The 64,697-nt window shown below is 44.1% G+C and overlaps 2 protein-coding genes across 3 annotated transcripts; both read left to right on the top strand.

The window, feature by feature from the left end:
* The first annotated feature begins 5,363 nt into the window (after positions 1-5,363).
* LOC139540265 (transcriptional enhancer factor TEF-1-like) lies at positions 5,364-56,148 on the top strand. Of its 2 annotated transcripts, XM_071343958.1 has the most exons (13): positions 5,364-5,523; positions 5,945-6,048; positions 24,325-24,579; positions 39,946-40,010; positions 40,342-40,404; positions 45,060-45,194; positions 45,319-45,365; positions 46,747-46,808; positions 47,035-47,159; positions 47,895-48,068; positions 49,385-49,525; positions 50,803-50,955; positions 51,104-56,148. In XM_071343958.1, the coding sequence occupies exons 3-13, from the start codon at positions 24,357-24,359 to the stop codon at positions 51,215-51,217; spliced, it is 1,302 nt and encodes a 433-aa protein (XP_071200059.1). In that variant the 5' UTR covers positions 5,364-5,523; positions 5,945-6,048; positions 24,325-24,356; the 3' UTR covers positions 51,218-56,148. The 2 variants fall into 2 exon arrangements, with proteins under 2 accessions (XP_071200059.1, XP_071200060.1); XM_071343959.1 differs by lacking the exon at positions 5,945-6,048.
* Positions 56,149-56,916: 768 nt separating this feature from the next.
* On the top strand, positions 56,917-59,626 carry LOC139540263 (ras association domain-containing protein 10-like). Its single transcript, XM_071343957.1, has 2 exons — positions 56,917-57,050; positions 57,146-59,626. Exon 2 carries the CDS (start codon positions 57,804-57,806, stop codon positions 59,199-59,201), a length of 1,398 nt encoding a protein of 465 aa, XP_071200058.1. The 5' UTR covers positions 56,917-57,050; positions 57,146-57,803; the 3' UTR covers positions 59,202-59,626.
* The last annotated feature ends 5,071 nt before the right edge of the window (positions 59,627-64,697 follow it).

Below are 64,697 nucleotides of genomic sequence, written 5' to 3'. Positions count from 1 at the left end.
CCGGCCGTCACAAGACGCGAGATTTCATCTGGAGAGAGAGGGGAGAAAGAGGTCAAAGCACAGGGTAGGGCAGTGTGAGCAGAACCAGCGGTGTCGTTTGACTTAGCAAACGAGGATCGGATGTCGTCGACCTTCTTTTCAAAATGGTTGACGAAGTCATCAGCAGAGAGGGAGGAGGGGGGAGGAGGGGGAGGAGGATTCAGGAGGGAGGAGAAGGTGGCAAAGAGCTTCCTAGGGTTAGAGGCAGATGCTTGGAATTTAGAGTGGTAGAAATTGGCTTTAGCAGCAGAGACAGAAGAGGAGAATGTAGAGAGGAGGGAGTGAAAGGATGCCAGGTCCGCAGGGAGGCGAGTTTTCCTCCATTTCCGCTCGGCTGCCCGGAGCCCTGTTCTGTGAGCTCGCAATGAGTCGTCGAGCCACGGAGCAGGAGGGGAGGACCGAGCCGGCCTGGAGGATAGGGGACATAGAGAGTCAAAGGATGCAGAAAGGGAGGAGAGGAGGGTTGAGGAGGCAGAATCAGGAGATAGGTTGGAGAAGGTTTGAGCAGAGGGAAGAGATGATAGGATGGAAGAGGAGAGAGTAGCGGGGGAGAGAGAGCGAAGGTTGGGACGGCGCGATACCATCCGAGTAGGGGCAGTGTGGGAAGTGTTGGATGAGAGCGAGAGGGAAAAGGATACAAGGTAGTGGTCGGAGACTTGGAGGGGAGTTGCAATGAGATTAGTGGAAGAACAGCATCTAGTAAAGATGAGGTCAAGCGTATTGCCTGCCTTGTGAGTAGGGGGGGAAGGTGAGAGGGTGAGGTCAAAAGAGGAGAGGAGTGGAAAGAAGGAGGCAGAGAGGAATGAGTCAAAGGTAGACGTGGGGAGGTTAAAGTCACCCAGAACTGTGAGAGGTGAGCCATCCTCAGGAAAGGAACTTATCAGGGCGTCAAGCTCATTGATGAACTCTCCAAGGGAACCTGGAGGGCGATAAATGATAAGGATGTTAAGCTTGAAAGGGCTGGTAACTGTGACAGCATGGAATTCAAAGGAGGCGATAGACAGATGGGTCAGGGGAGAAAGAGAGAATGTCCACTTGGGAGAGATGAGGATCCCAGTGCCACCACCCCGCTGACCAGAAGCTCTCGGGGTGTTCGAGAACACGTGGGCAGACGAGGAGAGAGCAGTAGGAGTAGCAGTGTTATCAGTGGTAATCCATGTTTCCGTCAGTGCCAAGAAGTCGAGGGACTGGAGGGAAGCATAGGCTGAGATGAACTCTGCCTTGTTGGCCGCAGATCGGCAGTTCCAGAGGCTGCCTGAGACCTGGAACTCCACGTGGGTCGTGCGCGCTGGGACCACCAGGTTAGAGTAGCAGCGGCCACGCGGTGTGAAGCGTTTGTATGGTCTGTGCAGAGAGGAGAGAACAGGGATAGACAGACACATAGTTGACAGGCTACAGAAGAGGCTACGCTAATGCAAAGGAGATTGGAATGACAAGTGGACTACACGTCTCGAATGACGTGTAGTCACATTCATGTATTTACTGTGTATTTACATGAATAAATAATAAATCTCCCAAGTGGACATTCTCTCTTTCTCCCCTGACCCATCTGTCTATCGCCTCCTTTGAATTCCATGCTGTCACAGTTACCAGCCCTTTCAACATTCTCTGCACAGACCATACAAACGCTTCACAGTAAAACATTCATGTATTTACTGTGTATTTGGAAAGTATCCAGACCCCTTGACTTTTTCCACATTTTGATATGTTACAGCCTTTTTCTAAAATGGATAAAAACATTTTCCTCGTCAATCTACACACAATAACCCATAATGACAAAGCGAAAACTGTTAATTTATAAAAAATAAAAAGTACCTTATTTACATAAATATTCAGACCCATTGCTATGAGACTTGAAATTGAACTCCGGTGCATCCTGTTTCCATTGACCATCCTTGATGTTTCTACAACTTGATTGGAGCCCACCTGTGGTAAATTTAATTGATTGGACATGATTTGGAAAGGCCCACACCTGTCTATATAAGAACCACCACTTGACAGTGCATGTCAGAGCAAAAACCAAGCCATGAGGGTGAAGGAATTGTCTGTAGAGCTCTGAGACAGGATTGTGTCGAGGCACAGATTGGGGGAAGGGTACCAGAAAATTTCAGCAGCATTGAAGGTCCCCAAGAACACAGTAGCCTCCATCGTTCTTAAATGGAAGTCGTTTGGAACCACCAACACACTTAGAGCAGGCCGCCTGGCCAAACTGAGCAATCGGGAGAAGGGCCTTGGTCAGGGAGGTGACCAAGAACCCGATGGTCACTCTGACAGAGTTCCTCTGTGGAGATGGGAGAACCTTCCAGAAGGAAAGCCATCTCTGCAGCACTCCAACAATCAGGCCTTAATGGCCGAGTAGCAAGACGGAAGCCACTCCTCAGTAAAAGGCACACGACCGCCTGCTTGGAGTTTTCCAAAAGTCACCTAAAGGACTCGGACCATGAGAAATTAGATTCTCTGGTCTGATGAAACCAAGATTGAATGCTTTGGCCTGGAGGAAACCTGGCACCATCCCTACGGTGAAATGTGGTGGCAGCATCATGCTGTGGGGATGTTTTTCAGTGGCAGGGACTGGGAGACTAGTCAGGATTGAGGGAAAGAAGAACAGAGCAAAGTACAGAGAGATCCTTGACGAAAACCTGCTCCAGAGCTCTCAGGACCTCCGACTGGGGTGAAGTTTCACCTTACAACAATACAACGACCCTAAGCACACAGCCAAAACAACACAGGAGTAGCTTCGGGACAAGTCTCTGAATGTCCTTGAGTGGCCCAGCCAGAGCCTGGACTTGAACCCGATGGAACATCTCTGGAGAGACCTGAAAATAGCTTTGCAGTGACGCTCACCATCCAACCTGACAAAGCATGAGAGGATCTGCAGAGAAGAATGGGAGAAACTCCCGAAATACAGGTGTGCAAAGCTTGTAGCATCATACCCAAGAAGACTTGAGTCTGTAATTGCTGCCAAAGGTGCTTTTACTAAGTACTGAGTAAAGGGTTTGAATAATTATGTAAATATGATATTTCATAAATTTTCTTGCAAAAAAATACAAACTGTTTTTGCTTTGTCATTATGTGGTATTGTCTGTAGATTGATGAGGGGGGGGACAATTTAATAAATTTGAGTAAATAAGCCTTTAACGTAACAACGTGGAAAAAGTCAAGGGGTCTCAATACATTCCGAATGCACTGTATGTGTATAGTGACATCAACCCCTTCAAATGTCCCATTGAAAAGGCCTGCAGCTAATCAGTTATTCTGTAACACAATCCACTAGAAGAACCACAGTCATCCAATGAATGTACATACCCTTCAATGAAGTACACTTCATTTATCAGACCATTTGATATACATGGATGTGCATAGTGAATGCAGGTGCCATCTAACTTATAGAAAGAGTGGATTATATGATAAATTTAAAACAATTAAATAAATCCTGCTTAGTCCACACTGAGCTTTAAATGTCATAAAATCTGCTCCCGTTGACAACTGTCATATGTTTGTCCCATCAGATGACCTTGTGGTATAACGACAGTGTAATAATGAAGTGAATTTATGCTGCCTGGAAAAAAGAAGTTAAACTATGCTCAATCACTGTATGGTTCAAATTCAAATGACTGTCCCGGAGGCTCAATTGCCAATGACCTGAAAGCATTTGGATGCTCAAGCATTGCCACATCCCTTCCTGTCATTCTATTTACCCCGATCAACACTGCTTTCTTCTGACCACAAGATGGCGACTGCTCACATGCTGAGATCTAATTTACCAGCTCTTCTGTCGAAGGCATATGATGTTCAAAACAAGTAGCCAGTTCATGATACTGCAGCCAAGGGACTGTCACGGGCCGAGGCAGAGAAGAGGAAATGAAGGCAGAGCACCTTAGCATTTTTATTTTATACAATATGTTTATTATACAATATATAATGTTCTCCATGTGTTTCATCCCCTGTCCATCCCCCTAAGTATTTAACTCCCAGGATCTGTTATATTGGTGGCTGTTCTGGGAGATGGATTAGGAGAGATCATACGTCACCGGTATAGGGTAGTAAATCAGGCCAATTTAACCTCTGACCTCAGGCTGAGAGGGGTCAATTTAAGCCAGCAGAGACATTAAACATCAACACACTTATGATGGAGAGGCAAGCGTTTCTCTACTTAATCATGACAGTTTTTAGTAATGTTTCTGGTTTCCATGAAATCTGCATGTGTATTATATTGACAACGCAGCGTCATATCCTCTGTGCCTGTGTGTGCGTCCGTGCGGCGCGCTTCTGTTTGCGTGTGTGTTTGTGTGAGCGTGATTGTGTGCATGCGTGTATTGCTGAGCGATGTGAGAAATGGGGAGGACAATCTTATCTGTCCCCTGCTGTGGATAAAGAGACTGGCTCTGAGAGGGGTCAGGATGCCCTGGTGTCAGGTTGTGGCTGCTGACTCAGGTCATGACCCAGGAATACCTATTGGCTTTGTGCCAAGACCCTCCTCATCTGAAGACATGGCTTAAGAGCCCCAGGGCTGAAACATGAGCTGGGATGAGTTTCAAAAAACAACTCCTTAAAAGTCTGAGGCAGTGCTGCAAGGGTGCATATTAATTCATAAATGTTGGTATGATTAGATAGAGGTATAAACGTTTAACAAAAAAAAAATGTCCTTAATCTATTGTGATAATTTATCTCCTTGAAAGATGAGTTGGCTTTTACACATTTGCAAACAAGTGGTTGTGAAACACTCCCTCTCCCTCTCCGTTTATGACCTTACAGCCTTTTGTAATGGTCAAAAGTAATGATTTGGTCATCAGGTCAGCTGTAGGTACAGTTCCATCCACATGCTGCAGGATGGAAGGTTATAGACTTGACACCAACAGACATGCCATGATAATAACAATTCAGGTGCATTGCTGGGCAGCTTGAAAATCAGCTTTGATGGGAACATTCTCTTTTCTGCTACATAATAAATACCTACAGCTGTTTTTTTAGTTAAAGTTTTTTATTTTTTATAATGTATATTTGGGAAGAAAGTTATCCTATTGATAGTATAATGCCAACTAACAGTCTTATTAGTTCGTGGATCATTCTTGGAATCTAAGTTGTATTTTTTTTCTAAACAGAAATATCAAAGAGAGTTAGTGGATAGTCTAGGTATAATATGCACAGATTTTTCGTTTTGTCTTTGAAGGAAGTTTGGGCGCACTACTGTTCTTTTGTTGAGTGTGTACAGTCCCTCCCACCCGTCTGGCTCAATGGCTTCAGAGTTTAGAATGACGCCACTCACGCCCCGCCCCGAAAACTCAATCTTTGCGTTCATTTCATTCCTGCTCCCATTCCGCGCATACTTCGCATCCCTGTAGATACGCGGCGAATTTTACGCACTAGCCGGCTGGTCTGGAGAAAAAAAAACCTTGTCAGTTCTGAAAAAAACATCTCAGTTCTTACAGCAAAATCGTAAAACAGCTCAAATTGTGACAATTAACCATAATAGAGGTGTTTAAGGTAAGTTTCCAACTACTTTGTATGATAACTTATTGTGATGCGTTAGTAGGCAACTGGGAAATCAGTGGTCAGATTTAATTGGAAATTATTTAAGGATGACTATAGTATATAAAAAAAAATATGTAGCCTATCTAATAGAAGTAGGCCACTGGTGAAATAGATTGTAGAAACTGCAAGCTTGTTATATTGGCTGGCTGAACTAGCATACATCGGAGATCCGTCGCTTTCACTTTGTGCATAGACGTCGTCCGACATTGCATGAAAATTGACATTTAAAAATAAAAAGAATAAGCTGAAGACTCCTTTGTATATTGCGACGGCGCCACAGTACATCGTCGTATAATTACTGTAGAACACATATTGTTGCTTTTACATGATATAAGTTATTCAGACACTTTTGATTGTGTTTCCCCCCCAATAGGGAGGGAGTTGCCGTAAAGGATATTTTGCTTTCCTAGCGCAAAAAAGCATACAAGTCAAGAGGACTTGTTGCATTTCGGGTTTTTATTTGGCCCTTTGACATCTGTAAGTACACATTTTATTCGTACAATATAACATGTCGATGATGTAATATTGTATCCTAATCAGTAACTTATTGCCTGGGGGAATTATTGTTGTGTGATATCTTTCTGTTTACAGTAGTGTTTGGATGTGTAAACAGTTTTGCAATCATATTCACCACCGAATGATTTTTCCTTAGAAGTTATTTTGATATTTTCATATAAAAAAAAACATATTTTCATTATTTTAACTATCTGGTACATTATGTGTGAAGTAGAAGTCTATATTACAGAGGGCCTTTGCCTTCGTTAATGATTCATTCGACTAGGTACAAGTGTGTAATACAGCCTCTAACCCTCCTGTGATTTCATGAGTCCAAGAAGCAAATGAAAATCTTTTGTAATTTGGTTTATGAATGCTATGATAAGTACAGTGTTTCATTTAATTTAATCACCATTCTCTCATCAAAGAAAATATGCCTGCAATTATTCCATGAGCCCATGGATTAGATTGGAAGTTTGTTTTGATCATGCGTAATCCAATTTTAATAACCTGCCTATTTTGAAACAATAATGTGAAACATCTCATCTCAATTAGATAATTAACAGATCTCTTTAGTGAAATACTGACTTGAGTCAAATGTGTTCAAGTATTCAGCTTTACTTGTCTTGATTTTTTCACCCACATTATATGTTATGAAACTGTTTTTCAATCTGACCATTGGTATGTCACTAAAGTTAATGTCATTATCACTTTCCTCAAAGTGGACTTAGTTTTTAGATTGAAAATAAAGCTTGAAATAAATATTTTGTCTAGCCAAGAGGGACTTAAAACCGCTTCTGAAATCAGAGGGGTGGGGGGAGGTGCAAAACTCACCAGTTACTTCTGGGAGTGGAGGACTGTGGGTAACTTTGGAAGAGGGGAGGGATGGATGGAGGGAAATAGGGTATTTTATTATCTTTGCTGGGTTCAGGCTGTGAGTATATGGACAGTGGCGTAGCGCAGTTTCGCGTGCTCGGAAGGTCCGAGCAACAAAAATGTTTATTTTTTTTGTATTTTGTTTTGCTGCCATGTGGCAGAGAGAAACATTTGCAGTTTAATAGCTAATCTCATGCTATTTTACAAATTTTTCCATGCGTCTGAGAGAAAATGTTCCAATTTTAAAGCTAATTTCCAAATATTTTTTTGGGGGCCCCAACCTCTGGTTGGACCCCAACCCCAAAGGCTTGTGGGCTCCCCTGCCTTGCGTGGGCTGCAGGGATTGTGTGCTACGCCAGTGCGTATGAAACTGTTGAATCACCATGGGCAAACAGTCCTACTCTTCAGTCCGTTGACATCTGGTTTAGTACTTCATGCACCTGTAGAGGGAAAAAAAATGCAAATCCAGACGTTTGGTTTTACCCCTCCCTGCTGTGGAAATGTGGACTAACGACTATTTGTTCGGTTGTGTTTGCCCCTCACTGTCTAGGCCAGCCTATTGTTATGCCTGCAACAGGCAGTAGAGGCACCATATGGCTCCTGTGTGCCTAGTCGGTGCTATCCGCTTAATTTAGCTTATCAATGGCATTACAATATGGTAGATTTTTGAGTCGCCAGCTATTTTCTCCTTGTTATTCTGTCTTTGTATAGGGAAAGGGGAACGCCTGACACACCGAAGCATCCACAGCCTTAGAAAGTCACTTGGATAACCTGGCTCCCTAAATTACAGTAGCCTATCTGAATCTATGTTAAATACCTGGACTTTATCCCAAACAACAACATATTAAATTGACATGACTTTTAAGAACCATTGGTCTCGTCAACATGTTATAAAATCAACAGGTGATTTACCTTCTGAATGTGGGAATGATAGGCCTACACTGCTTTGTGTAACAAGAATCTCTCACGATTTCATCTGATTGCAAATCATCATCCCTCTACTATTCTAAAAGAGATTTTGTCTTAAATGGCCATTTTAAACATTAGAAGTGACCATCTTAACTAAAAGCCATGAAACTAAATAAGTTGTCAGTGGAAACGGTGTATCATTTGGTCCCTTTCTGTCATTCCCGTGTCTTATTCTCAGAGTAGTGAAAATTAATGCTGAGATAGATTGCCTGAGAGAAATATGTCTCATTTCTCTGGCCTGATAAGTTACCTTGTTGTCTGATACTCGCAGGACACAAAATGTGCGGCGGCAACAGAGAAAGGCTGTATTTTGGGAGGGATAGCCAATTCAACAGAAAGTAAATGGAGTGTAAAAGAGAAGAAAGAAAATTCATATGTAATGACATTTGGGAATGGGTTTGTTAGAGCAACAATGCGTGGTGCGGTGGGCTGGTGTGTCACAGCACTGGGGCAGAGGCACGGGGGGCAGGCTTTGTTTGGAGAGTAGGGGAACAATGGGCGTCCTCCAGGGGCATGGCTGCCTGGCTGCAGGAGGGCCGGCCGCTCTGCTGGCCTGTTCTCCGGGCCTCCCTCCGTGCCCTGAGGTAAACCCTGTGTCACAAAGGGAGCGTTTCAGCACGGTCTGCTGCGCCGCACTTTCAGCCGCGCACGGCCCCACAAAGCAGACGATGGGTGCCACCAAAACCGTACAGCTGGCACTCAGCCAGTGACGTCATGGCAGTGCTAGCTGCAGCCGCGGGGAATCTCTGCCTGCCAGCTTCTTCTGGCTGCACTTTGGCCCTGTCCACCAACCATGGGACCACTGTAACTCTAGGGTTAGGACACACAAGACCACAGGGTTAGGAATGTAAAGAGGGTGACAGACAAGGGTGCTTTCATTATCCCTTCGAAATTAGTACCAACAGCCCTCACAACAACAAATGTTGTCCAAATGTAACAAGTTGAGGCGTGCCATCTATTTAATCAATGGGATTAAACCATATTATACCACTTAAATTACTTAAATATACAATAGCTGCATCAGCGATTAACAGCTTCGTAATTCAAACCACCTGACAGCTGAAATGCTATCTTCCTTTTTGTTTCAAGTCTCTCTTTTCCAAAGTAAAAATCCTGATAGCTGTTTAGGCTACAGATGATGCGTCCTACGACCGATGTGTCACGACAGCAATATGCAACCCATCCGTCCTTACATGAGTCAGAACCTGAAGCTCAAACAAACCTCCTCAGAGTTCTTGGCCTTAGCTGAAACAGGAAATCCAGGCTCCAACTACTTCCTTTCCCTGGACTGACTACAATACAGTAGTAGTGGCAACATGTACTGATTATACCACAAGAAAAAAAAAAATACCTTATAGCAGATAAATTGAGTACAATTGTTGGTTCCTACAATGTTATTTAGCATTTGGCACAATGCTACTACTTTACTTGGATTACTGTGGCCTACTACATCATTGGTTAAGTACTAACAGAAGGTAGCCTAGCGGTTATTAGCGTTGGTCCAGTACCCGAAAGGTCGCTGGTTTGAATCCCTGAGCCGACTACGTGAAAAATCTGTCAGTGTGTCCTTGAGCAAGGCACTTAACCCTAATTGCTCCTGAAAGTCTGAATAAGAGCATCTGCTAAAATGGGAAATTTAACAGCTATGATACTTCAGTGAATATCTAGGCTCTTTTGACAAAAATATACTTTGCAAGGGGATTTAAATAAAAGATTCCCACCATCACACCCCATCCCCCCATTGCACTTTTGTCTGTAAATAAAAGGTGTCTAACTATTTCAATAGAAGAGAAGGAAAACACAATTTGGGCTAAATTGAGTTTGTACATTTCGTTAGGTGGAGCTGAAACGGTCTCTTTGTTGGGTCCTGAGCACCGTGACTGTTTTCTAACAGAGGTTGTATCAGTGTTTAGCCTAGGGACACACAGGGTTCACATCCCCCTTTGAAACCACATGCTCCTATCCTGCGGAGTGTCAAGGAAGGATTATACACTTACACGCAGAAGGCTGCTCTGGAGTTCACACTTCTTGGAGCATGTTGATATTACTCCAACCCAGGCCTGTCTTTCCTGGTAGAGCCTGTTGTTGAGGGGAGAGAGTGACGCCCCAGGAAGATGACAGATAACAGAGGGGTCTGACTCAGCAATATAGCCGCCTAAAAGGAAGAATAGGAGTTGCGCTTATAGGAAACACACCAGCAACACAATACCTGGAGGAAGTGGGCCTGCTCACAGATATATGGACAATACATGGGGGAAGCAAAGTCTTTTTGGCTGCTACTACCACGTGTTGCTTAAAGCTGAAAATTGCAGGAGATAGTTTGGAATCCCCGAGCTGACAAGGTAAAAATCTGTTGTTCTGCCCCTGAACAAGGCCGTTAACCCACTGTTCCCCGGTAGGCCGTCATTGTAAATAAGAATTTAAGAATTTGTTCTTAACTGACTTGCCTAGTTAAATAAAAATAAATAAATATAGTACTACAGTATTACTGTGGACCCCTTTCCATAGTTCACAGAGACGAGCCTCAATTGAACCAATTGAACCATTGGGAATCTGCACTGGCTGGCTGTCGGACAGCGAACAAAATAGGTGGGAGGGGATGATTTAGGTGGGAGGGGATGACACTGCTGGAGGGGAGACAGACAAACAACAAGCGCCCTCCTGTCTTCCCCATGTAGTGGGACTAGTGAAGTATCCCGGTACTGTAGCTGTCTATCGGGGCCTGAACGCTAACAGAGTTACGCTGCTGCCAGGTTAGCTTGGGTTTACTGATTACTCTTCCTCCAGAGCCTGATAGCTGGACATTGTCAACAGTTCAGAACTGTAGAAGGAGGCTAAAAGAACTAGATGACTAGTGTAGGTACGAGTGGGTCACCTAGTACTGTTGCTTATTACATCTGAATTCGTATCTTATTTTCCCCCAACAAAATATTCTGTTTTTTACATAATTCTTTCATGAACCATTCATCAATTAAGTTGTTGCCTGGAAACAGTTACATGTTATTGCTTTAATGCAGTCAAAATTGATTTCTAATTTGTGTGTTGGGTTTGTTTTTATAAAAGAGATGCAGCGCCCCAGTGTTTTGTATCATGATGTAGCAATAAGTAGACCATTCAAATTGCTGGCTTTCCCTACTACACGTTTAAAATACTATTGCATCACGAACAAAAATTATAACATTTTTGTGGCATCCGTTTCATCTATTAAAGTGAAATGGTTCAGCACTGTTTGTGATTGTTGGAAAATACAATATGTACATTTTTGGATCAATCTTTATATTGAACACAAAATGAACACAGGATTTCTATTTGATATTTCTGTTCCCAGTTTTCCAGCGTACAATGAATGTATCTGAAGTTGTCACTATTGTGCAGGCCACCTTGAACTGCATTGACTGAACTTGAACTGCATGACTCATCAGGGTAGAATTCAATTTAGCTCTATACAATGGTAGACATCAGACTCCAAAAATAAGCTACATGCTGTGACTAATATTTGTGAAATTCACTTAAATGGATTCGTCTTCAGAGTGACTGTCAATAGGTCGTGCATCCTTGCCTTATACTACGGTGGATCCTATATCATGCAGGGTCATAGCTTGAGCCCTTTCTAAAACCCTGGGTCTATCTATCTTTATGTCGCTAATAAGAGCATTTCCATGGCGTTCAGTCAGGGCTTGTGGTATGTAGTAATCTGCTCAGACTTGACTGTTGCATTGACACTGGCATTTCCCCCTCTCACAGCCTGTGATAATTAGCTAGCGTGTTTTTGTATTCAATAGAAACCTCGGAGCACCACTCAGTGACTCTGTGAATAGCCTGGGTCTCAGCCTGTGTCCCTTATTAACAAGTGTGGCAACAGTCCTCTGACACATCAATGACCATGTTACTGCTGTCTTGTTACTGCTGTCTTACAGGACAGAGCCACCTGGTTAGGACTGGGGTTGGTTGGTGCTCTCTGTGGTGTTGAGGCAAAAGCCGAGAGCTGCACCTCTGAGGATGGTGTTGTCATTTGTCATGTCATTTGGAGCTGTGATTGGACTGGAGCCTCATCCAGCCGTGCTCACTAAGGACCAGTCTCTTCTGGTAATGAGGATGTCTCTCTCTGTCTGGTGTTGGGAGAAGGAGTGCATGCTCATTATGGTTGAATATTTTCCCCGGTATTTTACAAATGTTCCATCCCGAGAATAAATCACTTTTCTCCCCGTTAACCCGGTATTTCCCGCCATAACCGGAAGTGTCGTTCAAAAGCATTATAAAGCATATAAATATCTGGATTTGATTGGAGCTTTGATCAGCATGAACATTCAAACCTGATGCTACCTGAGCTTGATGCGCCATATACAGGGCCTTCGGAAAGTATTCAGACCCCTTGACTTTTTCCACATTTTGTTACGTTACAGGCCTTATTCTAAAATGGATTAATCTACACACAATACCCCATAATGACAAAGCGAAAAACGTTTTTTAAACAAAAATACCTTATTTACGTAAGTACTCAGACTCTTTGCTATGAGACTCGAAATTGAGCTCAGGTGCATCCTGTTTCCATTGATCATCCTTGAGATGTTTCTATAACTTGATTGACGTCCACCTGTAGTAAATTCAATTGATTGGACATGATTTGGAAAGGCACACACCTGTCTATATAAAGGCCCCACAGTTGACAGTGCATGTCAGAGCAAAAACAAAGCCATGAGGTCAAAGGAATTGTAGATCTGGGGAAGGGTACCAAAAAATGTCTGCAGCAAAAACACAATGGCCTCCATTATTATTATTTAAATTTTATTTAACTAGGCAAGTCTGTTTTCAATGACGGCCTACCAGAAGGCCAAAGGCCTCCTGCGGGGACAGGGGCTGGGATTAAAAATAAAAAAAATAAAAAATGATATAGGACAAAACACACATCACAACAAGAGAGACACCACAACACTACATAAAGAGAGACCTAAGGCGACAACATAGCATGGCAGCAACACATGAAAACAACATGGTAGCAGCACAACATGGCAGCAGCACAACATGGTAGCAGCACAAAACATGGTACAAACATTATTGGGCACAGACAACAGCACAAAGGGCAAGAAGGTAGAGACAACAATACATCACGCGAAGCAGCCACAACTGTCAGTAAGAGTGTCAATGATTGAGTCTTTGAGATAAAACTGTCCAGTTTGAGTGTTTGTTGCAGCTCGTTCCAGTCGCTAGCCGCAGCGAACTGAAAAGAGGAGCAACCCAGGGATGTGTGTGCTTTCGGGACCTTTAACAGAATGTGACTGGCAGAATGGGTGTTGTATGTGGAGGATGAGGGCTTCTTAAATGGAAAAAGTTTGGAACCACCAGAACTCTCCATACAGCTGGCCGCCCGGCCAAACTGAGCAATCCGGGGAAAAGGGCCTTGGTCACATGCGCCGAATACAACAGGTGAAATGCTTACTTACGAGCCCCTACCCAACAATGCAGTTAAAATAATAAAAATAAGAAATAAAAAGTAACAAGTAATTAAAGAGCAGCAGTAAAATAATAGCGGGACTATATACAGGGGGGTACTGGTACAGAGTCAATGTGCGGGGGCACCGGTTAGTCGAGGTAATATAGGTAGAGTTATTCAGGGAGGTGACCAAGAACACGATGGTCACTCTGACAGAGCTCTAGAATTCCTCTGTGGAGATGGGAGAACCTTCCAGAAGGACAACCATCTCTGCAGCACACCACCAATCAGGCCTTTCTAGTAGAGTGGGCAGATGGAAGCCACTCCTCAGTTAAAGGCACATGACAGCCCGCTTGGAGCTTGCAAAAGGCACCTAAATACTCTCAGACCATGAGAAACAAGATTCTCTGGTCTGATGAAACCAAGATTGAACTCTTTGGCCTAATTGCCAAGTGTCACTTCTGGAGGAAACCTGGCACCATCCCTAAGGTGAAGCATGGTGGCGGCAGCATCATGCTGTGGGGATGTTTTTCAGCAGCAGGGACTGGGAGACTTGTCAGGATCGAGGGAAAGATGAATGGAGCAAAGTATAGAGAGATCCTTAATGAAAACCTGCTCCAGAGCACTCAGGACCTCAGACTGGGGTGAAGGTTCACATTCCAACAGGACAATGACCTTAAGCACACAGCCAAGACAACACAGGAGTGGCTTCGGGACAAGTCTCTGAATGTCTTTGAGTGGCCCAGCCAGAGCCTGGACTTGAACCCGATCGAACATCTCTGGAGAAACCTGAAAATAGCTGTCAGCGACACTACCCATCCAACCTGACAGAGCTTGAGAGGATCTGCATAGAAGAATGGGAGACACTGCCCAAATACAGGTGTGCCAAGCTTGTAGCGTCATCCCCGAGAAGACTTGAGGCTGTAATCGCTGCCAAAGGTGCTTCAACAAAGCACTGAGTAAAGGGTCTGAATAATTATGTAAATGTGATATTTCATTTTTTAAATTTATTTTGTATTAGCAAAAATGTCTAAAAACCTGTTTTTGCTTATTCATTATGGGTTATTGTGTGTAGATTGATGAGGGGGAAAAAATGATTGTATCAATTTTAGAATAAGGCAGTTACGTAACAAAATGTGGAAAAAGTCAAGGGGTCTGAATACTTTCCCGAAGGCAGTGTATTAAAAATTCATTTTATGAGCCCTACATTAATGACATTTAATGAGCCCCAGTCCCGAAAGGCCCAAATGATTGTGCCGTTATCCATTACATATTGAATATAGGCACATTACGTCCGACAGAATAACATAATGTAGCTAGCTATGCTCTCTTGGGTAAATAAATGAAACTAGCTCCAGTAGGCTAATCTATATTACTGTATTGTATTGTATTATACTGTATTATATGGACTGGAATTACACACATCATTCAAACTATGATAAAACAGAAGAGAGCATCCAAATTTGGTGCAGCACAAGTAGGCTATAGGCTAGCAAATTTGATTTTAATTTTGAAATATAATAGGGCCAATTTGTATAATTAGTAGGCTGACGCATAGTTAAATGAAATAAGTTTCGTTGTCCTTATCTTCATCGTTCTAGTGACAACCTTGAATAATATAGGACTAGAATTAGATGCAGAAGGCTTTCATTTCTCTTCACGAAGATTGAATGGTTATGGGTCTGAATAAATAACTGCTATAGCCTACCGCCATCGCGCGTTCGCTCTTCTTTCAAACTACCCGTGATTTCTACTGGCTGCTGTATTTAACATTCAGCAACAAAGAGCTTGCGTGTCACGGCCGTTGATGGAAGAAGACCAAGGTGCAGCGTGGTGAGCGTACATTTTCCTTTTTATTTCAAAATGTTGCCAACAAAACAACAAACGAAAAACAACCGTGAAGCTTACAGGGCATTAGTGCCACAAACAAAGTTAACTACCCACAACGAAAGGAGGGAAAAAGGGCTACCTAAGTATGGTTCCCAATCAGAGACAACGATAGACAGCTGTCCCTGATTGAGAACCATACCCGGCCAAAACATAGAAACACAAAATCATAGAAAACAAAACATAGAATGCCCACCCCAAATCAGACCCTGACCAAACCAAATAGAGACATAAAAAGGCTCTCTGAGGTCAGGGCGTGACATTGCGTCCCTCTTCCAATAGTCTATTGGTATAAGAAATGCAAAAAAAATGATGTCCAGCAAGCTATTCTAGTCTATCTTTTCCTGCATGGGACTCCAAGAGCTAAGGAGTGTTTTTTTAAGGAGAGTCCAGCAGAACACAGGTGTTTGCATATTATGCAAGAGACAGAGGCTACAAGTTAGAAGCGTATTATACATAACCCATCATTAATTAGCTAAATGTAAGGCTAATACTGTATTTAATGTATTACCTGAAAGAGGTAGGCTAGGGCATCTAAATATAGGGCTAAATATCAATCTAGAACAGGATGATCTATTTTGGATACAATTTGAATGGAGTTGATGGAGAGAGAAAGACTGTGAGAGAGTGCTCGCACGTGCACTGATTCAAAGCAATTTGAGTGATAGGCTGTTTTAAAACTCTGCAGCTGCAATGAAAAGTTTTTGATTTACAATGAAAAAACAAGGTGATCCCCGAAAGCCAGATGTAGATGGGTAAATTAGACGCGCATTCGGTCTTTATATTACTGTAGCATAGTCTACGCTGCAATGTAGGCCTACCTGTCACAAGAAAAAAAGCTACCATGATGAGATGATAGGTCTACACATGCATTGTGAACTGCGCTCCATACTGAGATGGGTTAACAGTTCATATACATTTTTATTACAACTTACCGGTTTCTTTTAGTTATTTATCCCGTGAAAAGGGAGTGATTTTCTCAGTAACCGGGTTCCTGCCATTCAACCCTAATGCTCAAATTAATTTTTTATTTTTTTTGTATAGGATTAGGTCCCAAAACTTGCTATGAATGTATGTAATGTACCTCTAATTACATAAAATCCACAGACTGCATAGCGAATTTAAATGTCGAGGCAGAAGTCAGCATTTCAGAAATATTCTAGATTTTTCATGCTCTCCATTTTTACAATTATGAAGGCGACAAAGGAGGTGCAAATGTTAATGCCATAGTAGGGCAGTAAATAGACCCGTTCAGGTGGAGGGACATTGAAATAATGTCATTATGCTGAGGCCTATCCTGAGAGATAAAGGAGCCATGTCTCACTTAGCCCAATGCTGAAATGACAAACGGAAAAAGATGGGCACACTCTTTCACTGATGCATCGTGCTATTGAAATGCAAAGAGATATCTGACAGAGACAGGCATGAAAGGAGGCGTTGTCAGCCTTTGAATTTGAATTTCCAGCCTTATAGACTCATAAACTAATAGCAGGGCTTAAGTAATTCATGCTATCAGTAGAAATGAACTGAACAGCAGGGGATAAAAGCCTTTTTTACTCAGCGATTTGCTTGTAAGATGTTGGAAAAGATCTAAGAACATCATTTGATGGTTGCCTCTTGTAGATAATTAATCCTTTTGTATTAAATCTGTACTTATTCATACAGGTCTCATTTCATAATTACAAAATGCATAATTGTATTATGAATGGCCTTGTTAGTGCAGTTGTCAGAAATCTGTTCAGGCTTTGTAACTGGCGTCTTTGTGTGCTTATATGGTTACCTCCGAGTCCAGCTTTTGTTTAATGGTCAGGTTAATAGAGAAAAATCCCATGATACATCTCTCTCTCTTTGTAGGTTTCAGGCATGGCCATATCCATTTAGTAGTGTTGTGTGAAGGTGTTTTCACATTGCCTCTGTGGGGAACAGATTTCCTAGACATGGCAGAAGATTGGATGCCAGGGAGGTTCTGGTAAAACACAGTGTTTTGTGTTTTGGCTGCATTTTAGACGGACACAGCTTCCAAGAGATAGAGAACATGCCCACGAGGCAGAGGGGCAGAGGACCATGCTGCTGCTTGTGTTCACTGTTACAGTGATAACATGGTCAACCCCCTACCAACACAACCCCCTGGTGATGGAAGCGCTCATATATACATATCATTACATTTCATTACGACACACTGTCTGCTCGGCCTCCCTATTTCCCTCCCTGCAGCGATGCACATTGCAAACACAGAGGTAGCCCCAAAAGAGCTGGAATTAGAGTAGGCGAGAGAGAGAGCAGGAGAGAGAGAGCAGGAGAGAGAGAGAGAGAGAGCAGGAGAGAGAGAGAGAGCAGGAGAGAGAGAGAGAGAGAGCAGGAGAGAGAGAGAGAGAGAGAGAGAGAGAGAGAGAGAGAGAGAGAGAGAGAGAGAGAGAGAGAGAGAGAGAGAGAGAGAGAGAGAGAGAGAGAGAGAGAGAGAGAGAGAGAGAGAGAGAGAGAGAGTGGATGGATGCCTGGTGTGAATGTATGCCCCCTGTTTCTGTGGAATCGCATTCATGCCATGGCGTTTATTTGGAAGGCTGTCCCTGCCTGGAGGATGAAGTGCAGTGTAAGTGTAGCCACAGTATATTGTTGCATGACTAATCTCCCTCTCCCATCTGCCACTGGGGCCTCGGACAAGCGGCCCCACTCCAGCATCTAGCACGGCCATATTGCACCAATCACAACATTCTGGCTTCCCTTGCCCCTCCCTCCCTTCTCCTCTACATTAGTACAGAATCAGTGGAGCAGAGAGGCTGCTTGAGCTGAGACATTGCCCCGCATTGTACACAATGGCATAACATCCCGGAGCAACCATGTCCAAACATCAGATCCAAATGAGTAAATCCAGATGATCTTCTTATTGTTTGTTTTTTTGTCATTGAAATAACTCAAGCATTTATACACTCGTCTACTATGTTATTGACAACAACAACAAAAAAAGGTACATTGATAAATAATAAATGTATCAGGCTTATTATTAAAACTCACCCTCTTGTTGCTCATAAAAAGCATATTTGATGTATGCTAGAAATCAGGTTACCAGTTTGATGAAATAGTGCCTAAGTATTGCTTCCAGATTCCTCTTTAATTTTGCAGCAGGTTTACATAATTGGGAAATGGGAATAAGGGGGGGGGGTAAATGTATTTGTCTGCAAAGCCTTTTGTGATGTGGTTTGTATCGGGGTGCTTTAATCTTTCCCAGCGGCCCACTCTAACAGGAAATAATCAAGGCTCTGGATGCAGATTAGGGAGGTGATACATTTAAGCTCAACAGATGAGTTAATTATGCAGTTTTCACTGCAGTGGCTACGCTGATAGGATTCTGCTCTTTGCCAATTCAACACCACAATGCTAATCTGGAGGGATTTTCCTATTATCTCTACAGGGATCCAGAAAACATCCCCATGTTACACATGTCCCACGCAAATTCTAATTTTTCTCCTGAGTACCAAATGCATGTTGCTCATATGTTATACAAAACGGATTGAACAACATATAGGCAGTCATCACTGTCTGTGCCTAAATGTCTATTTGTTGAACTTTGGTGGACACTCTCAGTGCTGTAATATGTAGGTCTATGGTTGCCACACATGTCAGTACGGTTCAGTAAGTGCCACATATGCATGTGGCTGTGCCACGGGAAGAGCTTCATATTTCATCACGTTAGGTGCGGTGAGCCCCTTTCTACTTCCTAGAGAGATAGGTTCTGTGAACGCCACTTGTGGGAGTGTGGAGGAAAACCTCAGCGCCACAGATATCCTGCTGGGCAGTGGCAATTATAGTAGCTAGGCATCTCCAAAAACACTTCTGAGTGTCACTGTTGTCTTCGCCGTGAATCCATCTGCTGACAGATTCTGTAACGCCAGAGTCCCTTTTAGTAAACATAATTTTTTTGTTTGCCTTACTAAATCTGCCCCAATTATCTCTGCCATCTACTCCTCCAATCATGCTATTATGTCTCGAGTCATGCTCCTATGTCTCGAATCATGCTACTTTGTCTCAAATCATGCTACTATGTCTCGAATCATGCTACTCTGTCTCAAATCATGCTACTATGTCTCAAATCATGCTACTATGTCTCGAATCATGCTACTCTGTCTCAAATCATGCTACTCTGTCTCAAATCATGCTACTCTGTCTCAAATAATGCTACTCTGTCTCAAATAATGCTACCCTGTCTCAAATAATGCTACTCTGTCTCAAATAATGCTACTATGTCTCGAATCATGCTACTATGTCTCGAATCATGCTACTATGTCTCAAATCATGCTACTATGTCTCGAATCATGCTACTATGTCTCGACTCATGCTACTATGTCTCAAATCATGCTACTATGTCTCGAATCATGCTACTATGTCTCGACTCATGCTACTATGTTTCAAATCATGCTACTCTGTCTCAAATCATGCTACTCTGTCTCAAATCATGCTACTCTGTCTCAAATCATGCTACTATGTCTCGAATCATGCTACTATGTCTCGAATCATGCTACTATGTCTCGAATCATGCTACTATGTCTCGAATCATGCTACTATGTGTCAAATAATGCTACTCTGTCTCAAATCATGCTAGTCTGTCTCAAATCATGCTACTCTGTCTCGAATCATGCTACTCTGTCTCGAATCATGCTACTCTGTCTCGAATCATGCTACTCTGTCTCGAATCATGCTACTCTGTCTCAAATCATGCTTCTATGTGTCAAATCATGCTACTATGTGTCAAATCATGCTACTATGTGTCGAATCATGCTACTATGTCTCGACTCATGCTACTATGTTTCAAATCATGCTGCTCTGTCTCAAATCATGCTACTCTGTCTCAAATCATGCTACTCTGTCTCAAATCATGCTACTATGTCTCGAATCATGCTACTATGTCTCGAATCATGCTACTATGTCTCAAATCATGCTTCTATGTGTCAAATCATGCTACTATGTGTCAAATCATGCTACTATGTCTCGAATCATGCTACTCTGTCTCAAATCATGCTACTCTGTTTCAAATCATGCTACTATATCTTAAATCATTCTACTCTGTCTCAAATCATGCTACTCTGTCTCAAATCATGCTACTCTGTCTCAAATCATGCTACTATGTCTTAAAGCATGCTACTCTGTCTCAAACCATGCTACTCTGTCTCAAATCATGCTACTCTGTCTCAAATCATGCTACTCTGTCTCAAATCAGGCTACTATGTCTCGACTCATGCTACTATGTTTCAAATCATGCTGCTCTGTCTCAAATCATGCTACTCTGTCTCAAATCATGCTACTCTGTCTCAAATCATGCTACTATGTCTCGAATCATGCTACTATGTCTCGAATCATGCTACTATGTCTCAAATCATGCTTCTATGTGTCAAATCATGCTACTATGTGTCAAATCATTCTACTATGTCTCGAATCATGCTACTCTGTCTCAAATCATGCTACTCTGTTTCAAATCATGCTACTATATCTTAAATCATTCTACTCTGTCTCAAATCATGCTACTCTGTCTCAAATCATGCTACTCTGTCTCAAATCATGCTACTATGTCTCGAATCATGCTACTATGTCTCGAATCATGCTACTATGTCTCAAATCATGCTTCTATGTGTCAAATCATGCTACTACAGTGGGGAGAACAAGTATTTGATACACTGCCGATTTTGCAGGTTTTCCTACTTACAAAGCATGTAGAGGTCTGTAATTATTATCATAGGTACACTTCAACTATGAGAGACGGAATCTAAAACAAAAATCCAGAAAATCACATTGTATGATTTTTAAGTAATTAATTTGCATTTTATTGCATGACATAAGTATTTGATACATCAGAAAAGCAGAACTTAATATTTGGTACAGAAACCTTTGTTTGCAATTACAGAGATCATACGTTTCCTGTAGTTCTTGACTAGGTTTGCACACACTGCAGCAGGGTTTTTGGCCCACTCCTCCCTACAGATCTTCTCCAGATCCTTCAGGTTTCGGGGCTGTCGCTGGGCAATACGGACTTTCAGCTCCCTCCAAAGATTTTCTATTGGGTTCAGGTCTGGAGACTGGCTAGGCCACTCCAGGACCTTGAGATGCTTCTTACGGAGCCACTCCTTAGTTGCCATGGCTGTGTGCTTCGTGTCGTTGTCATGCTGGAAGACCCAGCCACGACCCATCTTCAATGCTCTTACTGAGGGAAGGAGGTTGTTGGCCAAGATCTCGCGATACATGGCCCCATCCATCCTCCCCTCAATACGGTGCAGTCGTCCTGTCCCCTTTGCAGAAAAGCATCCCCAAAGAATGATGTTTCCACCTCCATGCTTCACGGTTGGGATGGTGTTCTTGGGGTTGTACTCATACTTCTTCTTCCTCCAAACACGGCGAGTGGAGTTAGACCAAAAAGCTCTATTTTTGTCTCATCAGACCACATGACCTTCTCCCATTCCTCCTCTGGATCATCCAGATGGTCATTGGCAAACTTCAGACAGGCCTGGACATGCACTGGCTTAAGCAGGGGGACCTTGCGTGCGCTGCAGGATTTTAATCCATGACGGCGTAGTGTGTTACTAATGGATTTCTTTGAGACTGTGGTCCCAGCTCTCTTCAGGTCATTGACCAGGTCCTGCCGTGTAGTTCTGGGCTGATCCCTCACCTTCCTCATGATCATTGATGCCCCACGAGGTGAAATCTTGCATGGAGCCCCAGACCGAGGGTGATTGACCGTCATCTTGAACTTCTTCCATTTTCTAATAATTGCGCCAACAGTTGTTTCCTTCTCACCAAGCTGCTTGCCTATTGTCCTGTAGCCCATCCCAGCCTTGTGCAGGTCTACAATTTTATCCCTGATGTCCTTACACAGCTCTCTGGTCTTGGCCATTGTGGAGAGGTTGGAATCTGTTTGATTGTGTGTGGACAGGTGTCTTTTATACAGGTAACGAGTTCAAACAGGTGCAGTTAATACAGGTAATGAGTGGAGAACAGGAGGGCTTCTTAAAGAAAAACTAACAGGTCTGTGAGAGCCGGAATTCTTACTGGTTGGAAGGTGATCAAATACTTATGTCATGCAATAAAATGCAAATTAATTATTTAAAAAACATACAATGTGATTTTCTGGATTTTTGTTTTAGATTCCGTCTCTCACAGTTGAAGTGTACCTATGATAAAAATTACAGACCTCTACATGCTTTGTAAGTAGGAAAACCTGCAAAATCGGCAGTGTATCAAATACTTGTTCTCCCCACTGTATGTGTCAAATCATTCTACTATGTCTCGAATCATGCTACTCTGTCTCAAATCATGCTACTCTGTTTCAAATCATGCTACTATATCTTAAATCATTCTACTCTGTCTCAAATCATGCTACTCTGTCTCAAATCATGCTACTCTGTCTCAAATCATGCTACTATGTCTTAAAGCATGCTACTCTGTCTCAAACCATGCTACTCTGTCTCAAATCATGCTACTCTGTCTCAAATCATGCTACTCTGTCTCAAATCAGGCTACTATGTCTCGAATCATGCTACTCTGTCTCAAATCATACTACTCTGTCTCAAATCATGCTTCTATGTGTCAAATCATGCTACTATGTGTCAAATCATGCTACTATGTCTCAAATCATGCTACTCTGTCTCAAATCATGCTACTCTGTCTCGAATCATGCTACTATGTCGAACTAACTGAAGGAGAAGGTATTTTACATGAAGATGCTGAATGAAGCCAAATTCATTCAAATTTGAATTACTCCTTTCTGCCTTCTGATAACCCACATTTATCAGCATGCTGTTAGTGATTACTAACTCAGTTCATAAATCAGTCGGGGAGAGTCATTTAGTGGTTGGAATGGAACGTTTCCCCCCCACCAATAGCAGTAGTTAGTTGTGCAATGTCAGCACTCAGCACACAAAAACCAAATTCAGTCAAAGCTACGCTTGCTCTGTGGCAGATTCTTTACCAGCAGCCCCCACCCCTGTCAACCACACACACACACACACACACACACACACACACACACACACACACACACACACACACACACACAAACACACACACACACACACACACACACACACACACACACACACACACACACACACACACACACACACACACAGACAGACAGATCCTCCAGTGTACTGACATTCTAGAGGAAACATATGCTGCTAGTCGCTCTTTACAACAAAGCGCTCCATGAATAGGATCTTGTTTGAGAGGAAGGAGTTGCTGCCCGGCAACTGGATGGGGAGGGGGGAGGGGGGGGGGCAGCTGTGCGGCCATCTCCACAAAGCCATGGGGAATAAAGTATATTCCAGCTGTACACTTTCTCTATAGGAAACGTTCTACTTGTTGGGGTGGAACGTCGTTTACGAAACTTAGGCGACGAAGTAGCTGTGTTTAGACGCGGAAGTGACAATGTCGTTTTTGAATGGGATATTGTGAACATAGACTCGTATTTCGGGAGCTCCACGAAGCCTTTGTACGCCGATTCCCCCTATATGAACCCCAGCCATATTGAAGAGCTTGGTGACAGACTGCCTTTGAGTAGTGACTGACTATGATACTGGTTTCCAAGTAGATGGCAGCTGGTGTGGATGAATGCTACCCCAGGCCTCTCTTCTATTCGCTCTCGGCTTGTGGCTTCCTTCTACCATGTTCTTTTATAGCATTTGTATTGTATCTGGATGTTTGTTTTGGGATTGGATCACATTCTCTCACCAGGTGTATACAGCATTAACGATCTGTCCTGCTATACAATGTCTTGTTAGGCTGAGGAGAAATGTTGATAGGAATAATCCTCATGCCTAGGTCCTGGCCACAGTTTGAATGTTCTCAAACTTAGCACTTGTGTAAAAACGACAAGCAGGCATCGGCCTGCCAACTCTCTGGACAAACATAGCGGTAGTTTCACCTCGTTGTCTCGCTTGTGTTCGCTCCCTTCCCGTGCTCTGCTGCTACCGCCGCTGCCCAGGCCAGAGTGAACCAGGTCTGCGCTTCTCTGTTTTGTGCTGCGCTCTGTGGTGGTGCTGGAGGCAGCTGGTTTACACTCTGCTCTGTAACTGACTAACTGGCTGTTTGTTTATTCCGCTGCTGGTCTCCAGGTTTCTCCCCCCAGTGTGATCCAGGCCTGGGCATGGACGAGCGCAGCGCCACTATGGACCCCAGCAGTTGGAGCGGCAGCGAGAGCCCCGCAGACGACATGGAGAGGATGAGCGACGGGGCCGAGAAGGGCATGGACGGGGACCCCGAGGGGGTGTGGAGCCCCGACATCGACCAGAGCTTCCAGGAGGCGCTGGCTATCTACCCGCCCTGTGGGCGGAGGAAGATCATCCTCTCAGACGAGGGCAAGATGTACGGTAAGTACAGAGGAAGGAGGAAGAGAAGCACCCCAAGAAAGGCTCCAGTTAGTTAGAACTGGGCTATTGTTCACAGAAGCGGACGAAGTGGGGGGAATATTTATTTTGAGTTATTAGAAACAACACATACTGCACCATGGTGAGTTAGTGAGAGTTGTGAGAGTGGTGAGTTAGTAAGAGTGGTGAGTTAGTGAGAGTTGTGAGAGTGGTGAGTTAGTAAGAGTGGTGAGTTAGTGAGAGACATGACCAGTGAGTCTGCTGGAGTGCTGTGGGAGGGAGGGAGGCAGAGGTTTAGAACTAAAGCCAGTGTGAACCATTAGTGAGGAGCAGATGGTCGTGTGGCTGCCACCAGCTGCGCCGTACACTCTCCCCCCTCCCCCTTACCCTCTTTCTCACTCACACACACACACATACACACACACACAGTCCCTCACCCTCCCTCTCTTCTTGGGCTTGGCTGGTGATGTTGGGAGAGGGGGGACACCCCCCTCCTTATCTGAGTGTCATAGTTGCTCACAGCACACAACACAACATCCAATGAAAGTAGAGGTGAACCCCCCCCCCTCTCAAACATGACCAGTGTCTGCTCTCGTGCCACCTCACTGACCAAGCTCACAGTCTGTATAAAATCTCAGGCCTCTTACCGAGTCAGAAAACTGATGTAAGAAAGATATTATATACAGAAACTAGAAAACCATTTTCGAGTCGTATGTAACAGCACTGTGGCACTTTGTGAACTTATAGTGAACTTTTGCTGGTTATAAGTGTGTATACTTGTATATGTTGTTGTATGTCTTCAGGTTGTTTCTGAGACTCTTGACACACAAATAAGACCATCTACAATGTTTGAGTTTGTGTTTATTGAATATCGCCCTGACTAGATCAATCTCTGTCTGAGCGTGTTGACAGACGTGTTATCTCTGCTTGGTTGTGATGTATTGAGTGGGATCAGCACAGGGTCGGTCAGAGGTCCTCAGTATTTTAACATGTTCCAGACTCAGCTGCTTGTTTCTTTACCTTCTCTAGAACATAGCAATGATCCCTCTGGGATTTTACTCAAAAAACACTTAAAGACCTGATTCTGTAGGTTTGACACTAACACACATCCATCAGACAGAAACTGGGCCTTGTGCATTTTGTCATTGTAGTTTATTCGAATGTATTACAAATCGCTATGCGTTACTCATGGATGGGATCTGCATGTCAGCGTATCAGGTAGGGAGGACAAAGAGGGGGTTGCGAGGCATGGGGAGTTGGAGTAATGAGCAGTGATTACTGGAACTGTGGAAGAACTCACTCCAACCTCTCTTCCCAGCCGTGGATCCACTGGGTCCTAGTGCTTGAACTGTGACTCATTGTGGACTCATGTAGCCTGCAGCACAACCTAATATCTCCCTTGTCTACAATTAATATCCTCCACATAGAAGACCATGGATTTGCCTTTACAAAACACTCCGATCCTGTTGGCCACCACTGTGCTGCGGGCCCCTCCGTCTCATCCCAGAGCTGATGAGACACAGATAGAGAGGGGGTCCAGGCTGATTAAGTGGGCTGATTGCTAGAAATACAATTGTTTGCATTAGTTAGCACTGGAACCACACAGATGGCCTGGATTCAATAACAACTTAATTTGCTGTCCGCTCGGGTCGCATCCTGACCAGACGACAGACAGTAGCTGAGCTTTCACAATGTGAGACGGCGTTGGCATCTGAGAGACTGGAGGAACGACGCAGAGCGACCTGGATTAGTCACTAGAGGAGGCGGAGTGAGGCAAGAGCAAGGCTCAGGTCCTCCTGAGTGGCCCTCTTCAGCCCTCTGCTCCCTCCACTCAATGCAGTTAATTAGCAACTGTCTCTATAGCAACTGCCTATTGCCTCTAAACAATGTCTATTTTTCCTGTTGCAGCGGAGCTTATCTCAGTGTTTACCTGTGGGGCTCTCGGGTGCGTTGAGTCTCAGTGGGGCCTGGCACGGTGCCCAGCCTGGCCTGGGGGGGGGAATGACTGGGGCTGGGGAGAGGCTCTTTCCTCTTTGTGGAGCGCCAGCTGCTCTACAGGAACTAGATTGAGCAGGTGGAAGGAAGGGACACGACCTCAGCCCGGCACAAAAAAAGCCCACGTACTGACTGATCACAAAACGTACGATTGCTTGATGTTTCTCTTTAATGTCTCAATGAAGTTATCAACCACTTTTCACTTCTTTTATCCGAGCGATAGATTCTAGAGAGAAATCAGTGTTTTTTTAAATGGTATTGACAATCTCCATCTGGTTTAGATGAGGAGCAGATAGGCCTCCGCGGTGGTTCCATTCTGCCACCATTTATCCTGTGAGTGGAGAGGCCTGTCATGATGCCTCATCATCATTAGACCGTAGCAATCTGCTTTCTCTCTGTTGGCCAGGCCAAAAATCCCAGCATGGCTTAGCTGGAGCAGAGACCAGAGCAGAGGCAGGCTGGAGTTTTGTAGCACCATTGGTGACATGGCCATTTCCCCTCTGCTTCAGGAGCAGGTAGTGACTGAGGTATAGCTAGTGAATCTTGGATCAGGTTTGGATTTGGCCCTTTGAAGTTCTATGATACATTGGCACTGTCACTAAAAATTAGCCAACTTTCAATATTTTTTTAAAAGGAAAGAAATGGCTTTGTAAATGAGTTATGGGAAGCTGTGTACTCGTGAGGATTGATTTGGTTTACACGATATCTCGTCGCTGCCTTCTAGCTATTGTGGATAAGATCCTGTACATCCAAGCTGCCAACATGGCCGTAAGAGATGAGACATAGTCCTCGTGCCCTCAGGGTAATGGTGAAGCATGCTGGGTTGGCTTGAGTCTGAGTCATCCTGGGGTCTGGGGCTCCCTCAGGCTATCCTCCCTGTATGGTACATACAGTATCATGGAACTACAGTAACATGTGACAGTAGGCTTCACTATGTGATTGGTACAGTACAGAGCCTTGACTTCAGCTTCTAGCATTTATAGTTGTAGCCTCTATAGGTAATAATACAACTATAGTACTAGCTGCTGAAACTTACGAGTCTGGAAGAGATTGTTTAAAGTGACGGTACAAAATGTAGTTAAAAACAAACATAATAAAAAAATATCCTGTAACTCCTAACTGCCACGATATGTCACAATAGGAATAATTTTTCTTGTAAAGGTGAAAACAGACAAATGCTAAACTATCAACGCTCATACCAGCTTGCTCTCTACAGTACAGTGGTGTGTGCAGAGTTGGTATTGGCACTGAGCCACTGTCATTCTCCCCGGCGTGGACCTGTATTGCACTGTGGGAAAGACCCACCTCCACACCTTGGGGAACAGCACCTCAGAGTTCTCCTCTGAACACTATACGTATTTCCCATCCGTTGTATTGTGCCTCTTAGAGAGCAAAGATGATGCGTAGAGAGAGTTCAGAGTGTGACCTACACACGTTATCTTCAACGAAGGATGGAGACACACTGTAACGGCTGTCGTCTTCCTCCTCGCCTGAGGAGGAGAAGTTTGAAAGATCGGAGGACCAATGTGCAGCGTGGTAATTGTGCATCTTATTTAATGAAAGAAAACAACTCAAAATACAAAAACAACAAAGTGAAAACCGAAACAGTTCTATCTGGTGCAGACACACAAAGACTGAAAACAACCACCCACAAAACCCAACAGAAAACAGGCTACCTAAATATGGTTCCCAATCAGGGACAACGATTGACAGCTGCCTCTGATTGAGAGGCTGGGGACACGCACCACTGGGCGGGTGCGGGGAGCAGGAACAGGGCATACTGGACCCTGGAGACGCACAGTAGAACTGGTGCGTGGTGTTGGCACTGGTGGTACTGGACTGGTGCGAGGGGCTGCCACAGGCGGACTGGTGCGTGGATAAGGCACCGGATAGACCGGACCGTGGAGGCGCACTACAGGTTTCGAGCACCGAGCCTGCCCAACCCTACCTGGCTGAATGCTCCCCGTAGCCAGGCCAGTGCGGCGAGGTGGAATAGCCCGCACTGGGCTGTGCTGGCGAACCGGGGACACCATGCGTAGGGCTGGTGCCATGTACAACGGCCCGAGGAGACGCACTGGAGACCAGATGCGTAGAGCCGGCTTCATGGCACCTGGCTCGATGCCCACTCTAGCCCGGCCGATACGAGGTGCTGCTATGTACCGCACCGGGCTATGCCTGCTTACCGGGGACACCGTGCGCATCTCTGCATAACACGGTGCCTGCCCGGTCGCTCTCTCTCCACGATAAGCACGGGGAGTTGGTTCAGGTCTCATACCTGGCTTAGCCACACTCCCCGTGTGTCTGGCTTCCAGCCACGCTTTCGTGCAGCCTCCTCATACCACCGCCTCTACGCTTTCGCTGCCTCCAGCTCAGCTTTGGGGCGGCGATACTCACCAGCCTGTACCCAGGGTCCCTTGCCATCCAGAATCTCCTCCCAAGTCCATTTCTCCAGATATCGCTGGTTCTCCTGTTGCTGCCCGTTACCACGCTCCTTGGTCCTTTTTTGGTGGGTGGTTCTGGCAGCTCCTGACTGGCGGGCGGCTCTGGCAGCTCTTGACTGGCGGGCGGCTCTGGCGGCTCCTGACTGGCGGGCGGCTCAGGCGGCGCTGGACAGACGGGCGGCTCAGGCGGCGCTGGACAGACGGGCGGCTCAGGCGGCGCTGGACAGACGGGCGGCTCAGGCGGCACTGGACAGACAGGGGGCTCAGGCGGCACTGGACAGACAGGGGGCTCAGGCGGCGCTGGACAGACGGGCGGCTCAGGCGGCGCTGGACAGACGGGTGGCTCAGGCGGCGCTGGACAGACGGGCGGCGCTGGACAGGCGGGCGGCTCAGGCGGCGCTGGACAGACGGGCAACTCAGGCAGCGCTGGACAGACGGGAGACCCTGGCGGCGCTGGACAGATGGAAGACTCAGGTGGCGCTGGACAGACAGGAGCACCTAAAGTGAGGAGACAGAGAGACAGCCTGGTGCGGGGGGCTGCCATCGGAGGGCTGGTGCGTGGAGGTGGCACCGGACAGACCGGACCATGGAGGCGCACTGCAGGTCTTGATCACCGAACCTGTCTAACCCTACCTGGCTGAATGCTCCCCGTAGCCAAGCCAGTGCGGCGAGGTGGAATAGGCCGCACTGGGCTGTGCTGGCGAACCGGGGACACCATACGTAGGGCTGGTGCCATGTACCCCGGCCCGAGGAGACGCACTGGAGACCAGATGCGTTGAGCCGGCTTCATGGCACCTGGCTCGATGCCCACTCTAGCCCGGCCGATACGAGGCGCTGCTATGTACCGCACCGGGCTATGCCTACTCACCGGGGACACCGTGCGCCTCACGGAATAACACGGTGCCTGCCCGGTCCCTCTCTCTCCAAGGTAAGCACGGGGAGTTGGCTCAGGTCTCCTACCTGGCTTAGCCACACTCCCCGTGTGCCCCCCCCCAATACATTTTTGGGGCTGCCTCTCTGGCTTCCAGCCGCGCTTACGTGCAGCCTCCTCATACCACCGCCTCTCCGCTTTCGCTGCTGTTGCTGCTGTCCGTTACCACGCTGCTTGGTCCTTTTTTGGTGGGTGGTTCTGTAACGGCTGTCGTCTTCCTCCTCGTCTGAGGAGGAGAAGTTTGAAAGATCGGAGGACCAATGTGCAGCGTGGTAATTGTTCATCTTATTTAATGAAAGAAAACAACTCAAAATACAAAAACAACAAAGTGAAAACCGAAACAGTTCTATCTGGTGCAGACACACAACTCACGTCCCGACCGCACTAAAACAAAGAAAATACAAAAGAACTATGGTCAGAACGTGAAACACACAGAAGTTGCATCTCTTCATTTTTTTGAACCATTCTGCTATATATGGTTGCACAGGGTGTGGGGTAAAAAAAAAGGTATAGCCAGAAAACATCATGTTCTTTGTATTTTCTGTATTAAGAGTAGTGGTCTTTTGTGGTGTGATTGTTTTTGGAAGGGTTTTTAGGTAGGTAGCTTTGATTTTACTATCTGTTATTTTACTACCTTAGAGTGGCGCGACATGACTTTGTGACTCTTGCGAGGGAGGCCAGTTATTGACGATGCGCAACTGAGGTCTGGGAGTTTTTTTGAAGGTGTGTAAAATAAAAATGGAAAGTGCTCAGGAAATGTATGGAGAATTGTAAGGCAACAAAACTCTTTTTTTTTTTTACGTTTTCATTTTTCTTTATTTAAGCAGGAAATCACCATTGAGTCCAGGGTCTCTTTCACCAGGGAGCTCTGCTTATGCAATTTCATAAGACAAACTCTAAATCAAATACAATATCAAACAAGTAAAATACAGCAAAACACAAATATTAAAGAAAAACAATTACATTCCTCAATAAGAAGATCCCAAATTAATATTTCAAATTGCCCGAGCGGCACCAGAACATCCAACTGTGATGTATTTTGTCGTTGGTTCCAGCAATGAGGTGCTTTAAAAATACAGCGAATTCACCTAGTTCGGTGGAAACCCGAGGAACCTCAAGAGTTAACCAACCTTGTGAACGAGTTTGGTATCTCATGTTTTTATATTTTTACAGCGGTGTTTAGGTAAGTCGGAAGCTTGTGTAGTAGAGCCAACCATTTGATACAGTAGAGCCAACCATTTGATACAGGATGCAGTGGCGAGTATCACAACTGTCACCTGTGATAAAGCGAAGGTTGCTATGGTAGACGGCATCCGAGGATTTAATAGTAGTGGCTGCTGTCACCATAGTGCTGAGCCACGGAGAAGCATTATAACGGTCAGGATGTATTGTGGCAGGGGTTAAAACCTTTACCTTTCCAACCCTAATCAGGGAAACTCTTGACAGTCAAATTGCAGTTGCCAGTTGCTATACTGTAACAAAGAATGTTCTTTTATCATGAATGTATTGTTGTTGAATGAGAGATACACTAAAGACCTCCGCTGTTTCTCGGTCTTCAAAATTAATGGCTATGGTGAAAGTGGGATGGTAGGAAATGTTCCAAGAGGAGAGTTCCCCGGATGCTGCAGTAATGTGTTCCCGTGTGGCTCCAGTGGGGTGTGAGCTGTGACCATGAAGGGCATGCCTGTACCTGTCGTCTCACACACACACACACGATCGAAACAGGAATATCAATACCATGACATACAAGACCTGCCATGTTTACATAACAGAATTAGAGATCTTCATACAATAACCATTGAAACAAAAGGCATAGAGATGATTATCCAGTGGTATTCCCTCTGTCTTCCTCTCAAGGTAAATGGAGTGAAAGAGGCTCTTGGCACATCTTTGTTTGTTAGTTATGACTCAGTGGCCTTCAGGGGTAGAACGTGTTCTTAACAGAGCCTCTCGCGTCGAGGGCATGTGTGTGTCTGGAGTGTTTGGTTCGTAAAAGAGCACTAGGTGTTCATCTGTAGGTCGTTATGTTGCACTCCCTTCTGATGTAATTATTCCAGGAACAATGTGTTCCTTTGAAAGACATGATAGATTCATGGTACTTTGTGTGAAGGCCCACACAGGGACAGAATGACAGAGGTAATGATGACAGAAAGTGTTGTCGAGATAGAAGGAGAATATGTGAGCGGTCACAACACTCAATGCTGTTTCTCTCATTCTCTCTCTCTTTCTCTCTCACCCTCACTGTACAGTATTTGTTTGGGTTGACGAAACAATTCCGATGTACAGTACATTTTGCTTCACACCATTTTTTTGGGACTAGGTTGAAGAAAATCTTGAAAGGTAAATACCTTCGTCAGGCAGCTTAAAACTTCTTATGGCTGCATCCCGCTACCGGGATCGATATGACAGCAGCCAGTGAAAGTGCAGGGCGCCAAATTCAAACAACAGAAATCTCATAATTAAAATTCCTCAAACATACATGTGTCTTATATCATTTTAACGGTAATCTTGTTGTTAATCCCACCAAAGTGTCCGATTTCAAATATGCTTTTCAGCGAAAGCACTACAAACGATTATGTTAGGTCACCACCAAACCACAATAAGCACAGCCATTTTTCCAGCGAAAGATAGCTTTCACAAAAAGCAGAAATAGAGATAAAATGAATCACTAACCTTTGATTATCTTCATCAGATAACACTCATAGGACTTCATGTTACACAATACATGCATGTTTTGTTTGATAAAGTTCATATTTATAACAAAAAATCTGAGTTTACATTGGCGCGTTACATTCACTAGTTCCAAAAACATCAAGTGATTTTGCATAGCCACATCGTTTCAACAGAAATACTCATCATAAATGTAGATGATAATACAAGTTATACACATGGAATTATAGATATACCTCTCCTTAATGCTATAAACTTTATTTAATGCTATAAACTTTACTTTACGGAAAAAGCAAATCATGCAATAATCTGAGACGGAGCTCAGAACAATAGCCAAATTAGCCGCCATGTTGGGGTCAACAGAAACCAGAAAATACATGATAAATGGTTGCTTACCTTTGATGAACTTCATCAGAATGCAGTCCTAGGAATCCCAGGTCCACAATAAATGCTTGATTTGTTCGATAATGTCCGTTATTTATGTCCAATTAGCTACTTTGGTTAGCGCGTTAGCGGTAAACAATTCCAAAGTCACAAAGAGCATCCACTATAACGTGACGAAATGTCCAAAAGTTCCGTAACAGTCAGTAGAAACATCAAACGATGTACTGAATCAATCTTTAGAATGTTGTTAACATACATCTTGAATAACGTTCCAACCGGAGAATTAGATTGACTTCAGAAGAGCGGTGGAACGGAGGTCCTCCTCATGTGAAGGCGCGTGTTCAATGCGTGGTCACCTCATGGCAGTGATTACTAATTCCTGTCTCCTTCGGCCCCCCTTCACATTAGTCATCAGACAAAGTTCTATTGACTGTTGACATCTAGTGGAAGCCGTAGGAAGTGAAAACTCATCAATATCTCGCTGTAATTTCAATGAGAGCTTGGTTGAAAATCTGCCACCTCAGAAACAATTCAAACAGGAAGTGGAACTTCTCAGGTTTTTGCCTGCCATATGAGTGCTGTTGTACTCACAGACATAATTCAAACAGTTTTAGAAACTTCAGAGTGTTTTCTATCCAATACGAATAATAATATGCATATATTAGCAACTAGGACTGAGGAGCAGGCAGTTTACTATGGGCACCTCTGTGCACCTTTCATCCAAGCTACTCAATACTGCTCTGCAGCCATAAGAAGTTAAGGGCCTGTGGAGTTCACTTGAGGATATAAAAAATAAAAAAAATCATGTGAGATTTCCAGCATGCTGATGTAATGTTTCCATCCGGGCCTCTCTGTCAGAACTCTGAGAGGCCCGAACACACAGGTGAGCATGGCTAATTAGTCCTGTTAAAACCAACCAACGGATGCAACCAACCAGCAACATTCACTCCCACAGGTTGTGAGTATGCGTAGTGGGCCACAGTTTGGGATAGAGGGAATTGTGGTTCTTAGAGTGCCGTTCTGCTCTAAATATATACACACTTAAATCACACACACACTTAAACACACACACAGTGCCTTTTTAATTTCAAAAATTGCGATGAATGAATACAGTGGTCCTTTGCCAAACCGAGACGTGGTCGTTGTGGTCTGTGGACTCCTCGGTGTACTCCAAGCTCATCAGAGACTGGGCTCAAGATGACGTTTGGAGTCGTTCTAAAACAACTGAAGTGCTTTATTGTGAGTCGAGGCTATCGGCATCGGGTATACATCATCCTTCCATCCTAAACGTCATGCCTTAAGAAAATGTTTTTCTGACTTTGAAACCTTTGTGTTCTGGAAGTACCACTGAAATGGTTCTATAAACAAACTCAAAATCACTGCTGCATACTATGGGGTGCCTTAATCAAAATGTTGGATGTTTCTGCCATTCATTTCACACGTGCATTACTGTGCAAAGATTTCCCCAAATTAGCAATTAGAACAGCAAGTGATTTTTGATATTCCCTGATTGCTGTGTTTGGCTTTACCGGTGGCTCCTTTTGTATAATGAAGTGTGTTGTGATTGGTGGAGAGCTGGATACATCCATAGGGGAGGGCTGGAGGGGTATGTTGATAATGAGAAAAGCCATCGTCACGGCCTCAGACCATCTGACTTTGGCCTTGAAGTCTTTCTCTCTGGCCCATTCTCTAAATGGGAGTGGGGTGGGGGTGGGGGGGGGGTCATAATGTACTGTGTTAAGCCATCTAGAATGGGCAGCTGGTCGGGGATGGAGTCAGATGTCAGCCTGCCAGAGGAGTGTGTACGTGTGAGTGTGTGAGGATTTATTTGTCAGGGGGAGTGACGGCCGCACCCATTGACTGCTCTGAGGGAAACACCTGCATTGGAGCTGTAGATCTTATCAGACTAAGCTCCCTATCTCCAAGCTAAGGGATGGGTCAGAACAGCACCATCTGGTTTAGGGACACAGGGCCAGGGCTAGATCTATTTCCATTCAACAGGTCCAGAAGTAATTCAGTATTTTTGTTTGTTTCTATCTGTGTGTTTTTATCTTGTAGTTTGTATGCCTGTGACATTGCAGCCTCTTTTAGATGCATTAAAGGTGCTGCACATGAATTGTTGCGTTGTAATTTCAGAAAATGTCCATAATATACCGTATCTGCAGTAATAGTGGAATGATAATGTTTCACAGTATTTCTTACCCGCCAGTGTTGTGATTGGCTGTGATATTCGCCTATTGATTTCTCCCGCCGGAGCGCCATCTGTTGTCAAAATGGGAAAAGCTGTTTTGACTTTGGCTTTGTTATCTAGTGGAAATCGGGTCAAGTGGCCAATGTAGAAATCGTTTTTTCCCTGGTTGCTAAAATTCTACACTGTTCTCTCAATTTCAGTTTATGTGAGAAAACAAACACTGAATAGCGTAGGGAATAATTTTACCACCAACATCTCTGTGAAATATCTTTTCAATAACAAAAATATAGTTTTTGGACCAAAGTAAAAGGCTCAAGCACGAGTCTCCACCATGTCACAGGGAAATGGGATGCGTGGGAGGAGGTTTGTTTTGAATACAGCCTAGTGCTGTTCCAATTCACCTAGCTTCTACATAGGGGCGAAATTCTAGGTATAGTTGGTTTCTGGAGCTTTAAAGTTGGAATCTGAAGCGGTGAAACTGCCACGTCTGTTTACGATATTCCAACAACAAAAATATTTCCCCCCCCCCTCTGACATCATGGCAAATCATTGCACGCATGATAGAACAGCAGAGTGTGTCCTATGATAGAATTCTTTTTTTTTACCACTGAGCAGAATGCTCCTCTTCCCCGTTTCAAAAGCAAAACAAAAACATGCGCATGCCTGGGGGTCGACCAGTGGTGCTGTTTCACCAAATGCTGATCTCAGCTTTAAGGTCTAATCACTTGGATGGGGCTATTATTCCCATAACATACCCCAAGGTAGCCCTCTGTGTTTGTGTGTGACAATATGGAGGCTGGACCAGACAGAGCCCTGGGGAAGGAGTGAAGATACAGCAGCTCTAGCCGTGGTAATGTTCCAGTCTGTAGTAGTTATAGGGCTTCTCTCCCGTCTCCCCAGCCAGCCAGGGGACCTCCCACTGAAAGGCTCCATATTGTTGGCTTAGGCCTTTGTGATGCTAATGTAGGCCTGAGACCCTTGAGTCATCCATCATGGCCGGCGGGACAGCCAGGCTATTGTCCAGAGGATTTGGGTCTCTCCTGCACTCACTCCGCTCCGCCGAGAGACAGGGGCTTGCCTGGGGCCCAGTGCATTCTGGGAAGGGGGAGTAAAGAGCGGAAAGGATTAGGGCGCCCGTCACAGTGTAAATATAAGCTAGTCAGAGGGCTATGAAAGGAGGGTGCCTGCGACAAGTTTGAGCACTGGACCAAGAGACGAGGCATTTTGTTGTACGTGTGCATATTTTGTGGGATTTGTAATGTTGGGAGTTGATACTTTTGATACGTTTTAAAGTTGCTAGCCTCACTACCTTGAACGCAACATGCAGGAAAATGAATAGAACTGTACAATACGGAGGGCAGCTTCTTTAACTGGTTCAAGATCATTTCATTGCCTATAAAGTGTTTGGTTTTTATTCCATTTCAGTGTTTCACAACTTTGATAATGTCAAGAACAGGGCAAGTCACAGTTGTCTTTCCTTATGGCCGTGATTCACAATGACACTTGGAAACCATCTCTGAGAAAAGCCTTTAAATCCCTTGTTATGATGTTGGAAACAGCTCATATTGCCTGGCAATAGACATTTATTGGAGGAGCGTTTAATGGCAAAGCCACACGAAGAGTGCAGTGAGTGAGTGTATGAGTGATCCTCAGGTTGTCAGAATGCCAATGTGTTCTCTAGGGTCTTCTGACATCACCCTGGATGCTGCAGTGCAGAGCCTTGTTAGTATGGTCAGTCCATCCTTAAAACGAGGGCCGGGAAAGGAAATGAGAGCTTTAAAAAGATCTCAGCTAAGAGACGTGACGATCTTGTTACACACACACACACACACACACAAAAAAAATCTAATTTTTATAGCTGTTGTTACCAATACAAATAATTTCGACGTGTAACACGAAAACACTAACCTGCGTTATCCTGGAATTTCAGTGTCCGTTGGTGTCAGTGGAGGGTGCTAAACTACCTCTCTCTGGTTATGTTGTGTGTACTGTGTGGTGTTGTGTCTCTGCCCTTTGTCTCTGACCCCTGACCTCTAACCCCTGGCCTGGATCAGTAGGGCTGAGGCCGGGTCACTGTGGGTCAGTGTCCTGCTCCATCCGTCAGCCTGGTAAGTGGGAGCTGAAATGGGAACACAGAACTGCCCACACACACTATCAGCTGTCAAGTAGCACTGTAGCAGTCTGCTGATCAGGCAAACCATAGCAATGAGAGCTCTAAGCTCCAACTCTACATAGTCAGACATCTCCAACCCACACACAAACTCTATCTCGTCGACCCACTGAACTCTCAACTCCAATCTGTTAACCCTAACTCTGACCCTGCTCTAACCTCTGCTGTAGGCTGCATTATGTTCTCCATAATTTTTTATTATTTAAGGGATAGTCAATGAAAGGAGATATTGTCCAGTTTGCTTGACGGATTTGCAAGGCATTTGAATAAGATGTTATTTCTCCCGGGTTTCTCCCGGGTCTCCCGGGTGGCGCAGTGGTCTAGGGCACTGCATCGCAGTGCTAGCTGCGCCACCAGAGTCTCTGGGTTCACGCCCAGGCTCTGTCGCAGCCGGCCGCAACCGGGAGGTCCGTGGGGCGACGCACAATTGGCATAGCGTCGTCCGGGTTAGGGAGGGTTTGGCCGGTAGGGATATCCTTGTCTCAGTATGTAAAATGTAATAAAATGTATGCACTCTACTGTAAGTCGCTCTGGATAAGAGCGTCTGCTAAATGACTAAAATGTAAATGTAAATGTAAATGATTTCAGAGAGAACTCATTTGAATGTGTGTTTCTTGGCACATGCAATAATGATATTAAAAATTGACTGCTCCTAAAAAGCTACTTCGGATTTTGAAAACAGCCTATGTGGCATCGATGTTAGTCAGAAACATTTATTCTAGTGTCGAACTTGACTACAAAGTGTAAATAGGATAATTCTGGTCATAAAGTCAGCCTCGTCCAAACCAGAGATTTGCGAGATGATAGGAAAAATGTCTATGTCATGGAATGAAGGGTACTGTTACTACTGTAACAGTTTTCATTTGGTTTGGTTTATTTAAATCCTGCCCAAAGCTGGCGGCACCCAAGTAATCATCAATTCAGAGCGCAGCTGCAAGCGACCAGATCGTAATGCCCATGGTCAATTTGTTTTGACATTTCATACCCCTATGGGGTTAGATAGGGACCATCAGTAAATTACACAATGTAAACAATATTTTTTAAATGTCAATAGCACCAAATGTAACTGACTTAAAAACCTCAAACCAACTATAAATTATAGAAATGTATTTACAAACATTGAAAGCATTTATGAGCCAACTAAAAGATGTGCAACATGAAAATATTGTCCCATTTACATTGTATAATTTATTGATGGTGCCTAACTAGCCCCAGAGATAATCTATCCAATGTCAAACCAACTTTGCCACGGTTGCACACCAGCTGGCTGAAGCTAATTGGCGAAAGAAGTTGGCTAGCACTAGCTAGCCTCTGCAATTTCAAGACACAAGACCTGGTTAGACTGTTTCAAGTTATCTAGAAGGGTGAGCAAATGTAACTGTGTACTGTTTTGGCAGAGTGAATGTACAAACGCTTGCCACGTGCTAACACACACACACACAACAGACTCTCGTTTGGCTTCAGTCATGGCCGCTGCATTTCTTAAAGACCAAGCTGAAAATGAGGCCAAATCAGGAAGTTCAGCCCCCCTTAAATGGCTGGTTTTACAGAGACAACAAACAAAGCAGGAATCTGTGATGGAGCTGGTTTTGAATAAAAGTTCAGAAGAAAGCTGAGGGAAATGGAGCAGTGTTACCTCTTTGAAACTTAATGAGACATTTGACAATAATAATGTCCATCAGTGCAGAAACTTCTCTCTCTTGTCTCTCTTCTGGCAGTGCACTCTTTTTGTTTAGCTCTGGAAATAGATATTCGCTTACTCAACTCATAGTGGGCTAATTTATGAGTATGATGGGGGAGGGATTTCTTGGTTTGGTCTGTTAGGTTGAGGGTTTTTAAACTTCTCTCTCTCCCTCCCTCTGTCTCTCCCTTTCTCTCTCTCACTCCCTCTCTCATCCCTCTCCCTCTTTCTTTCTCTCTGGCTCTCTCTCTCTCCATCCCTCTGTCTGTCTGTCTCTCCCTTTCTCTCTGCCCTTTCTCTCTCTCCCTCTCCCTCACCCTCTCTCTTCCTCCCTCACCATCCCTCTCTCTCTCCCCCTTTCTCTCTTCCTCCCTCACCCTCCCTCTCTTTCTCTCTTCCTCACCCTCCCTCTCTCTCTCCCTCTCGCTCTGTCACTCTCCCTCTCGCTTGTTTAGTGCTTTTGCCAAGTCCCGCTGAGTGTGTTTGCAAGCTGGTGAAAATAATGAATTATTCAGCAGTAAGCATGCTTACAGCTGGCCGTTTGGGGGCCTTTGATCTGGGAATTGGGCGTCTGCATGAATGCCCGTATTGTCATGTTATGTGTACACAGTGTGTGAGTGATTGAGAGTAGGGAGGCCCCAGCATGGGCAGCGGGAGATTACAGTGCGGGCCTGCTGGGTGCAGGGTCACACCACTAAATCCCCCCAGATGCTGTTTTTTTCGGCCGAGGTCACATGTTATCCGCCAGTCCGTGTTGCCTTAACAAAATGGTCCCCTCCAAGTGAACAAGGGTTAGGGTTAGTATCACCCACCAGGCCCCCTCCACACACACACCTGTCTGGAGTGGACACGTAAGCCAGGAGGCCACTACCTACACAAACCTGAGTGATTTGTTTCTTCCCCCAGGTCGCAATGAGTTGATAGCGAGATACATCAAACTAAGAACGGGAAAGACAAGGACAAGAAAGCAGGTAAGAGGACTCATCAGTCCAATCCCTAAGGTACACATATTGCCATTTTCTGGAGCCCTTAGAGGTTGCTGGAGGGCAGGTCACCTGATACTACTGGTCAGGCGAAGGAACTTTGACCTGTGTGGCCATGCGTAGGAGAATCAAAACAGGTCTCCTATTGAAGGCCGTTTTTGCATGATGCATAGCACTTTTCACTGTCAAACAGTGGAGGATACAAAGCGCTGGATGCAGTTGTCAAGGGAGGAGTGTGTGCCTGCAGTGGCGGGCTTTAGGCCCTTTTTCTTTTTCATCTCCATGGTAACCGTCTGTTCCCTTGTCTCCCTCCCAACAGGTCTCCAGTCACATTCAGGTTCTTGCCAGACGGAAATCTCGGGAGTTTCACACCAAGCTAAAGGTAAGAGCTACTGCCTTTTGGACCTCCAAGCGCTGTTTGTCTAGCTTCCTGTGTCTATTGCGGTGGTAATGGGTGGGATGCCTGATGCTGTGACTCCAGTATCCTAGATTCCACACATCCAATATTCCTGTTTAGCATTCGATGGGCTAGTCCCATGCTTCCCCCTGTTTGTTGCTCTTGTTTCTTATTGCTTCCTGTGACTAACAAAAGTGTACACCCGCTCAGCGGAACTCGAATGGCTTTGCAAGGTGATAGTTCTACTCTCTCTTTCACTGATCAAGGCTTGAATTGTATGTTCAGTTTCATAATATTTCATATTATATTTTACTCAAGACAAATATCTTACATCAACTTGCAAGAAAGTACTGTAATGTTTAAATGCTAATGTAATTTTTTTTAAATATATAAATATTGATCCTGAAAGTAGATTGCACCTACAATATCTCCCTGCATGATGTTTGGACAGCAAGCCAATAAGAGAAGCATGCTGGCAAGACGTGTTCGCTGTTGATTGTATATGAGCACCTTAGTGTTGGAGATAGCAGTCAGCCAGAAGCTATGACCTTATCATCGTTTAACACTGAAGCTGTTCTTTGTTTGTGTGTGTTTGTGTGTGTGCTCAACTTGAGGGTTGGCTTGCATACAAACTCATGTTTTACATACCACTGTCTATACCTCCCATGTCATCTCTAACAATCTGAACGTAATCATTCTATGTTGTAATACGGACAGTAGTTAGTTTTGTCCGGATAGCAAAGTGTGAGGAGTGGGCTGTAAGAGTAAAACCACTCTCATCTCTTTGCATTCAGGTCACATGTATGGTAAGTACCACCTTCAAAATACTGTACTGTTGGCTGTGCTTCAGGCCCGTCTGTAAAGCTAGGTGTCCCTGCTCTTAGATCCATAGTGTTGTGTCCTGCTGCTAAAGGCCCAAGTACTGTGTAATGTACAGTAACAGTCAAACGTTTGGACACACCTACTCATTCAATTGTTTTTCTTTATTTTTACTATGTTATATATTGTAGAATAATAGTGAAGACATCAAAACTATGGAATAACACATATGGAATCATGTAGTAACCAATAAAGTGTTCAACAAATCTAAATATATTTTATATTTGAGAATCTTCAAAGTAGCCACCCTTTGCCTTGATGACAGCTTGGCACACTCTTGGCGTTCTCTCAACCAGCTTCATGATGTAGTGACCTGGAATGCATTTCAATTAACAGGTGTGCCTTGTTAATTTGTGGAATTGATTTCCTTCTTAATGTGTTTGCGCCAATCACTTGTCTTGTGACAAGGTAGGGGTGGTATACAGAAGATAGCCCTATTTGTTAAAAGACCAAGTCCATGTTATGTCAAGAACAGCTCAAATAAGCAAAGAGAAACAACAGTCCATCATTACTTTAAGACATGAAGGTCAGTCAATCCAAGGGCTCCTGAGTGGCGCAGCGGTCTAAGGCACTTCATCTCAGTGGTTGAGGCATCACTACAGACACCCTGGTTCAATTCCAGGCTGTATCACAACCGGACATGATTGGGAGTCCCATAGGGCGGCGCACAATTGACTCAGAGTCGTCCTGATTTGGCCGGTGTAGGCCACCATTGTAAATAATAATTTGTTCAGAATTGACTTGCCTAGTTAAATAAAATCTAAATAAATTTAAAAATCCGGAGAATGTTAAGAACTTTTATTCAAGTGCAGTCGCAAAAACCATCAAGCGCTATGATGAAACTGGCTCTCATGAGGACCACCACAGGAAAGGAAGACACAGAGTTACCTCTGCTGCAGAGGGTAAGTTAATTAGAGTTACCAGCCACAGATTGCAGCCCAAATAAATGCTTCACAGAGTTCAAGTAACAAACACATCTCAACATCAACTGTTCAGAGGATACTGAGTGAATCAGGCCTTCATGGTTGAATTTCTGTAAAGAAACCACTACTAAAGGACACCAATAATAATAAGAGACTTGCTTGGGCTAAGAAACACGAGCAGTGGAGAATAGACTTTTTGGTTACTACATGATTCCATATGTGTTATTTCATAGTTTTGATGTCTTCACTATTATTCTACAATGTAGAAAATGTAAAAAATAAATAAAAACCCTTGAGGAGGTGTGTCCAAACGTTTGACTGGTATTGTATGTCCTGTGTGTGTGCATCTATCACCAGCAGCTACTGTGTATCCACTCCATCACACTGTATCCACTCCATCTCACTGTATCCACTCCATCACACTGTATCCACTCCATCTCACTGTATCCACTCCATCACACTGTATCCACTCCATCTCACTGTATCCACTCCATCACACTGTATCCACTCCATCTCAGTGTATCCACTCCATCTCACTGTATCCACTCCATCTCACTGTATCCACTCCATCTCAGTGTATCCACTCCATCTCACTGTATCCACTCCATCTCACTGTATCCACTCCATCTCACTGTATCCACTCCATCTCACTGTATCCACTCCATCTCACTGTATTCACTCCATCTCAGTGTATCCACTCCATCTCCACTGTATCCACTCCATCTCCACTGTATCCACTCCATCTCACTGTATCCACTCCATCTCCACTGTATCCACTCCATCTCACTGTATCCACTCCATCACACTGTATCCACTCCATCTCAGTGTATCCACTCCATCTCACTGTATCCACTCCATCTCACTGTATCCACTCCATCTCAGTGTATCCACTCCATTCTACTGTATCCACTCCATCTCACTGTATCCACTCCATCTCAGTGTATCCACTCCATCTCAGTGTATCCACTCCATCTCAGTGTATCCACTCCATCTCACTGTATCCACTCCATCTCACTGTATCCACTCCATCTCACTGTATCCACTCCATCTCACTGTATCCACTCCATCTCACTGTATCCACTCCATCTCAGTGTATCCACTCCATCTCACTGTATCCACTCCATCACACTGTATCCACTCCATCTCCACTGTATCCACTCCATCTCAGTGTATCCACTCCATCTCCACTGTATCCACTCCATCTCCACTGTATCCACTCCATCTCCACTGTATCCACTCCATCTCAGTGTATCCACTCCATCTTACTGTATCCACTCCATCTCAGTGTATCCACTCCATTTCACTGTATCCACTCCATCTCCACTGTATCCACTCCATCTCCACTGTATCCACTCCATCTCAGTGTATCCACTCCATCTCACTGTATCCACTCCATCTCACTGTATCCACTCCATCTCAGTGTATCCACTCCATCTCACTGTATCCACTCCATCTCCACTGTATCCACTCCATCTCCACTGTATCCACTCCATCTCAGTGTATCCACTCCATCTCACTGTATCCACTCCATTTTACTGTATCCACTCCATCTCACTGTATCCACTCCATCCCCACTGTATCCACTCCATCTCCACTGTATCCACTCCATCTCAGTGTATCCACTCCATCTCACTGTATCCACTCCATCTCAGTGTATCCACTCCATCTCACTGTATCCACTCCATCTCACTGTATCCACTCCATTTCACTGTATCCACTCCATTTCACTGTATCCACTCCATCTTACTGTATCCACTCCATCTCCACTGTATCCACTCCATCTCACTGTATCCACTCCATCACACTGTATCCACTCCATCTCAGTGTATCCACTCCATCTCACTGTATCCACTCCATTTCACTGTATCCACTCCATCCCACTGTATCCACTCCATCTCCACTGTATCCACTCCATCTCACTGTATCCACTCCATCTCCACTGTATCCACTCCATCTTACTGTATCCACTCCATCTCACTGTATCCACTCCATCTCACTGTATCCACTCCATCTCACTGTATCCACTCCATCACACTGTATCCACTCCATCTCACTGTATCCACTCCATTTCACTGTATCCACTCCATCTTACTGTATCCACTCCATTTCACTGTATTGTCTTTGCCAGCATGCTCGTCTTCTCCCAAGTCTTCTTTCACGCAAATGGCAGTGAGGCATTCCATTAACCCATGCTTGCACAAATTCACATGTTGTCCCGTGTGTCTCTGTCGTTAGAACATAGTGCTTGCAACACCCAAGGTTGTGGGTTCAATTCCCGCTGGGGCCACCCATAAGTAAAATGTATCATGACTGTAAGTCGCTTTGGGGGGAAAAACGTCTGCTAAATGGCATATATTACATATGCTTTTAAAATTTAACAGAAATGCTACTTAAACGACAGCATGTCAGAGGATGACACTTAACAGAGAACTCAAGCACTAGAGTGCCTTTTTTCCCCCCAAAGTTCAGTGTACACTACAATCTTGCCCTAATGTCCTTGTTTGTTTTCATAGAAGACCAACTCTGCCTTTAGAAGATAAATGCATGAAATGGTCTGGTATTCAATCACAGGCTCAAAAACACCACAATGTGTATTCTGTGCTTTTATTCACCAGTCTGAGAGAGAAGTATGAAGAGCAATAGAAATCTGTACTCTTAATAGCACATTCCTTTCAGGTGTATAGGCGGTCTTGGTGTTCCTGTGGTCTTTTCAGATAATCCATGTCCTCGCCTGCTGGCGTTGTAAAGAGTTCTGTTGTGTGCGTGTGTTTGGCTGTCGTTGCTTGTTGTTTGGCCCACCACTCTCTGGCTGAGTCATTGTGTTGTTTTCTGCTGAAGGACCAGAGTGTGAAGGACAAGGCACTGCAGAGTATGGCCTCCATGTCCTCGGCTCAGATCGTCTCTGCCACTGCCATCCACAACAAGCTTGGCCTCCCAGGCTTCCCAAGACCCACCTTCCCTGGGGCGGCAGGGGTAAGACACCCGTCACTAAACACACATCTCTCGTAACAATTGACAAATATGGCAATTGACAAAGGACTTTATGTGCGTTGTGCCATCCTGATTGTCCATTCATTCATCTACTCCTTTTCCCTAGTTTTGGCAGGGTATGATATCCACTGGCCAGCCTGGATCCTCACAAGAGTAAGAAGTCCTAATGCTTGTCTTGTTATTCATAATAGAAGATGATGAAGTAATAAGTAATAACAAATGTGTTTGCTTGATGGTATAACTCAGTGGTCACCAACCGGACTTGTTGATCTCCAAGGCATTTCTAGTCGATTGCCAAACATTTCTGTAAAAAACCCAATGATAAAGCCTTGTGTTCCTATTTTTTTTTATTAGTCTCGGGCTGTTGGTGGTAGGTGCAGCCAATTCAGCTGCCGTGCACGCCGAGTAGGCAAACCGTTGCCATTTCATGTGTCTGAAGGTACAAACTCTGCCTTCCCGGTGGGCCTGGAGAGGAAATCAAGTGCACTATGCTACCGCTGGTCTTTCAGATTGCTCAGATGACCGAGTCTGCAGTAACGTGGCATAAAAGAAAGCTACGGCAAAGATGATACTGTGAGATTTCAAAACGTTTAAAACCATGACAAGAGAGATACTGTCAACAAATACAGCAAAGAGATGGTGTTTTTATGAGTGAGCTCATGTTTAAGTTCTTACTCAGCACTGTCAACACTTTGTATTCAACACTTTTATAACCCATAAAATTAGCATTCTTCCTATTTCCACTCAGCGCTACAACAAGCACTGCAGCAGTAATGAATGAGTAGGAAAGTGTATCTATAGGTTTGCGTTGTTGTTATTATTAGTGGCTTGGGTCTCTTAATATCAGGAATATTTCACTTTCTCTGTTCATAGGAGTAACAACATGAATTTGTGCATGACGCCGAAATAATGCGGTGCGACTCGAATTTCGCCATCAGCTGGAAGACGGTGTCCCTTTTTGGTCACTGTCAGCGGAGGAAAGGGAGAGCGGAGTGATGTTGAGAGACGGACCCTCAGTCTGCTGCTCTCTCCCTCCGCTGAGACTGACCATCAGATGCAGGCACCATCAGCCCAATAAAATAAAAAGCAAATTATTTAAATGTATGCTCACTCAGCTGTGCCTCACAAGTAATACAACAATGGATCTATTACCGGTGTGATCATATAGCCTACCTCAAAATGTTGAAATATATATATATTTTTTAAATGTTTCCCAAACAACACTGCATTGGCAGGTAAATTCAAGCAAAGCCAGTATGCGGTGATAATGTATTGGGCCTATAGCCTACTGCACAAACCTCAATGCTACAGAGCTGTTTTTAATTGGTTAATGTTGCATAGGCTTACATTTTTTTAAAGTCATGTTAATAAAAAATCCGAGCGGTAGATCTCGGCATGCATTTTGACTCAGAAAGTGATCTTGGCCCAGAAAAAGGTTGGTGACCACTGGTCTAACTGGTATGTAGCCAGTTCATTCTTTGTATTATTGCATTACCCAGGTCAACCTCCTGATTATGTGTCTTTTTGTCTTCAGCGTTAAGCCATTTGCCCAGCAGGCCTACCCCATCCAGACAGCTGTAACGACCACCATCTCAGGTGAGAGAACTTTTACCCTACCCACTCTATCAGCTCATTTCAATTCCTCTCAGGCCAATGCTCAAAAGAAACTCCAATGGCACCTATTTACCAGTACATTAATACTATTACATGGCCAATGCTACTATTGCTATAGCTAATGTTCATAACGTTAGTGAGGGGTGGGATGTTAGTGTCGGTAAACGGTGGATAGTGAATTGACGGTGTTGTATGTTACCCTGCCCAGCGTACGAGCCTCCCACAGCCCCCACGCCTACAGCCCCAGCCTGGCAGGGCCGCTCCATCGGGACCACCAAACTCAGACTGGTGGAGTTCTCTGCCTTCCTGGAGCAGCAGAGAGACCCTGACTCTGTGAGTACCTGCCCTACTGTATTCCTTTCCACACATAGTAAAACACACCGGGGTAAACCAGTAGGTGTTTCTCAGACAGCATCCCAAAGCAGGTCAAACTAGTGCCAATTCCTGATGTCAACCGTACAACCTCAAACTGGGGCGATATCTTCACACACTCACAGACAGAGAAGGTAAAACAAGGACAATAATGTCACAAGCAAAGCAGAATCCCTCCAAATACCAAAGTGATACTTAAGTGACTCTGGAAAATCTATGTTTACCTTGGCACAGCCAATTTGTCATTTTGTCACTATTTCTTAGCTATTGCTTTTTTGCTTGTGTTCTATGACAGCAGACATTTATCTTGGGGTAGTGAGTTATCCGACACCAGTATTTATGCTGCTATGCCTGTGCACATCTGTGACTTTAAAACAACCCTGAAAAGAAAACCGTCTCTTCTGAAGAGGTTGTCAGATCATACATGACGCGATAAAATCATTTTGAAATATTCATATCATATTGATATGACGACCTTGTCAAGAGGGATTGAGAACTTTTAGAGCCGGTTTCCCAGACATAGATTAACTCTAATCCTGGACTAAAATGCATTCTCAATGGAGATGAACTATTGAAAACGTTTCTTAGTTCAGGACCAGGCTTAATCTGTGTCTGGGAAACTGGCCCTTAAGGTAATGGAGAAAGAATGCCAATAGAAGCGATCTATTTAAACCTGTTGTTTTACTCTCTCGTCAGTACAACAAGCACCTGTTTGCCCACATCGGACAGACTAACTACTCGTACAGCGATGCCCTCCTGGAGGCTGTCGACATCCGTCAGATCTACGATAAGTTCCCAGAGAAGAAGGGAGGACTGAAGGAGCTCTTTGGAAAGGGCCCTCACAACTCCTTTTTCCTGGTCAAGTTCTGGGTGAGTTTAATGGCACATGCGCACACGATGATGCTTTTTAAAAGGCGCATTGTCGGCTGTCCAATGCGCCGCTCTATAACCCGTCTCGAATTGATTCCCGGCCTTTATTGTCCACACAATTTAGCGTCACAGAAAACACGATTTACATCTAAACAAACAACTTTAATGATGCGTACGTTCAAGTATATGCATCATGAGTGAAGCCGAGGATATGGTTTTGTGTTTGAATGTGTGTATGTGCGATTCCCCAGGGTCTGATGTGGTAGCATTGAGGCTTTGTTTGAACACCTGCCTACCTCCTGACAGGTGTGAGAGATTGGGGCAAACTAAGGAGATTGCAGTAGCACCCTACCAATGGAGTCTCTGTCTCTCATTTCTCTCTAAGCGCAAATATTTACTGGCACCATTCTCCACGGCTTTACTTACAATTACATCCTATATAGTCTATTGGCCCCAAGAAAGCTTTATTTGATTTACAAAGTTACACCTGGAGTATGATGTCATCCTCAGCTCTCTGTTTCCTCTATGTTTGTTACATACATGCTGGTTCTCTATTAGCTTTGAGATACTCGGTAAAATCCCTTTATTTTGTTCAACACACAAATATTTTCATAATCTACAACTAATAGGTTTTAAAACTTGAGCATATTAATTCACGTCAACACGAATTCAATTCCAAATTCAAAATGGGAAACGCAAACAAGACGGTGAGTCTCTCTTCAGACATTAGTGAAGAGCCACTGCATCTGAATTTCAAACATGGACACTCACCATCTAAACAATCGCCCTCCTCTGATCATTACAGGCCTTAATAACCAGCTGACTTAATGAAGGAGCTATTTATTCCTTTGTTCACATGATGAACTCGGTGTTCTCTGAAACAGACTGTCCCCTTCAGAAGACTCTTATTGAATAGTTTATTTTTACATCCATTCAGGCCATTTCTAATATCTGTCTTGTGCCATTCGGATATTTCGGAAGCCTCTTTCCGCCTCATTTGAGATGCAGAAGCACAAGATTATTGTACAACAGTGTTTACCGGTAGATAGCCACTCAACTCATTCTCAGCATACAGACATGCCAAATAATATAATTGCATGTATTGTCATGAGCCACTGGAGGGCCTCGCTGCCTTAGTAACCTTTACATCGAGTTGCTTTCCTCAAGTTAATCTTGACATTTTAAAGAAAATCCCTTTTTAATTTAAACATTTTCAGCATGTGTTGTAAACATTTAGCCCATTGTTTTAGCTGTTGTTAGTCAACATTTGCTTGACTATGTAGTTAAACCTCTGCTGTTATGTTGTCCTGATGCAGGCTGATCTGAACTGTAACATCCAGGATGACTCTGGGGCCTTCTACGGTGTGACCAGCCAGTATGAGAGCTCTGAGAACATGACCATCACCTGCTCCACCAAGGTGTGCTCCTTCGGCAAGCAGGTGGTTGAGAAGGTGGAGGTGAGTCCTAGTCCTGCACACACCACTGTGTGCTCGGCGGAGAAGCAACTATAAAACGACCCAAATGACTCACAATTACCTACTTTTATATTTGTGTGTTTATCACAATTGCGTACATGAGTGTTTTAACACCTATTTGATCGTCGTGGACATGGTTTCCTCCTCATTTATACAGCGGGTGGGTCTAATCCTGAATGCTGATTGGTTAAAACCGCACTCCAGCCCTTGTCTATGACTTTAAAATGCCTATTTAATCTGTTCCATCTGACTGCATATTCCACTGTCTCATCAGCCCAGCCAGGCAATTTATAAACTTGATCTCCACTATAAAAAGCATCTAGACATTATCCGACATTTATTTTAGACTAACATTTACTTTTCAACAGCAGAGATTTGTATAAACCTTGCTGTCAGTCTCTCTGACATTTGCAACATTGTTTCAATATTCAAATTAGATCTCCAGCTGTCCCATAGTAATGAACGTGTCAGGAGTCGGGATGAGACAGACAGGCAGGTAGCTTTTCTCAGCCAGTTGAAATCATCTGTCATTATCATTTTTATGGATATATACAAAGAACTATCAATTGAAAAAAGGTCAAACGAAATGAAGTGCAGCTAGTTTGCAGTCTTTCCAGCTTCAGTTTGAAGTGATTGTTGGCTAGCTCCTCTGAACAACAGTGTCCTGACGAGCACATTTTCTACCTCAGGTGAAATCATTAGCTCATTGTTATGGATGTATCCAAATAAATGTCACTAGAAAACAGCTTAAACAAATACAAATGCTGCTACTTTGTTGTTATTCTGGCTGCACTGTTTGACGTGACTGTGAGTTAGCCGTAGTTGGCTAGCCAGCAAGCAAGGGATAAGAACGTTGCCAGCCAGTATGGCAAAAGAACATTTAGAACGAACGACTGGGTTGCATCTACAGATACAGAACAAAAAAACTTAATGACTGGGTCGCATCTCTGGCAACCGAACCGACCAGCCAGCTTGGGTAGCAACCCTAGATTTGTGTCGGGACTATATCATGTAGAAGGATGAAATATAATGAATAAATTCAGCGAAGTAACCTTTTTTGTTGGTAACCCATTGATTAACGGTGATAATGCCCGAGAAGCCGGTGTTTGGAGGATATATTGGCACGGTTTGCCGGCCCTCGACGATACCCGTGCCAATATATCCTCCAAACACCGGCTTCTCGGGCATTATCACTTAATTGTTTTCTTGTGAAGAGCTGCACTCAGTGATCTCTCTCTTTCTCTCTTCCTCCCCCTCAGACGGAATATGCTCGCTTCGAGAACGGACGCTTTGTCTACAGGATAAGCCGCTCCCCCATGTGTGAATACATGATCAACTTCATCCACAAACTCAAACACCTGCCTGAGAAATACATGATGAACAGTGTCCTGGAGAACTTCACCATCCTATTGGTAAGGATGTCCTACTCAGAGTCATCAATCTGTTTGTATACTCATAACAAGTGTGTGTCTGTCTTGTCTGTCTTTCTCTCTGCGTATGTGTGTGTTTCCGTGCATGTGTCTTTACGTGTCTCACATTGCATTTTGTCTTGTGTTTCAGGTTGTGACCAACAGAGAGACACAGGAGACGCTGCTGTGCATGGCGTGTGTGTTTGAGGTGTCGAACAGCGACCACGGAGCTCAACATCACATCTACCGGCTAGTCAAGGAATAAGAGACTGAGGCCTAGATTCAATCAGATCGAACGTTAACCGACATCCGCATAGCAGATGTTTTGGCGCTGTTGGAGGTGTAACTGCGGTATGAGCTGAAATATCGGTGAGCGGCTGCTCTTGTGTGGCATCAACCCTCCCTTCCTTAATATCCCTACCGTGTTGGGAGTTCAAGACGGTGCAAGGAAGTGTAGACTCTATCGATGTTGGAAGTAATGATATTCAAATGTCAAACCATTGATGTTAGGCTAATCGCATGTTTTCATGTTCATTTGGATGGGGGGATTTATACCTTATCAGTCTAATTCGAGTGTTGTAACTTGTAACGTGGCTGAATGAAATTCTAACGCGGCTGTATGGGATTTGTCAGATTATAGTCGGGTGTGATTTTGTTTCATCCAATGGCGGTGTCCGCAATAATATAACGCAACGAGCCGCTTGTGGATTGGACAGCTCTCTGCAGTTCCACCTCCTGACACCGCCAAAACAACCGCTATGTGGATGTCAATCTGATTGAATCTAGCCCTGACACTCCGTGTAAAAATGCTTCATTCAGAACTGGGACAAACTATCACATAGATCTCGCTAACCTGAAGGACATGTAGCTTATGAAGGATGGAGGGAAGACATTGAAGGACAGACCCTGAGTATTGTCAGGGTTGTGGGGGAGGACACGAGGCAACCGCCCAGTGAAACACGCCTTCAGAATGACTTACTTGACAACCTTATGGAAAGTGGCTGTGCCTCTACACAAATCCCACCCACAATGTCCTTTGGTTACATTGTGGGTGAAGTCTATCACGGATAATATTATCATTATATTTTTGTCTTTTTAATGTATATTTGTATGAGTGCAGCTGTCAATCTGTGGTATAGTTGTGTCATGTGCCATTTTTCCAGACTAGTTCAGGTCTGTAGTGTAGAAAGTGTACATATGAAGGGGCATTGCGTAACATAGGGAGATGTTCTGTGGATTACATTTGGAAACTACTATCAGTTTCCAGCTTTTTATATTGTAGTCATCACCAATGTCAACCAATTACAGATCATGATAGCCTTTCTTAATTAGATAAATAGAAAAACTATACAAACAGTTACTACATACACTATATATACAAACGTACGTGGACACCCCATCAAATTAGTGGATTCGGCTATTTCAGCCACACCCGTTGCTGACAGGTGTATAAAATCGAGCCCACCGCCATGCAATCTCCATAGACAAACATTGGCAGTAGAATGGCCTTACAGAAGAGCTCAGTGACTTTCAACGTGGCACCGTCATAGGATACCACTTTTCCAACGAGTCAGTTCATCAAATTTCTCCCCAGGTCAACTGCAAGTGGTGTTATTTTGAAGTGGAAATGTCTAGAAGTACCAACTGCTCAGCCGCGAAGTGGTAGGCCACACAAGCTCAGAGAACTGGACCCCCGAGTGCTGAAGCATGTAGCGCGTAAAAATTGTCTGTCCTCGGTTGCAACACTCACTACCGAGTTCCAAACTACCTCTGGAAGCAACGTCAGCACAAAAACTGTTAATCTGGAGCTTCATGAAATGGGTTTCCATGGCCGAGCAGCCGCACACAAGCCTAAGATCACCATGCAATGCCAAGCGTCAGCTGGAGTGGTGTAAAGCTCGCCGCCATGGGACTCTGGAGCAGTGGAAACATGTTCTCTGGAGTGATGAATTATGCTTCACCTTCTGGCAGTCCGACGGATGAATCTGAGTTTGGCGGTTGCCAGGAGAACGATACCTGTCCTATGTTTAGTGCCAACTGTAAAGTTTGGTTGGTGGAGGTGGAATAATGGTCTGGGCTGTTTTTTGTGGTTTGGGCTAGGCCCCTTAGTTCCAGTGAGGGGAAATATTAAAACTGCAGCATGCAATGACATTCTAGAGTTATAGACGATTCTGTGCTTCCAACTTTGTGGCAACAGTTTGGGAAAGGCCCTTTTCCTGTTTCAGCATGACAGTGCACCCGTTCATAAAGCGAGGTCCATACAGAATTTTTTTGTTGAGATTGGTGTGGAAAAACTTGACTGGCCTGCACAGAACCTTGATCTCAACCCCATCGAACACCTTTAGGATGAATTGGAACGCCTACTGCGAGCCAGGCCTAATCGCCCAACATCAGTGCCCGACCTCACTAATGCCCTTGTGGCTAAATGGAAGCAAGTCCCAGCAGCAATGTTCCAACATCTAGTGGAAAGCCTTCCCAGAAGAGTGGAGTTATAGCAGCAAAGAGGGGGCCAACTCCATATTAATGCCCATGATTTTGGAATGAGATGTTCAACGAGCAGGTGTCCACATACTTTTGGTCATGTAGTGTACATGTAGCTGTGTGAACATCACTATCACACAAACATTTTCCAAAGAAAAGATATGTAGGTTTTACATTTTGTACATTTTGGATAACAAAGCAAATACTAAACTATAATGAAGACCAGTCATAGTTATAAATCCAGGGACACTTTGAAACTATAAATAAAATATATGATGATTCAGGTACCACTTTGCAGCACAACTCTCTCATATCTGCATCATATCTCCTGTGCCCAACTAAAAATAAACCTGTATTGTTAGGTATTACTGCACTGTTGGAGCTAGGAACATAAGCATTTCGCTACACCCCCGATAACATCTGCAAGATATGTGTATGCGACCAATAAAACTTGATTTTATTGGAAGAGGAAAAGCACTGTGATAACACAGCAAGACAATGTGTACAGACCAGAGATTCCTCCTACGTTATCTTTTCTCTGAGCTGCTAAGGTTTTACCCCGTATGACAATGAGGCAAAGAAATCATAGAATACACATATTGAACATTCAAAATGGACACTCTACTACCATAGTCACCCATCCCAAAGCACTTAGTTCCTCTGTATGGTTATTGCGGGGTGGAGTTAACTTGTTGAATGAACCTGCTCTTTTTAGTGACTGAGAAACACAGAAGTCAAAAACACTCCCATATATTAATCTCTGTGTTTCCCTGGTTCTGAATGCTATTCAGCCTTATTTTGCTTGTCAATCTGTGAGCTACGCTATTGGGCACATTAACCGTGGTGGTAGGGAATGGGATCCTTACAGATACTGTAACTCTACCACTCAAGCTGTGAGATCTTTCCTGAGCTGGAGGACAGCCTTGTAATTTCCATACATCCCAGTGTTATGTGTACAGTGCCTTAGTGAGTAACTTTCCACCAATGGCCCAATGGTTTGCTTGGATCGAAAATACATAACATTTGTGATGCGTCATGTCGGCCATTATAAATACACTGTTAACTATTAGTGGTTCTACATGTGCACCTATTTCACCTTGTTTTACAAAATAACTGGTAAATCATACATAGATTATTACAATGAACAAGTTCCGTGTGTAATAGCAGTAATAACTTTGCCTTGCTTATCAAAAACCAAAAAACTGGAGACATTTCAGACGTGCAATTGTCCCTTGCACTGTAGCATAAAGTGCCTTTGGTCATGACTTTCCAGCGAAGAAAAGGTTTAAAAGAAGCTAAACCAAAAAGTCTAAGAAAATGGTGGAAGAGATCACCAGAATGCCTTTTCCAATGCATTTCCCTGTAGAACTGTATTCATTTCCACAACAATTTGACTATTGCTGGGCGGCAGGTAGCCCAGCGGTTAGAGCATTGGGCCAGTAACTGGAAGGTCGCTAGTTAAAATCCCTGAGCTGACAAGGTGAAAAAATCGGTCAATTAACCCTACTTGCTCCAGGGTCGCCGTTGATAGTGGCAGACCCTGGCCGTGACCCCACTCTCCGAGGGTGTCCCGGGGAGTTGGGATAATGCAACAAAAAAACAAATTTCCAATTCACACGTGCGTATGATCCACACTTTACAGTTTAGTCATTTAGCAGACGCTCTTATCCAGAGTGACTTACAGTTAGTGCGTTCATTTTAAGATAGCTAGGTGAGACAACCACATTTCTCAGTCATAGTAAGTCCATTTTTCCTCAATAAGGGAGTCAAGTGCGAGTGTTAGTTTACTTGTACATGTGTCAAATAGGACAAATATAAGAACCCGCCTAATTATTATTATTATTTGGGAAACGATTGTACCCTTAGATGCATGTTCAGTTCACAGTGATCTCCCTGTGGAGGTTTGTATCATCATATCATTGTCACAGTAGATCAATTGTGTTATTATGATATCATATGCACACTAACTTATTAAAGTCCAGAAAACATAATGCAGTATAGTTGTATGTTACACTGTGGCTAAAGACAATGGATCAGGGTTTATGTCATGTTTGGAAGACCTTTGACCTGTCTTCTAACTTAGTAATAATTGTGACTAGATTCTGGGGTGTCCACCATTACAGTAGTTTCTGTTTGAATGTGCTGTATGTAGGCTATACTTTACAATGCTTTTGTGATGACTCCAGTTTAACCAGAGCCAAGCCTGTTGGTTTCACTGCTGGGCTCTGTGTCTCTGTTCTGTCAACCTGGAATGTAGATTTCACACATAAGCCTTTTGAAGATATTATTTTAAACGGGCACAAGGAGATTTTTGACACAAACATCAGCAGCAAAGCTCTGGGCCATGTGCTCTTTGTCTATAGGTACTGGTAACTTTCATCTATTGTTTTCAACATTGGCTTTAATTTTTCTCAGTTTGGATGGCATCCTCAGAACATTGTGTGCGGATAATTTTTAAAAGGTGATTTGTATAAAGAAGAATCTATTCTGAGACGTCCTGGTACACATGTTTAATGTTATCTTTAATTTTCTTAAAGATTGTGAATTTTTCAGACAAGAATATAAAAAGATTAACTGACAATATGTGTGTTGTTACTGCAGGGTCTGGTCTTTGCTTTGTAACCTTTTCTTCATTGCTAAAGTGTTAGATATTTTATAGCTTTCTAGAAACTTTGTATGCATATAATATCCAATAAAACTAAATGGTCAATTCTGTTTCTGATTTGATGATGAATCATAATTTCTCACAAACATCAATGAATTTCTCTCAAATTAAGTAGTTGTATTTCATTACTAGCCTACCTTTGATATTTCTGTAACGATACAATACTCTTAATGCACAACAGGGGGAGCTATATCCAAAAGAACCAGGCCTCGCGAGCAGTGATACTGTGCAACGGTTCACCCACATGAGAATAAATATTAACTGGAATGATTTTTTCCTTGAGCCCAGAAATAGCCATTCTCTTTGAATACATCTCCTGGCCATGTTGATGTTGGAGAAGAACCTGCCTGACATTATTATAACCTCCAGCCTGGGGTGTTATGTAGTATTTGGTGTAGCAGGTAGCATCGAGGTTAGAGCGTTGGGCCAGCATCTGAAAGGTTGACGTACCGGAGCCGACAAGGTGAACAAAATATAATATGTCACAGTGCCCTTGAGCAAGGTACTCAACTCTAATTGCTCCAGGGGTGCTGTACAATGGCAACCCTGGTCGTGACCCCACACCATGCGGGTGTCTCAGGGGGAGTTGGGATATGCATTTTTTTTAATTTTTTCCATTACACGTATGTAACAGGACAAATATAAGCTCCCCCCCCAAGTATTATTATTATTTCATCAACAAACTTGGCCTGTCATCCATCCACTGTCAGGGTCAGAGGAGGATAAACCAGGCGGGACCAATGACAACCTTTGATTCTGGCCAGATCATTAACATATTACACCACTACAACAATCCCCACATGCACCAAAGACCTCTGCGATAATCACAGACAAACTTTTTTTGTTGTTTTATGAAAATATGGTCTTTGTTCACATTCACATGTCTTTTGGGGGAGTGGTTTGGTTGGCAGGGTCAGTTTGGCCTAAAGACTGGAGACAACTGGGATGAATGGTAAGTGTGCTCTGTGTTATTGAGGGCAGAGAACTTATATTCTGAGTAGCTCCATTAATAGTTGTATTTTTATTTTGCTTGATTTGTTTCTATAGAATACCGATCAGAAGTAATGAAGATGTGAAATAATGGAGTGAAACAAGGGGGCCCCTGACTGACCCTTGCCTGAATTAATTTAATATGACATACATAACACTCGATTTAAAATGTGTTCACTTTTTAATCTTACAGGTCAGAATGATGGTATTTTTTAACAAAGTACAGTAAGCAAATTGGTGCGTAAAGTTTGCACAAAGTGAGCGGGTAATGTTACATACAAAAACTTCTGGAGTGTGGCGGTTTTGTGTGGTGATCAACAGACACTGGAGAGTCCCGTTGCGAGCGGAGGGCGTATACTTTAGTGTTTGCATAGAAATGTACCCACAGCAGTGCGTGCCGACCGAGAGGAAGGACGCCCGTTCCTCCTCTGCGCACAGTGTTCCAAACGGAAGTCTGCGGGGATAATGTAATGCCCCCTGCTGAACAACTTCCCAGCGTGCCTCTTCAGTCTGCTACGGGAATAATCCTACATAGAGGGAAGAGGTACTGAGCTGATTATTTCATGAGAATGATGACATGCCTACATAAGAATAAGGACAGCTCCAAACGAAGGTGTGTGACACACTTTTCTCTTAACGCCTGAAACCTGGGACCGAGGAGTCGAGAGGGGAGCAGAAACTTTGATAAGCAATTTGGTTGGAGGTTTTTTCCAGTATGGAGCAGGAAGAATGCAAGGTATCAGTATGGGTCTGCCGGGAGGAGAAGCTGGTCTCGGGGCTGTCCAAACGCACCACCTGCGCGGATGTTGTAAAAGTTCTACTGGAGGACCAAAACTTGAAGCAAGGTGCGTCAGCGGCGATGCAGTCCGGGACCCCCCAGTCTTACTGCATAGTGGAGAAATGGAGAGGCTTTGAGAGGATTTTACCCAATAAAACCAAAATCCTGCGTCTCTGGAGCGCCTGGGGAGATGAGCAGGAAAACGTGAGGTTTGTGTTGGTGAAGAATGAGGCATCGTTACCGAACAACGGACCCAGGAGCGCCGAGGCGCGAGTCGTTCAGAGCAAAGACAATCCGTGCGCATTCAAGGGAGCAGCCAAGACCACAATGGCTTTCTCGCAAGAAAAGCAGCGGAGGATTGTTCGAAAAGCTTTTAGAAAGTTGGACAAAATTAACAAAAAGAGAGAAGAGACTTTTCCTAAGGATAAATCCTCAGTGGAGAAATTGGAAACGTTGGTGCACTTAGTTATCTCGCAAGATCACACCATCCGCCAGCAGATCCAAAGGATCAAAGAGTTGGATAGGGATATAGAGAGGTATGAGGCAAAAGTGCACTTTGACAGAATTAAGAGACATGGTATCAATTATGTGCAGGACACATACATGGTGGAATCGAGCGTGGAGGCTGATCCAATAGAGGACGTTCCACGTTCAGCGGAGGCTATTGCGCAGTTTGAGGAGTACGCGCTTATGTGCGAGGAGGTCCTGCGACTTCAGGAGGAGTTGACAGAGCGCGAGGCTCTCATGGAATGCATCACAGGTGAAATTCAGGAGGAGCTAAACCAAAGGTGGATGAAAAGACGGCAAGATGAGCTGTCGGGCAAAGACACAGAAAGTATTGGGGAGTCTGTGGACATCCCCGTAGCTGCAGTGGCTCCACAGCCGGCAGCACAGTCAGGCGCCGCCGTCCCAGAGCCAGATGTGAACAGTCTATCAGAGAACGACTTGGTTTTGGAGGGGAAGATAATCAAAACAAAGCTGGATACCAGTTTATATATTGGTCTTCGTTTAAACACGGATTTAGAGGCTGTTAAGGGGGATTTGGACTTAAGTCAGGAGCTATGGGACGCGAAAGAAAAAGAACTAACGGATTTGCTCGCAAAAATGCACTCTATGAATTTAAATAAGGAAAAGTTACCCGAGGCTGATAAAGAACACTCTGGTGTCACTGAGACTGACATGTTGCCTTCCTTGGAGAAGAGCAGTGGGTGGGTGGAGCAGACCAGAGGTCTGTCCAAGACCTGCGACATGAACGACGAAGATTCAGACACAGGGCTGAGCTCCATGCATAGCCAGGACTCTGACAATACACCTGTGTGTGAATCACTGGTGTAGCTAACTCTTTATTGAACTGTTGAAAATATGCAACGCAAACTCAGGGACAGTGAGAATTCTCTACACTAAACAATATGTTTCTCAGTTTCCTTCAAAAGGCATCAGCATGGACACCGTATATATATGATAGTCAACTCACTCCACAATAGTTTGTCTTTAAATAGGCCACTCTCAGATATTCAGTCAGTATAGACAAGCAATAGAATTTAAGATCATATTATGCCAATTGTGCTGAAATCCTGACAAAAGTTATGGAAAGTGGATATAGCTTGCTATGCTGTTTCTGTGTGTCACAAGTATTATTTTTCGGAAAATGTTTAGAATTAGGGGAAACAACAACTGCATTGAACTGCAAAAACCCACATCACCATGAACATTCAACTATAAACATACAGGTTACTGTGGAAATAAAGTATTAAAACATATTATGATCTGTTTGATTTAGTACTTGCATAAGTAGGACAAATGATTTAGGAGTTGGCTATGCCAATCACACATTTAATTTGCATTGGAATTAGTCCTACCTCATGAGAAAGTCAAACGTTGTAGAGAGATGTTTTGCATTCTTTAGGGGCCATGCCTTGGGGTGTGTGATGTGTGCTTGTCATGTTGTGCTGTTTTTAATTGAAGTCTGTGGAGCAGCAGAGCATGAACTTCTGTATTAATGATGATTACTGTAAATGTATACCTTTTTACTAAACTGTTTTACTAAAAGAGCAAACTGTTCACTATTAACCAAGCGAGGGAATTCCAGACATTTTTACTGTTGCGTTTGTAATTTTCATGCCAAACTTTTCACTGTACTCTGAGGTGGGTGTTCAAAAAGTTGGATAGATGCCAGTGCATTTAACTGCAACTGTATTCGATCCATCTGGAGGCAGTATCTGCTGGCAATCTTTAGGCCTACAGATTTCTGTTGTTGTTTTTGTGACACTATCTGCCTAGGAGAGCCAGGCTCAAACCTGCCAAGATGTAGCATTTCCCAGAGGGTAACTTCTAGAAATATCAAAAGACATTCTCAAGAGGGAGGTTTTGTTAATTGATCATGTTGTTTAAGCATTACTAACCTTTCATATTCAGATGCCAGGCTGCTGATGCAAATTGGCCAGACTAGCTGTCACCTTACCCAGTAATTGTTTAATTCATCCATGTAGTTGATCCTCACTTTCTCTCTGGTTGCTTGACAGCATGATACCAATACCCTATTGATGGCAATGCCCTATTCAGTTACAGTACAATTTGTTGTGCCAATCAACCTCATGGATCGGTAGTTCTCAGCATGGTTTATATCAGGACAACCACTTGAGAGCTCTAATCTAATCAGTTTATCAGGAGTCACTACAAGTAATAGAAATTGCAGTGTATATGAACCCTGGGAAAGCTAAGACAGACAACATACAACATCCCAAAGTCAAAACCCAGACTGTTTCTGTTTATGCAACCCAGTCTGCTTTTGTGTCTGGGTGTTGTGTGTTGTTGTGGCCCCCCTGTGTGCTCACTGGGCTGTGTTTGGCACGGGGCAGCAGGGCTGTATGAAAGCAGCCAGAGAGCAGCTGCCTAGCCTGGCTCACTCTGTTGAAAACAGTGGAGTTTACATAAGTCAGGGATGAAGGCTGGGCCAGGCCTTATGTTCTACTGTTTTGGGGTGCGCTGGCGCTGGGACTGGGACTGTGTGAGTAGGGATGTCTGTGTTTCAGATCCAAAGGATTTGAGTCCCCAACAGCCTAGTGCCACATGATGCTTTAAATATGACTTTTGACAACAGAGGGGGAGACTCCTCTTACGGAATATGGCCTTCAAATGGTTGTTTTTCATATCCATGCATTTCTGTCTAAAACATTAATGTCTGGGATTGACAAACAATGTCAGATGTGACACTAATACTCTGTTAGTTCTCTATACCACTGAGATTAGTTCTGCCATATGTGTGAAATTGATCCCAGTGAGAGGCAAGTAAACAGACAGACAGACAGACAGACAGACAGACAGACAGACAGACAGACAGACAGACAGACAGACAGACAGACAGACAGACAGACAGAGAATGTTTAAGTGGATAGCACCCTGGCAACCATCAGTCAGCGATAGCGCTGAAACACTGACACACAACCTTGTTGCATTATCCTCAATCTTCACCTCAAATGTATCCATACACTGTGCCGTATACAGTACTTAACCCACTTTACTTTAAAAACAACCTGCATGCATTGACATGAAAATGTTTTATTCAACTTAGGCATAACCATCTGTGCCAGGGATTTCCTGTACAATTTCTGCTACTTTTTTTGTACTAATACCCCCTTTTTCTCCCCAATTTCGTGACATCCAATTGGTAGTTACAGTCTTGTCCCATTACTGCAACTCCCCTACGGACTCGGTAGAGGCGAAGGTCGAGAGCCATGCGTCCTCCGAAACATGACGCTGCCAAGCCACACTGCTTCTTGACACACTGCTCGCTTAACCCGGAAGCCAGCCGTACCAATGTGTCAGAGAAAACACCGTCCAGCTGATGACCGAAGTCAGCTTGCAGGCGCCGGGCCTGCCACATGGAGTCACTAGAGCGCGATGGCAATCCCAGCCGGCCAAACACGCCCCTAACTCGGCCAACTGGGCCAATTGTGCGCCGCCTCATGGGTCTCCCGGTCACGGCCGGCTGTGACACAGCCTGGGATCGAACCCAGGTCTGTAGTGACACCTTAGACCGCTGTGCCACTCGGGAGTCCGTCATTTCTGCTACTTTTGTATGATAACGCTATCAGGACGGTTTTATCATAATGGAATTGCATAATGCAGACATAAGGGAAAAGACACCTCTCGGAGAGACCTCCTGCACTCTTCAACCCCCTATTTCACTCATGCAGTGCACCCTTAGTAATGAATGGGACCCTGCCCTGGCGATGTTCCCATGGGTCATCAACCTCAGGAGATTGCGGACCTATAAATAGTTAAAGAGCAGCAGCCTGTAAGGCCGGGGTCATTCTTACGCCATGTCGAGCTGAATAGGACCAGCCCTCTAAAACATTTAGAGCAGAATCCTAACTTCCACTTCGTCTGAATTGTTCATTAGTCTCCCATTGACATCAATGCGTGACAAAGTGAAAGAGAATCGCACCATACAGAAATATTTATAAATAGTCAAATTTAAGAGATTTGTGTGATATTCAGATGTATGCCATGCATGCATGGTGCAAAACCATTCAGATGAGATGACCCAGGCTCATAATGTGTTGGCTGGAATGAGCCCAGCAGTTAATATCCGTATGGGATCCAATAGGCCCTGGTAGCTGTCGTTAGAAAATACTACTGTCAGGAAAACAATCTGTGCAATATAATAAAACCACCATATATTCCGTCAGACGGACAGACAGACCGAACATAACACATCTCACTGCATTGTTGGGAAGGGACATTAAGTACTGTCAACCACTCTCATCCCTGTCCAGACCATTAGAGAGGAGGATCCATGTACCAGATAGGCTAGTATGGGATTATTCTACTCTGGAGCTAGGTGTTCCACAAGTGGCCTGTCAGATGGAGGGGCTGAGCCTCTAGTCATACCAAACTCTGGTGCATGTTCAGCAGGGCACAACATTGAGGAACGTTCAGGTATAAATATGTTATGTAGAACATGACTCTCGGACATGTAGAATAAGGAATCATGTCTCTGCTCATGACATTTCTATCTGCAACATTTGACAATGTTTTCCTACTGAATGTGGCCCTGAAAGAGTGATATAGAAGAGCATAGAGACAAAGAGAGAGAAAGGGGGGGGGGGGGGGGGTTCTGTCAGAGCTCCTAGCAAAGTGTCTAATTAACTTGATGAGCCTGTCTGCTCTGTTCTCTGTTTATCAGTCAGTCTGGCTGGATGAACATGGAACATCCAGACTAAGGCGTGGACTTATGAATATTTGATGACGACAACTCAGCCAGGCTGTGTGGTGCCATCTGACAGAGTAATTACACACAGACAGAGCCACTCACAAGCCCTGCCATAACTCACTTACAACCTGAAGAGCCACTCAGCCATATTGATTTATAGGCCTATTATAGAGGGATGGGTTCGTTTGTCTTGCTCCATTCCTAGTTCTGAAGCAAAGTAGCTCAACTGGGTTGCTCTAACATGCAGGACCAATAGGACCAATTAATGCTATGTAAATATTAAGGAAGTACCAGTCTGGTATTTTGTGTTTTTTTTTGGCGCTGATCGTATGCATCGGCAGGACATAACGGCAGCGTCGGGTAAACTCTAGGGGTTGGTGTGTGTCTCTTTGTTACCAGCTGATGCATGATCTCTAATGTTAAGGAAGTCTTGAGGTTCTGCTCGTCTGAATTAGAATAGCTCATGACAAGATGTAGACCATACTATTTACCAAGAGAGTTTTTGTCTGTACTTTTCGCTATCTATTTACCACCACAAACCGATGCTGGCACTAAGACCGCACTCAACGAGCTGTATAAGGCCATAATCAAACAAGGCTCATCCAGAAGCAGTGCTCGTAGTTGCTGGTGATTTTAATGCAGGAAAACTGAAATCCTGACATTTCTACCAGCATGTCACCTGTGCAACTAAAGTAGAAAAAACTCTAGATAACCTTTACTCCACACACAGAGATGCATAAAATGCTATCCCTCGCCCTCCGTTTGGCAAATCTGACCATAACTCTAGCCATAACTCTAGCCTCCTGATTCCTGATTACAAGCAAAAACTCAAACAGGAAGTACAAGTGCTCCGCCCAATATGGAATTGGTCCGGTGAAGCGGATGCTAAGCCAGAGGACTGTTTCGCTAGCAAAGACTAGAATATGTTCTGGGACTCATCCGATAGCATTGAGGAGTTTACCACATCAGTCATTGGCTTCATTAATAAATGCATCGACGATGTCATCCCAACAGTGGGTATAGAAAGTCACCACCCTCTTTCAAAATGTTCACCTTTTGTTGCCTTTCAGCCTGAAATGAAAACACATCAAATCAGACTTTTTCCGGCTTCATTTACACACAGTAACCCACAATATCCAAGTGAAGAAACATTTCTAAAAAACTCTGAACATTTATTAAATTTAAACAGTAAAATACCCTATTTGGATAAGTGAACACCCCCCTGAGTTAATACTTGGTGGAACCACCTTTTGCTTGTATTACAGCCATGAGTCTCTTTGAATACGTCTCTACAAACTTTGCACACCTAGACTGCGCATTATTTGCCCATTCTTCCTTGCAGAATTGTTCGACCTCAGTCAAATTGCATGGTGACCGCTCATGGACTGCACTCTTCAAGTCATTCCACAGATTCTCAATGGGATTTATGTCGGGGCTCTGACTACTGTAGGCCACTCAAGGACATTCACCTTCTAGCCACTGTACGGTTGCTTTGGCAGTGTGCTTTGGGTCATTGTCATGTTAAAATATGAACCGTCTTCCCATTTTCAACTTCCTGGCAGAGGGCTGCAGGTTCTCCTCAATAATCTGGTTGGTATTTTGCACTGTCCATTTTC

Source organism: Salvelinus alpinus, chromosome 15 (genome assembly GCF_045679555.1).
Source record: "Salvelinus alpinus chromosome 15, SLU_Salpinus.1, whole genome shotgun sequence".
Lineage (NCBI taxonomy): Eukaryota > Metazoa > Chordata > Actinopteri > Salmoniformes > Salmonidae > Salvelinus > Salvelinus alpinus.
The sequence above is the reverse complement of the archived record's forward strand: the minus strand, read 5'-3'. Positions and strand labels throughout refer to the sequence as shown.

Bases quoted from the DNA above. Each gene is read 5' to 3' on its own strand.
- LOC139540265 (XM_071343959.1), top strand. From the start codon at position 24,357: ATGGACGAGCGCAGCGCCACTATGGACCCCAGCAGTTGGAGCGGCAGC. The intron at 45,195-45,318 runs GTAAGACACCCG...CCTTTTCCCTAG, and splicing joins CCTTCCCTGGGGCGGCAGGG to TTTTGGCAGGGTATGATATC. The intron at 49,526-50,802 runs GTGAGTCCTAGT...CCTCCCCCTCAG, and splicing joins AGGTGGTTGAGAAGGTGGAG to ACGGAATATGCTCGCTTCGA.
- LOC139540263 (XM_071343957.1), top strand. From the start codon at position 57,804: ATGGAGCAGGAAGAATGCAAGGTATCAGTATGGGTCTGCCGGGAGGAG.